At 40.2% G+C, this 55,045-nt stretch overlaps 5 protein-coding genes across 5 annotated transcripts; all 5 read left to right on the top strand.

Annotated features, from left to right (window-relative positions):
• The first annotated feature begins 4,585 nt into the window (after nucleotides 1-4,585).
• Nucleotides 4,586-6,787, top strand: LOC132773596 (disintegrin and metalloproteinase domain-containing protein 20-like). Its single transcript, XM_060773286.2, has one exon. The coding sequence runs from the start codon at nucleotides 4,586-4,588 to the stop codon at nucleotides 6,785-6,787; it is 2,202 nt and encodes a 733-aa protein (XP_060629269.2).
• Nucleotides 6,788-14,525: 7,738 nt separating this feature from the next.
• LOC132774239 (disintegrin and metalloproteinase domain-containing protein 21-like) lies at nucleotides 14,526-16,697 on the top strand. The gene has a single exon (XM_060774572.2). The coding sequence runs from the start codon at nucleotides 14,526-14,528 to the stop codon at nucleotides 16,695-16,697; it is 2,172 nt and encodes a 723-aa protein (XP_060630555.2).
• Nucleotides 16,698-25,154: 8,457 nt separating this feature from the next.
• Nucleotides 25,155-27,383, top strand: LOC132774895 (disintegrin and metalloproteinase domain-containing protein 21-like). Its single transcript, XM_060775861.2, has one exon. The coding sequence runs from the start codon at nucleotides 25,155-25,157 to the stop codon at nucleotides 27,381-27,383; it is 2,229 nt and encodes a 742-aa protein (XP_060631844.2).
• A 5,445-nt stretch (nucleotides 27,384-32,828) lies between these two features.
• On the top strand, nucleotides 32,829-34,982 carry LOC132775716 (disintegrin and metalloproteinase domain-containing protein 20-like). The gene has a single exon (XM_060776995.2). It carries the CDS (start codon nucleotides 32,829-32,831, stop codon nucleotides 34,980-34,982), a length of 2,154 nt encoding a protein of 717 aa, XP_060632978.2.
• A 3,304-nt stretch (nucleotides 34,983-38,286) lies between these two features.
• Nucleotides 38,287-52,475, top strand: SYNJ2BP (synaptojanin 2 binding protein). The gene is made up of 4 exons (XM_060761791.2): nucleotides 38,287-38,500; nucleotides 45,834-45,970; nucleotides 48,689-48,784; nucleotides 50,399-52,475. The coding sequence occupies exons 1-4, from the start codon at nucleotides 38,437-38,439 to the stop codon at nucleotides 50,537-50,539; spliced, it is 438 nt and encodes a 145-aa protein (XP_060617774.1). The 5' UTR covers nucleotides 38,287-38,436; the 3' UTR covers nucleotides 50,540-52,475.
• Nucleotides 52,476-55,045: the final 2,570 nt, after the last annotated feature.

The raw sequence follows: 55,045 nt of genomic DNA, 5'->3' as shown, positions 1-55,045 counted from the left end.
TTGCCTGCGTTAAACTTTATTTTATTAATTTCATTCCAGTTTTCTAGTTTATCAAGGCCATTTGAATTCTGTATCTGTCTTCCAATGAATTAGCTACCCCTCCCCATTTTATTTATTTATTTATTTATTTGCGTCATTTATATGTTGCCCTTCTCACCCCAAAGGGGACTCAGAGTGGCTTACAGTTATATGTACACACAATATATTATATTATTAGCATAGCACAATATTAGTATTATATATTACTATATTATACTATACCACTATACAGTAACATTATTAGTAATATTGCATGCAATATGAAATATAAAATTATTATATTGTATTATTAGTAGTATTATTATTTTGTATTACATTATAATATTATCAATATTATATTTGTATTCAATATACTATATTATTAGCACAGCACAATTAGTATTATATATTACTATATTGTACTATACCACTATACTATAATATTATATTTTATGTCATCTGCAAATTTGATAAGGATCCCCTTCACCACATCATCTAAATCAGTGGTTCCCAACCTTTTTTGGACCAGGGACTATCTGGCCAGGGACCACTCTCTAACATTAGTACCAAAAGAGTTACTAATCAGTTTTTGGTCAACTTTAGATTTGGTTTGGTTATTTGGGGTGCAGATTCAGAAAATTGCATTGGATAGACCACATCAGCTCTAGTTTCTGATACAGAACATATGCCATCTAGTAGTAGTTGCCATCTACTTGCCCACAGAAAACCATATTTAATAATCTAGAGCTGGCGTGGTATATCCAATGAAATTGTTTGAATCAGCACCCCAAATAACCACAGGAACAGGCCTAAAAATGAAGACACCAAGAATTTTTTCTTTGTTGGGTTGTGTATTATCTGTAGTTGTAATGGTGAGTCTGTGGACCATATTTTAGTTCTTGTGGACCACTGGTGGTCCATGGACCACAGGTAGGGAACCACTGATCTAAATCATTGATAAAAATAATGAAAGGCATTGCCCCTAGGGTTGAAACCTCCACTTGCACGCTCATTCCATGCTAAAGTATAGCCATTGATGACAGCTGTTCAAGCATTGTTTTCAAACCCATTTTATGTATCCATCTGGTGGTTTTTCCATCTATTCCATGTTTAGCAAGTCTGCTAATCAAAATATGATGGGAGACTTTATCAATTGCTTTATTGAAATTCAGATAAATGACAGCCACAGTATCCCTACTCTCTAATGACCCAATTTAAAAAGATACAAGATTACTTTGGCTGCAATATTATTGACAAATCCATGCTAGCTGCATTGTCATCAGGATACAATGATGCCTTGAGTTAAGAGTTTAATTTGTTTTGTGACCAAACTCTTAACTCAAATCACTCTTCTTTCAAAGAAAATTTCCCATTGAAACCCAGTCTCTCCCCATCAAAAAACCCTCTCCAAAATGTTTATGAGCCTTTAAATAAGAAAATATACTTTATAAATAACAAATCTCTCTCTATATATAAATGCTCATGTTGTAATGAGTGGCTTAAAAACAAAAGAACCGCTGGGCCAATACCCACTAAATTTGCCAACAAAACTCCTCACCATACAAGGTGTGACCAACAATAATAAAAATTAGGAAAACATGGAAAACAACTTAGAAATCCTTAATAAAAGGAGAAGCCATCACAGCGCATGTGTGCAGCGCATGTGTGCAGCGCATGTGTGCAGCGCATGTGTGCAGCGCATGTGTGCAGCGCATGTGTGCAGCGCATGTGTGCAGCGCATGTGTGCAGCGCATGTGTGCAGCGCATGTGTGCAGCGCATGTGTGCAGCGCATGTGTGCAGCGCATGTGTGCAGCGCATGTGTGCAGCGCATGTGTGCAGCGCATGTAAGAGCTCCTCCATCGTCTCGCAGTGGAACTTGTGGCGGAGCCAGCCACAGCTCCACTAAAATTCACCATCTGAAACACCAGCCTGACCAACGGAGACACTTCCTATTCACTTCCTCAATGCCTCTTCGAGCCTCAACCGAGGGAGCAGAAGCAGGAGGCGGCGCCTGGGAGACGCTTGGCCCGCCTTTCCCAGGAGCAATGGCAGGCAGAGAGGACTCTTCCCCTTCCTCCCTGCCGTCCTCCGTCCCTCTCACCCTCCATTCCCCCCAAGAGGTCTCCCAGAGGCCCAGCACCAAGCCCCACTCGCCCTTCCAGTGCCGCACGCCTCCCTTCCCAAGCCCTGGCGCCTTCCTGGGCAGGCGGGCCCCTTTCATCCCCACCCCCCTGTTTCCCCATAGCCCATGGGGCAGCCAGAGTGCTGTGATCCTTCCTTCCCTTATCTTCTGTTTTTCCTCCCTCCCCTCCCTTTCCTTTCCTTTCCTTCTTCCCCCTCTGTTTTTCCTAACTCCTTCCCACCCTTCCCTTTCTTTATTTCCTTCCTTCCTTCCCTTCTTCCCCTTATCCTCTGTCTTTCCTTCCTTCCTTCCATTACTTTATTTTCTGATCTTTCCTCCCTACCTTTCCTTTCCATTCTTCCCTTCTTTCTCTTATCTTCTCCCTTCTTTCCTTCCTTCCCTTCTTCCCCTTCTGTTTTTCCTCCTTCCCTCCTTCCCACCCTTCCCCTTCCTCCCTTCCTTCGTTTCCTTCTTCCCCTTATCTTCTGTCTTTCCTTCCTTCCTTCCTTCCCTCCCTTCTTTCCCTTTCTGTGTGAAGGGCCCGTCCCCGTCCCCCGTCCCCCCCACAAGCAACTCCCAAATGTCAAGTTCTTCCCCAAACTCCACTGTGTACCAATTTTACCATATTGAGTTTTCTTCCCAAGTTTGGTCCAGATTCATCTTTGTTTTGCTTCACAGTGCTCTCCGGATGTAAGTGGACTGCTATTATTATTGTTTATATTTTTATTATTATTATTAACCTGATGCTGGCTGTCTGTCAGGAGTGGTTAGATTGTGCTTCTCCAATTTGCCAAAAGGGGCTGGACTGGATGGCCCCTTCAAGTCTCTTCCTATGCTAGCATTCTTTTATTATTATTATTATTATTATTATTATTATTATTATTATTATGAGGTTGATTGGCCATCTCTCAGGAGTGTTTAGATTGTGCTTTTCCCTTATGCCAAAAGGGGCTGGACTAGATGGCCCCTGGAGGTCTCTTCCTCTCCATCATCATCATCATCATTATTATTATTATTATTATTATTATTATTATTATTAAACTGAGGCTGGCCATCTCTCAGGAGTGGTTAGATTGTGCTTTTCCCATTTGCCAGAAGGGGCTGGACTGGATGACCCGTGGAGGTCTCTTCCTACCTGAAAAACCTACAACAACCCAGTGAGTCCAGCCATGCTCTTTGCATAATGAGTACCTTAAAAACAAAAGAACCAATGAACGAAATCACAACAAATTTGGCAACAAAACATCTCACAACACAAGGAGTGGCCATCACTCAAAAAATTATGATTTGTCATTTGAGAGTTGTAGTTGCTGGGATTTATAGTTCACCTACAATCAAAGAGCATTCTGAACTCCACCAACAATGGAATTGAACCAAACTTGGCACACAGGCCTCCCATGACCAACAGAAAACACTAGAAGGGTTTGCTGAGCATTGACCTTGAGTTTGGGAGTTGTAGCTCACCTACATCTAGAGAGCACTCTGAACTCAAACAATGATAGATCTGGACCAAACTTGGCACGAATACTCAATATGCCCAAATATAAACACAGATGGAGTTTGGGGGAAATAGACCTTGACATTTGGGAGTTGTAGTCACTAGGATTCACAGTTCACCTACAATCAAGCATTCTCAACCCCATGAACGACAGAATCCGGGCAGACTTCCCACACAGAATCCCCACAACCAACAGAAAATACTTAAGGCCATCCAATCCAACTCCCTTCAACAGGGCAAGAAAATGTCATCAAACTCCTCCTGACAAAGAGCCATCCAGCCAATGATATAGATAGATAGATCGATAGATCGATAGATCGATCGATGATAGAAATGATTCACAAACAGAGAGATATAGTATCATAAATTTGAAAGGGACCCTTAAAGGACAATGATATGTTGCATGTTCCAGAGTGGGCAAACCAGACACTCTTTACATCAACACTGACAAAGACACAGCAAGAAATACTGTTTACTCACAAGCATAATTATATATATTAGAAACCAACACTTTCTCATTACTTTATTTCCCAGATCAACAGACTGGGTTACAGCAACGCGTGGCAGGGGACAGCTAGTCTATTTTAAATGGGAATAAATGTAAGTGTGGACTCAGATAACCCAGTTCAAAGCAGATATTGTGGGATTTTATGCCTTGATCTCAGTGCGCTCAACTTCTACTTCTCATGCCATATCAGCAACTACCATTCAGACACATTTCCTTTGGCATCCATCCACTCCTCAATGTTTTCCACCACTGAATTCCCAAGCTCCGCCCCCATTCCAATGGAAACCATTGACTGTTGCTATGGATAGAACACTTCTCAATCTCAATCACAGACACATGCACACACAACCTCTTTTCAATCTTCCTTCAGCCCCAACTCAGCTGTAGAAGGCTGTCTGTTCTCCCTAGGAAGGCAGAGTGGAGTTCCCCTCGGATAAAATGTTGAATAAATCATCCCAGCTGCTACTGATTTTATGGAACATTCTCCATGAGATGGAAAGTCAGAAACCACCACAGGGTTTTAAGTATGCTTCCTATGAGGTGACCATTCCAAGAAAAGTGAAGCCAAGAAGTGGACAACAAGAGACACTAGAGGTCACCTACCATTTGCAAATTGAAGGCAGAGGTCACATGGTGCATCTTAGCCAGAAGAAGAGCTTTGCTCCTAAAAACATTCCTGTCTTAACCTATTCTAAGCAAGGAGAACTCCAGGTAGATTATCCATTCATTCGGAATAACTGTTTCTACCAGGGTTATATAGAGGGAAAGCTCTCTTCTTTGGCTGTCATCAGCACTTGTTCAGGGGGACTTAGGGGTCTACTTCAATTAGAAAACAAAACCTATGAAATTGAACCTATCCAGGCATCTCCTAACTTTCAACATGTAGTATATCGACTGGAAGAAAAGGAGGGTGATGAAAAAATGAAGTGTGGAGTAACAAAAGAAGATCAAAACTACCAGGAGAGCATGATGCCAAGCACAGAGAATGAACTAACCAAAAGTAATTCCAGAAGTGACTGGTGGTCACACACCAGGTATGTGAAGGTAGCAATTGTGGTAGAACATGAACGATATTTGAAATTTGGCAAAAATGAAACCTTTATTGGTATACAAGTTCTGAATATTGTCCACATTGCAAATTCATTTTATGAACCACTTTCTGTTCAGATATCTGTTGCTGGATTAGAGATCTGGTCAGAAAAAAATCTCATACACATTGCTCATAGCGCACTTCAAACTTTCAATTCTTTTGTCAGATGGAGGAGAAGATCACTAAGTAAGCGTCTGGAAAATGATGCGGCCCATTTATTTGTATACAAATATTTTGGAAAGACACTAGGACTAGCACCTGTAGGAACAATTTGTGATGACATAGGAGCATCTGCTGTAGAATCATATGTGGAATACAGCTTATTATATTTTTCTGTCATATTTGCCCATGAATTAGGACATATTCTTGGAATGAGGCATGATGGTATTTATTGTAGGTGTAATCGACGTTCTTGTATCATGGATGAATATCACACAAGCAGTGATATGTTCAGCAATTGCAGTTACAAAGAATATTTCAACCTAAGGAATGCAGATTGTTTGTTAATTCCACCAGATCACGATAAAGTATATAAAGTCAAATATTGTGGAAACAAAGTAGTAGAAAAGGGAGAACAATGCGACTGTGGTTCCAAAGCTGACTGTGAATCTGATCAATGTTGCAAGTCTAACTGTAGATTGCGTTCAGGTGCTATTTGTGCATTTGGACAGTGCTGTGTAAAATGTCAATATCTGCCAGCTCAATCTATTTGCAGAGATAACACTAGTATCTGTGATCTTCCTGAGTATTGCAACGGTACTTCTGAATGGTGTCCTAAAGATGTTTATGTACAAGATGGTGCCCCATGCGATGAGGATGCATACTGTTATCATGGAAATTGTAGTACTCATGTTAGGCAATGCAAAATGATATTTGGAAAGAAAGCCACAGCTGCTTCAAAGAGTTGCTTCAGACACTTAAATGCAGAGGGTGATCGTTTTGGTAACTGTGGCCTGAACCATGGAACTTACACAAAATGTCGTGCTGAGAATATCCTGTGTGGGCGAATCCAGTGTGAAAATATTGATATATTACCTTCTCTGGAGGAACATAGTACCATAATTCAATCATCCATTGGTGATAAAGAGTGCTGGAGTACAGACTATCATGGTGGAATGAGGATAGCTGATATTGGAGCTGTGAGGGATGGCACACCTTGCGGCACGGATAGGATGTGTATTGATGGGCAGTGCCTCGATGTGTCCCTCTTGAAATATGATTGTAATATCACAAAGTGCCACAATCGAGGAATATGCAACACTCAAAAACATTGTCACTGTGATTATGGCTGGGACCCTCCAGACTGTGTAATTAGAGGCTATGGAGGTAGCCTTGACAGTGGTCCCCCTCCACCATGGAATCATGATTTGAAAAACACCAGAAAACACAATTTATTCAAAAGTTTCTTTTTTATTTCTCCAGTTGTTGTTGTTGTTGGCCTGGGTGTATTTTTCAGGGCAAAGTTAATATATCAGTGTTCAACACTGAGGGAATGGGTCCATCCAGCAGTCAAATCAAAATGGAATTCTACAGAAAATCATCAAATTTGAACAGCATGCAAATGCACAATTCAAAACATTACACAGGAAATAAGAGATGATATTATGTTGGCATGCACTTACTGTGCACAATCTGAGCATTATTTTCTGTTTCAGGAACAAGGGTTTGTGAAGATCCTGAGTTACAAACCCTCAGCCATATGCCAAGGTTCTACCTGTCCTAAAGTTAACACAATTATTGTTCACTAGTCCACTGGTATCAGTTTTCTAACATGAGATATTAGATACTCCGAGCAATATATTACAGGAGACTAAATAGATGGATTGGGATGAAGAGCATTTGAACCAGGAAATTCTGGAGTTGGTCCTGACATTATGTCAAAGAACTGAGGAAATTGGTGCAAGTCTGCGATCATGTTTTATTTTCTTAACCAGTGATAAACTCATGACCCTCTCAATACTGTCACAAACAATGCCTGTAAAATCAGACAAGTCTATTTTGAATGCCAATAGTTTCCTGGAAGTGAATGAGGGGAAGCCAACTTTAACAAAACTTTGCAGTTATTTGTTACAGGAAGATGAGAGCAGCCATGCCTGGATGCTTGTAGCCATCCTTGAATTTCACTGACTCCATTCAGAGGTTTGAAACATTCTGGTTTTAGCTTGCCTTCTGCCTGTTCTTCTACCAGTACCTGAATTCTCACATCAGTGGAAAAATTGTCCAAGGCCATACTCCATGGTCTTAATTCCTCCTCAGCTTTTTTCTTGTGCCCTGGGCTGATCTATGAACTCCAGCCACTGCAAGAGATATTTATACCTGGACTCATTCCTGGCATAGTGAAGACATTGATCTGAAATCAGTGCAGTGTGGTGGACCACCTGAAACAAGACTGTGGCTACATCAGAGTGAGGACAAACTTCATGCACTATCATATTTTTAATTCAATAGATAAGAATTTTTTCTCTCATGTTAAGCATGCTGTATCTTTAACCTTTTCAACTAACAAATACACCAGGTCTATCAAGAGTATATAAATGAGAGCATTTGTATATATTAAGTGTTAAAGTGTTAAAGCTGAAGAAGGAATCTGTAAAGACAGATTTGGGATGTGGCCACAATATGCAAAAAATATGCTTCTATATTTTAGGACACTCACCAAGCGAAGAAGTAACTCAAATAGCCCATCCCAGAAGAAGCTATATAGAGTCAGCAGTGCTGTGCCAAGTGACTTTTCCTTTACCTATCTTCCTTCACACATGGTGCCAAACTGTAACTGGTCAACTGTATGTCTCCTTCAGTCAGTTACTTGACAAGTGACAGCAATGATATTGGTGGAGTCGGCAACCAATAACAATGATATTTTTCTCAGTCTCTTGGCTTGATTTGGCTGTAGTTATATGACCACCCTCACAGTGTGTTATTATGGGGACAGAAAGAGGCTCTGCATGAACAAAGCAAATAATTTACAGGATTACAATGACCTCAATACAGCAGGCTCTTCAAGTACTGGAGCAGACACCAAAATCATTGACTCATTATATGCTGTAGCAGTGAGTCTGGTGTTCCATCCTACAGATGTTGACTAACTGAAGCTGAACTTAACAGCAAGTACAATAGACATATCTTAATACAGCAGGTTGTCAAGGGAAGCAAGCAAATCAGGAGAACTTTATAGGAAGGATCGGGTATTAGCTTTGCAAGGGTTTCAGATCAAAGACTCCAAAATAGATGAGACATTTTTAGATTAATGGAAGAACTATTTAGCTAGGAAGAGAAAATAACATGCTAATGGGGAAGTGTGCTTGAAGAACAGCACTGCATGTGGATCTATCAGTTCCATTATCAAACTTCTTGTTAAAAAAAGAGGTTAACCTATCAACTTATATGTGACTATATTATGAGTTTAGTCTGTTTTTAGTTGCATATATTTGTATTTTTGATAGTTGTAGAACTCTCATCCATCACCACATTTCAAATGAATTGTTTTTTTTCCCCTTCTTAGCATGTTTGACTGTCCAACTTTCACCTCCATATGAAGAAATCAGAAATGTTATGATGTGGATGGTCCTGGTTTTTATATTCAATGATAAATACTTATACTTGACTAGTGTTTGGCAAAGTGTCCACATCTGAGGTCCTTGAAGCTTTAGAAAAAATCAGGTCATTCCCCTCCCCACAGACATATCCCCAACCCCAAATAAACACAGAACTGCAATTATATCACTTTTGGTCATTTCAGGTGTGCCAGTGTGCTCTGCCCCCACCCTCTTTGCAGGTGTCCATTTCAGCACTTGAGGACATTATATCTAGTACTTTCATACTTAATCCAATTTGGTAGGGCTATACATTTGTGCAATGTTCATATTTCTGTATAAGAATGTATAATTTCTAAAGTGTTCTCTCTTTTGAGTAACATCATAAGTGTTTCCATATATTTTGGATGTTTTTTAAAAACTTTGGAACTTTTTGCTAAAAACCTTTTTTTCAGCAAAAGGTATTTTACATAAAATATACATTTATATATTTTCTGTGTAAAATGTTTTTGTGCAAGTAAGTCTTTTTTGAAATTGTTGCACAGAAGTCCCAAATTATTGTTTTGTTGTTTGTTTGGGTTTTTTTTTTTTTTTGCAGAATTTGATAATAAACTTGATGCATTTCTTGGTTTGTTGAAACGCTTATTGCCTCTTAAGGACAATAATATTTACAAATATTTACAAATATTCTTTGATTACTTCAAAAATGAAATGTTCATGGTTTGTTTCCATAAAAATTCAAACATTAAAAAAAACACCAAAAATGGATCACTGGCTTGCATGTTTTCTTTTTAGACAGTTCATCTTCAGGGTTAGAATGCCAAATCTTTGGGAGCAATCCTAATTTTGCCCATCTGTCCAATGATTGTCCACGTGTGTGCATATGTGCCTTCAAGTCACCTGTCGACTTATTATAATCCCAAGAATTTTACAGGGGACAGAGCAAATGGGGGATAGTCGGAGCTACATCATGGGTCCTGAGGCTACATGTGGTCCACTGACCATACTTTTCCAGTTCTGCACTAGAAAGGGGGATTCCAACACAGTTTCCAAATGTGCAAATGAATATACACCAGTTGCACAGCTGGTGAAATGGTTCAATGTTGTATTGCTTATTTTAAAAAAGGAACATATCCACCTACTATCTTGAAACATGGTGTTCACAATCTACATTGGAATGTATACAGTTATATATCAAACCAGTCTTTTGAAAATTACTACTTTTAACTGAGCTAAGATCTAAAAGAGACATGCACAAGAAATGGAAAAGGGGTGGGGGGGGGGGGAATCACCAAAGAAGAATTCAAACAAATAACCAACATATGTAGGAAAAAGATTTGTAGTGCTAAGGCACAAAATGAGCTCAGGCTTGCCAGAGAGATTAAAAACTATTAAAAGGGATGCTTTGATTAGGTCAGTAGAAAAAGGAAGAAAAAGGAAACTGTAGGGCCTCTGCATGCAGGTAGTGGTGAAACGCTAAAAGGGAATAGGGAAAAGATAGAGCTGCTCAACACCTTCATTGCCTCAATCTTCTCCCAAAAAGAGATTGGTGTTCAACCTGAGCAGTATGGAGTGGGTGAGGTAATAGGGGAAATGCAACCAAAACTGGTAAATTATTCCAGGAATACCTGGCCACTCTTCAGGGGCAGTTGAACTACATCCAAGAGTATTGAAGGAACTAGCAGAAGTAATTTCAGAACTACTGGCAATTCTTAGAAAAACAGGAGAAGTCCCAGCAGACTGAAGGAGGGAAAATGTTGTCCCTATTTTCAAGAAGGGGGGATAGGACCCAAATAATTACCATCCAGTCAGCCTCACATCGATACCAGGAAAGATTCTGGAGTAGATAATTAAGGAGGCAGTTTATAATAACTTAGAAAAGAATGCTGCGATTACTAATGACTTGTTTCTTAAAAACAAGTCATGCCAGACTAATCTTATCTCTGTTTCTTTAGAGTTAGAAACTTTTTGGTGGAGTCAGGGAATTCTGTGGATGTAGCATATTTTGATTTCACTATGGTCTTTGATAAGGTCCCCCATGACCTACTTGCAAACAAACTAGTCAAATGTGGGCTAGGCAATGCTACTATTAAGTGGATCTGTAACTGGTTAAGCGATAAAACCCAAACAGTTCTCACCAATGATTCCACTTCATCCTGGAAAGACGTGATTAGTGGAGTGCCACAAGGTTCAGTTTTGGGCCCAGTACTGTTTCATTTTTATTAATGAATTGGCTGAAGCATATTCACTAAGTTTGCAGATGACACAAAATTAGGAGGCATAGCTAATACTTCAGAGGACAGGATTAGAATTCAAAATGACCTTAACAAATTGGAGAGCCGGGCAAAATAAATTTCAACAAGGACAAATGTAAGATGCTAGGCTTAGACAGAAAAAAATGAAAGACAAAAATTCAGAATGGGTGACACCTGGCTTGACAACAGAAAATGATCTTGGAGTCTTCATGGACAACAAGCTGAACATGAGCTAACAATGTGATGCGACAGCAAAAAAAGCCAACAGGATTTTGAGGTGCATCAAAAGGAGTTTAGTGTCTAGATCAAGGGAAGTCATGGTGCATCTCTATTCCGCTTTGGTTAGACCACACCTGAAATACTGTGTCCAATTCTGAGCACCACAGTTTAAAAGAGATATTGACAAGCTGGAAGGTGTCCAGAGGAGGGCAACTAAAGGAGGGCAACTAAAATGATCAAAGATCTGGAGACCATGCCCCATAAGGAGCATCTTAAACAGCTGGGTATATCTAGTCTGCAGAAGAGAAGGTTGAGAAGAGATATGATGACCATGTATAAATATGTGGAGGGATGTCATAAGGAAGAGGGAGCAGTCCTGTTTTCTGCTGCCCTGGAAACAAGGACTCTGGGCAATGGGTTCAAATTACAGGAAAGGAGATTGCACCTGCATATTAGGAAGAACTTCCTGATTGTAAGAGCTGTTCAGCAGTGGAACTCTGTGCCTCAGAGTGTGCCTTCCTTGGAAGCTTTTAAACAGAGACTGGATGGCCATCTGTCAGGGATACTTTGTGCTTTTTCTGTATGGAAGGGAGGTTGGATTAGATGGCCCATGTGATCTCTTCCAATTCTGTTATTCTATGATTCTATGATTCAGACATAGCAAGATAGCTCCCCACTTGGGCTTACTTCCAAGTAAGTATGTAAGGAACACACTGGACTAGTCTGCTAATAATTGACAACAATGGCCAGAGAACTTTAACTGACCTCCCACCCTGCTCAGCAAAGAGCTCTATCATCAGAAAGGAAGTGCATTCTTTTTGTCTCAGGACAAGTGCCTAGATTAGTAAGTGGATTGATCACACTGGCTGTGTTACTGGTTCCTTGTTTCTTGCTGAGAATGGTACTACTCACTTCTTGGGTCCCATCTAAAGTGCCACATAATGCAGTTTGAAACTGCATTATATGATCAGTATAGTCTCATATAATGTAACATAACTGCATTGAACTACATTACATGAGTCTACACTGACCATATAATGCAATTTCAAACTTTATTATCTGGCAGTGTAGATGGGGCTCTCTCTTCTTTGGCCAAGATGACTACCAGTTTCTCGTCTATTTCTCCTTCCTGCAGTTTCCTATGATGTTGCCATTGTGGTGGTCAGAGTTGACTAAGGCCGTGTAGCTGTTGAAGCAGTGTATGGATGAGGTCATGGGCTCTCTAAGGGCTATTTAACTAAAGATGAATCCACATTAAGGCAGAGGCTGTCGATTGCCCTGGATGGAGCTGCATTCCTATTAAAGGAGCGAGTGCATAGCTTGGGAATGCTCCTAGATCCATCTTTTTTATTCTGTGTATTCAGGTATACTCTGTGACTTGGAGTATTTGGCAGCCAGCTTCCATCAGTGATGGCCTTGATGGTGCTAATGTAGCCACAGCAGCTCATTGAGGCTCGTTCTCAGAAGGTGTGATTGGGAGACAGCCATGGTCTTGTGAGATCCCGTAAGGTTCAATATTGTCTCCCATGTTGTTTAACATCTACATGAAGCTGCTGGGAGAGATCATCCGGAGTTTTGGAATTCGATGTCATCTGTATGCAGATGATGTTCAACTCTATCACCCCTTTCCACCTGCTACTAAGGAGGCTGTTCAGGTCCTGAACTGGTTCTTGGCAGCTGTGATTGTCTGGATGAAAGCAAAAAACATGAAATTGAATCCAGACAAGACAGAGGCCCTCCTGGTCAGTCGAAAGGCCAAACAAGGTATAGGGTTACAGTCTGTGCTGGATGGGGTTACCCTCCCCCTGAAGGCGCAGGTTCACAGCTTGGAGTGATCCTGAACTCATCACTGAGCCTGGAACCTCAGGTTTCAATGGTAGCCAGGGGAGCTTTTGCACAATTAAAACTTGTGTGCCAGCTATGCCCGTGCCTTGGGAAGCTCCAACTGGTCCAGTGAGTGGCAGCCAGGTTTCTCACCGGAGCGGTGCTCAGGGAGCATACAACTCCTCTGTTGCATCAGCTCCACTGGCTGCCAGTCTGCTACCAAGCATAATTCAAGGTGCTGGCCTTAGCCTATAAAGCCCTAAACAGTTCCGGCCCAGGCTACCTGTCCAATCATATATTCCTCTATGAACCAGCTCAGAGACTAAGATCATCTGAGGAGGCCCTGCTCTTGGTCCTGCCTGCCTCACAAGTATGTCTGGCGGCCACCTTCCCAGTGGTGGCCCCTCAGTTGTGGAACTCCTTTCCTAGCAACATCAAATCAGCCCTCTCCCTACTAGCCTTCAGGAAGAGAGTGAAAACCTGGCTCTGGGAGCAGGCTTTCAAAAATTAGGACAATTCAGTATTCCGAATATAGAAATATGTGCAATTTGAACTTGGAATGGCCTTAGACCTTGAACTCTGGATGGCATGTTTTTAACTTTGAATGTATTTTAATCATGTCTAATATGTTGTAATTTTCAACCTTTTTAAGGTGAATTTGTTGTTTTGAGGCACTGTGTATGTGCCATTGTAAGCTGCCTTGAGTCCCCCTGCTGGGGTAGAGAAAGGCAAGATATAAATATGGCAAATAAATAAATATAATGGGTTGAAGATTATGTTCTCTGCTAAAATTGAGAAAAGGCAAATATGTTTAATTTTGATGGAGATTTTTTTCTAAGATAATATGTATCAAACTCAAGTGGATGTCTGTGTAGATTGCAAGAGGAGTTATATTTGCATGTCTTAGGTGGCTATTAATGCTAATGACTCTTACGTGATTCAATAGCTTGTGAGATTTATCTTCAGATCTATGACTGATCAAAAAAAAAAAAGCTGTGCCTGAGATGTTCCTTAGTTGATCTAAGTTTGAAGGAGATTTTTGTATATACCAGGAGGATTCACACCTATTTCAGATGGGCAATAACCCACCAATGCTGTTGGAAAAGGACTAGCCATTGGTAACTGTGCCCAAGATTTGTAGAAACATATGTAACATTTTAAGACTTTGTCTACTTAGACTGTGTCTCAAAATTATTGTGAGATCTTTAGAAGACATTCCCAACAAAATGACCTCTTCTTCAGCTCTTTCAGCTAGACATGGGGGTCTTTTTGTCCTCACCTACCTACTGTTATTCTGCTCCATTCTTGATCATTCAAGCTCCACCCCCATTCCAAAGAAAATCCCATTGGCTGTTGCTATGTACGGAATCCTCTGCCTCTTCTTCCAATTCCCATAGAATGATATTGCCATCTTTCTTTCGGCCTTTCAAGAACGGGAGAAGGTTTCCATTTCTGCAATGAGACGACAGAGGATGTACTTCATGGGACTTCTTCCTCTGACTGGTAAAACAGCAAATGCTCTATGTTGGCTGCTTATGATATTTTTGAGGAATTTTCTGACAGAGACTGCAGGGCAGACACCACCAAGAGGCTTTAGATATGCCTCTTATGAAGTAACCATCCCAAGGAAGCTGACTCCTAGATATGGACAGCGCCAACACCGAGATACGACCTACTTTTTGCAAATTGAAGGGGAAAGCTACTTTCTGTATCTCAGGCAGAAAAGGGGTTTGGTCCCTAAACATTTTCCTGTCTTCACTTACAAAGAGGATGGGGATCTCCAGGTGGACCATCCATTCATCAGAGACAACTGCTTCTACCATGGTGTTGTGCAGGGCAAGCCTTCTTCTCTGGTCACACTCAGCACTTGCACAGGAGGACTCAGAGGTATCTTGCGATTAAAAAATGAAACATATGAAATTGAACCTGTTCCAGCATCTGACACCTTTCAACATGTGGTTTATCGCTTGGAAGAAGAAGAAGGTATCCATATGATGTGTGGACTGACAGAGGAAGAGCAAAAACTTCAAGAGGCTATGATGCAGAACACAGAGAATGAAACAGTAGAAAGTGATTTCAAGAAAAACTGGTGGGCACACACTAGGTATGTGAAGTTGGCAGTTGTGGTGGAACATGAACGATTTGTGAAGTTTGACAAAAATGAAACACTTACTACTCTACATGTTCTGAATGTTATCCATACTGCAAATTCTCTGTATGACTCACTTCCTCTTCAATTGTCTCTAGCTGGGCTTGAGATCTGGTCCATCAAGAATCTCATAGAAATTGCTGACACCATTAATGACACACTATTGTCATTTACACGCTGGAGAAGAGACTCCCTTGTTCAACGTCTACAGAATGATGCTGGTCACTTATTTGTATATAAGAGATTTGGAACTATATATGGATCGGCATACCTAGGAACAATTTGTGATAAGCATTGGGGATCTGCTGTGGAATCATATATGACTTCCAGTTTATTTCATTTTTCAAATACATTTGCTCATGAATTAGGTCATGTTCTTGGTATGAAACATGATAAGAAATACTGTAATTGTGATCGAGTGGCCTGTATTATGTCTGCAGTTCAGGCACCTACTGATCAATTTAGCAATTGCAGTTATAATTATTATTTCAAACTAACAAATTTTTATTGTTTGTTAAGTCCATCAGACTTTGAAAAAAAGGATAAAGTAAAATATTGTGGCAACAAAGTGGTGGAAAAAGGTGAGCAGTGCGATTGTGGTTCAAAAGCTGAATGTGAGTCAGATCCATGTTGTCAGTCTAACTGTACTCTCCATTCTGGTGCCAGTTGTGCTTTTGGACAATGCTGCGCCAACTGCCAGTATCTCCAAGCTGGATCCATTTGCCGAGAAAAAACTAGCATTTGTGACCTGCCTGAGTACTGCAGTGGAACTTCAGTATGGTGTCCTGAAGATATTTATGTACAAGATGGTACCCCATGCTATGACAATACATTTTGTTATCATGGAAACTGCAGTACTCATAAAGAACAATGTAAAATGATCTTTGGCAACAAAGCAAGAGTTGCTTCAGAAAGTTGTTTCAGAGACCTTAATGTTCAAGGTGATCGCTTTGGTAACTGCGGACGTACATATGGAACTTATAATAAATGTGATACTAGGAATATCCTATGTGGCCGAATCCAGTGTGATAATGTGGATGAAATACCTTTTTTGAAGGAGCACCATACCATGATTCAGTCATCGACTCTCAATGGTGAATGTTGGGGTATAGCCTATCACAATGGAATGGACTCAGCTGACATTGGAGCAGTGAGGGATGGCACTCCTTGTGGCACTAACATGATGTGTATTGATGGGAAATGTGTGAGTGTCTCCCTCTTAATGTATGACTGTAATGTCACGAAATGCAACAACCGGGGAGTATGCAACACTTATAAACACTGCCATTGTGATTATGGCTGGTCCCCTCCAAACTGTCTATATAAAGGATATGGTGGTAGTACTGATAGCGGACCTGCTCCATTACAGAAGCGCATCATCAAATTCAGTAAAACACAAATTATTATAGGAATAATATTTCTCATTTTCTGTGTTGCTTCTTGGGTTGGTGCAGCTGTCTATCATTCAAGAGGAGGATGATACATCTGCTTAGATGGCAGAGGATAAGATTCTACCCAGCATAAGAGGCTTCCATAGATTGCAGCAGTGCCCAGTACCAAGGTGTCAAATATGTACACAAGAGGAAAAAAGGCAAGAATGTGCTGACAGTGCATAATGCATGTTTTGAACCATATGTTATTTCCAAACTGTGCATGACCTTGGACATAATCTTAAAATGAAATATGATGTTGATCACAACAGGTCTGCATCGTGGCCGCAGTTCAAGCAACCACTGATAGGTTTAGCAGCTGTGGTTAAGGGGATATTTTCATATAAGGAATACCTTATTGAGAATTCCACCATGTCTTGATAAAATATATAAACTGAAGTACTGCACAAACAAATTGTTGAAAAATGGAAAACAATGTGATGCTAGTTGAAAACCTCAGTGTGAGTTGGATCCATTTTGTTAATCTAATGGTATGTCAAGCTCAGGTGCCACCTGTGGTTTCGGCTAGTGCTGTATCATGTCAGTATCTTCTAGTTCAGTCCATGTGTACACAAAAAATAGGGACTCCGATCTTCATGAGCCGTGCTGAAGGGCTTCAGAATGATCCCCTGAAGATGGTGCCCTAAAGCTGATATACAGTGTTGTCATGAGAGTGGCAATAATGAGAAGTATAGAATGATAATAGGAAAGAAAGCCACTGTTCAGATAGAGGGTTGCTTCAAAGTGCTTACAACAATCATTTGGACTACTCTGGCCTTAATCATGGAATGTGTTAAAATAAGTCACGCTGTGAATATCTTGTGTAGCTAAATCCTTTGTTTAGCATGTTTAGAAGGAACCTACTTTGATGGAGAACAGTGTCCATAATCCAAACAGCCACTGGCAATAATGAGCAGTGTGGCGGGGGAGAGGAACAGAGGGAGAACATATTAGATCAGTGAATGGTGGCACTCCCTGTGGCACTGACATATCCATTGATGGGCAATATGTGAGAGTGTTTGTCAGGAAATCCAAACTCACAAAGAGCATGCAATGCCCACAAAGATTACCATTGCAGTTGTGGATGGGCCACTCCTGAGTGAGTGAAGGCAGTCACTGGAGTCAGAATTGGTGGTGGGCCCTTACTGATATGGAACTTTGTAGTAATTGGGAGCAATTATTGCAGGAACCGTGTTAGTCCTTTCTGCTGCTGTTTTATGGGTTGGCCTCCATCTCTATTTCAAGAATCAGCTGAGCTATTATCTTAAAGACTTTAGTCCAAAAATTCACCCTACAGTAAGGAAGCAAGTCCATAATAAATCACAGAAATCAACTATGAATGAAGTACACAAATCATAAAATGGAAATAAGAGATATATTAAAGCTTTTAAAAAATAGCAACATCTAACTTTCCTGTTAAAGTAGGTAAACAATGATTTACATTACTTCTAACATTTCAAAAAAAAGTACTTAGTTTCCAGAAAAAGTCATGACTATTGGCTTATTGAAATAGAGATGTATTCAAGGTAATCCGTGCATTTAAGGTAGCCCATAAGTCCATAAGAATTGTCAAACAATATATTTAAAATTTAATTTTCATGTTCAGATCCTAAGTATTCCAAAAGTCAGTTGATTATTTTCCATTTTAAAATGTCTAGTCTTGCTATCACCATTTCAAAAGTTGATACAAAGGTAACATTTTTTGCATACACTGGCAAAAAATATGTTTATTTCTAAAAAGGACAATAGCCCATATTTCCCTAAATTATTTTGTAGGACTAGAGAGGTTTATTCCTTCCAGTTTTGTGCAATGCACATTCTTACAGGCATGATTTTAGGATCTGTTGGAAACTGGTATCTTCTCACCCTTTCAATCAAGTTTAGATGCTTTTTCCAAAATCATCCACTATTTTGAAATATCCAAAATGTAACAATGAGATCTGCATTGGAGAAGTGAGGCACTTGACTTCCCGGGCAAATCAGAATTACTGTGATAAATTATGATAATAGTTAGTATGGTATCAAATACTATTGATAAAGGGTTTTTTTTAAAAAAATGTACATAATAAAATTTAGCAGCTATGTTGTTAAAGATCTGGGACTATTTTTGTTTATGCATTTGTGCACTATTTTACCTTATGTGTATCTTTCTATAACACATATGTTTGTTCAATTATAGTCCATCAATAAAGGAAATGTTGCATTAATCAGATTATGAGTTGTCTCAGTTCTTGTTTGACTTTGATTTATCTTGCAGTTGCCGATATTAACTAGAGGTATGCTTATCACATGTAGACTTGAATGGTGAAGACTATCCTTTCATAAGTACAGGCAGTCTTGAGTTACATATATCAGATTTACAAATAACTCATAGTTAAGAACAGAGGTGAGACAACAGGAAAAAAGAGAATTCTATCCCTCAGAAGGGAAATTCACTCCTGAAAGAGTTATCATGGGGGAAAGCTATCTCAACCAAAGCTTTATCACCAATCTTTGTTTCCACAAAAAGCCTTTCCCCCCAAAATCCAATTATCACAGGGACAGAGAGGTGAAATCTTCTGAACAGGGGCACAGATAGCAAAACAAACACCACAGGGTGGTGTGTGTACACACACACACACACACACACACACATGGCTGGAGTTACATGTTAAAATGTACCTGTTCTGACTTACATATAAATTCAACTTCAGAGCAAATGTACAGAACCTAGCTTGTTTGTAACTTGGGGACTGCTTGTATTGTTAATCTATCAGTGGAAACTGTGTTGAGATTGATAACAAAGCTGCTACAATTACTAAGATGATACTACAATTTTCTACCCCACAAAGTACTTTCCAGCAAAGTGACAGGAAGATCAGAGGAAACTGAGGTCCAGATGTGCTTTGGTGGGTCTTCTTGTATCTTCAACTGTACAAGTCTTAAAAGTAAAACAAAAACAAACAAACAAAAAACTGTAGAAGTATAATGTAGGAAGAATGAGGCAAAGACCAAAAGCTAACATCCTACCCTTAGTATATCCACCCATCCACTTACAGGCAGAAAACTGACTAAGGGTTATTCCATTAAAAATATGTATTGCCTTTCAAGACTGACTGGTTTATTATAGCCTGGGATTCTGGGCCATGCAAGGTTGTGGCACATCCTTAGATACATGCAGTGCAATCTCAAAACCCTTATCTGTATGGAAGAGTTGGCTTTTCCTTCCTTCCCATCTTCTTCCCCTCCTCTTCCCCTCTTCTTCTACCTCTTCTTCCTCCTCCATTTCATTTTTTAGGGGGCAGGTTCTGACAGCTTGGGTAAGAGAAGCTATCACAGGAGATTTGCCTTTTGTTGGTGCTCTTTCTAAATTAAATTAAATGTACCCCAATCTTAAATTTCTGTATTTGATTTGTGCAAATACTAATATTTTTTCTCCCACACATGCATACTCTTCTTTGTATTGTTGTTGTGTGCCTTTCAGTTGCTTCCCATAAGGTGACCCTGTTATATGGTTTTCTCGACAACACACGTTCAGAGTGGGTTTGTATTTGCTGTGAGAGTGTGTTACGCAGGGTCACCAATGGGTTTCTACAGCCAAAATCTGTCTCTTTACAATCTTGCATGATCTTAAACTTCATGCGGGTTTATATGAGCACTGTTTTCTGAGGATTGTGATGAGAAGAAAAAGGAACAGGGAAAGGAAAAAGACACACTTGGAACTTGGGTCAATTTACCTGCCAAGTTTTTCCATCTTATTAGCAAGAGAGTTGTGAATGAGCTGATTTGTGGGCGAGGACAAGGTTAGTCTTTCTCAGCTTACCTTGTAGCTGTCAAGACATAACCAGAAAAATATTCATATTTTCTTTCCCAGCATCTCATGTATTTCTTCTGTCTTGGTGGTGTAGTAGAACAAAGCAGGCTGGATTTTGCTGGGGTCATCCATTGGTAGGAGACTTGTAAGAAAACAAGAAAGAAAGTTTTAAACTTCAACAGGACATGGCTGGGAAACGTGCAACTCCTGAGTCACTTTTTTTCCCCAAAGGTCATTTTGAAATGCCTGGGTTCCCTTTTTGTTGCTTTTAGCAAAAATTCTACCACACCACCATAGGATTCTATCTCTTCTTACCACGTTAAAACAGCTGCAGTGACTACCAGTTTGTTTCTGGGCCCAATTCAAAGTGTTAGTCATGCCCTAATATGACATAGGTCTGCACTAGGGTTGGATAGGTTCGCTCGGATGTGGCATAATTCGGGAAAAATCGGATGTTTTTGCCTTCCAAAGGAACTGTAGTCTCCTATAGTTTCGACTCACCTTGCGGGATTTATTTCAGGGATGCGGAAGTGAGTCGGAACTATGATGAAGTGTTTTTAATGCAACTAAGCCTGCTGGGAGATGAAACCTAAGCTGCTTGCCCCCCTGCCAATCAGAGGTTATGTTTTGTGGAGGGAAGGGGTTTGCAGCATCCGGCAGCCATTGCTGTATAAACCCAAGCACATGGCTGGAAGTCTCATTGGCAGCCAGGGAAGGGAGAGGGGAGGTTGGACCGTTGTTGTTGCTGCTGCTTGTTGCTGTTGGGTGTGGGGTGGAAGAAAGGGTTTGGAGCCAGAGGAAAGGAGTTTTGGATAATGGAGGAAGGCAAGGCAGAAGGGAAGATTTTGAGAGAGGAAGGGTTTGGAGCCAGAGAAGAGAGAGAAAGAAGGAAAAGTTTAATGTATTGTCGAAGGCTTTCATGGCTGGAATCACTAGGTTCTTGTGGGTTTTTTCAGGCTATAGAGCCATGTTCTAGAGGCATTTCTCCTGATGTTTCGCCTGCATCTATGGCAAGCATCCTCAGAGGAGTGAGGTCTGTTGGAATTAGGACAATGGGTTTATATATCTGTGGAATGGCTGGGGTGGGGCAAGGAGCTCTTCCCTGCTGCAGTTAGGTGTGAATGTTTCAGCTGATCACCTTCATTAGCATTTGAAGGCCTGCTGAAATGAACATGAACAAAATTTGGCTACCAGTATTAAAAAACTCTAAAATTACAACAGCAAAACAACAGAGAGGAAACAACCAGGCACAGATTAACACCTCCCAGCAAGAGATTTTCCCAGGCTCAGGCAGGCCTTCAAATGCTAATGAAGGTGATCAGCTGAAACATTCACACCTAACTGCAGCAGGGAAGAGCTCCTTGCCCCACCCCAGCCATTCCACAGATATATAAATCCATTGTCCTAATTCCAACAGACCTCACTACCTCTGAGGATGCTTGCCATAGATGCAGGCGAAACATCAGGAGAAATGCCTCTAGAACATGGCTCTATAGCCCGAAAAAACCCACAAGAACCTAAGGAAAAGTTTGTTTGGGAGGCTGGGAGAGGGTGCAATTAATTAAGTCATTTCTGGAAACTTCTCTTTTGCTCACCACTAAAGCTTTGCTATTTTTATTGGGTGTCTCTCCCATTTTTCTGGGGTCTATATATTGAACATGTCCTAACAATCGTGTTCCAAAGAAGAAGGAAAAGTGAGTTTGGGAGAGAGGGAGAAGATGAAATTAATAATGTCATTTCTGGAAACTTCTTTTTTGCTCATATGTCCTAACATGTTGAAATTTGGTATGCTAACGGGAGGATGTGTTATAGCAGTATACTATTTAAAGCACCCTATATTTGAAATGATGATATATTTTTTATAAATGTAATGGTTTTGATATAATAATTTCATTAATTTTTATTGTCAGGTTTTTAGATCATCCTGTGTTTTGCTTTTGTAAAGCATCATCATCATAATCACCCTTGGAACCTGCTATAGGCTGTTTTTCCTCCCAGAAGATGCTTTTTATTTTTTGTTTTGAAAAGGTCTTTCTTACATTGAAATATCCTTTAGCATAATGTGGTAAAATATCCTCATATGCCTTATGGAAGTATAGGCCATTTGGGACCTTTTTAAAAAGCCAAAAGAAGATAGATAGCATGTAGCACACTGTGCCTAATCCCATAAGAGTTTCCCATCAAAACTACCTTTTCTTGCTAGATACTTCTGAATCTCCTTTTTATTTTCACCGAGCCATTCTTATTCTGTTTCATTCTGCATCATCCAGGCTCCACTTCCATTCCAAAGGAAACCTCAGAGGTGCATATCTGAGGTGCATATTTGCAGGAACATTGTTGCCTGTTCAAACCTTGGACCAGGATTTTGAATGAACTCACTTTTCCAATGTAGCAGCACGCTGGTTAAAAACTTGAGATTTCTCTCTCCCCCACCCCATTCAATAACCAGGCAGCACAGCATAACATTTTATGCCCACTAAGGGCACAGATTCCCCAGTGTACCATATTTGGGCTTGGGCACTAGGAATATTTTGCACCCCTTTCACTGCTTATGGTGAACTTGTGATTCCCTCTTTGATGTCCCATATTCAACCAGCACCTGTGGATGCCAGTAGCTGTCCTGGATAGAGGGAAAGATTAAGTAGTTGGTTTCAACTGGAAAAAGTTTTTGAAAGCTTAATTGAAAAACTACATTTAAGGGGGAAAGAGAATCTGGAATAACTCAGGTTCTCACCTAGTGCAAAAATGCACAAAGTGCAGTCCAGGGGCACATCCAGACAGGGCACAAAACACATGCTGTCCTGGATATATGCAGGAGGCATACAGACAATGCTCCATACAAAAGTGAATGCATTCAGCACAAAGCAGGAAAACCCCACTTTGTGCTGAAGTAATTTGATAGCGGGTTACTTCTGCACCTTCTTGAAAGGTGCAGATCAAACTCACTATGGCTGCTGTCTGGACTGCCCCCTCAGAAATCTAGGACTTCTGATGGGACAGTCTAGACAGCAGCCATAGTGAGTCTGACCTGTAACTTTCAAGAAGGTGTGGATGTAACCCACTATCAAATTACTTCAGCACAAAGAAGGATTTTCCTGCTTTGTACTGAATGCATTCGCTTTTGTATGGAGCAGACAGACAGCCCTCTCACATTTTCCAGGCTGATTCAGGCTGGAAAACTGCAAGGGCACCAACCCTTTCCCCCAACCCCCTCCTCCCCAAAAGCCTTTGAAAAATAAAATAACTTATGAGGCCGGCATTAAAATGATGCAGCTCTCTTCTGATGCATAGCAATAACATGTCAGGAGAAGGGGGGAATCACTCCTGCCCCCACTCTTCTCCTGGCACGTCATTGTTACACGTCAGGAGAGGGCCAGCAGCACTCTAATGCTAGACTCGTAAGTTATTTTATTTTTTAAAGGCCTTTGGGGGGAAGTGTTGCTTGGGTGTCTCCCTGTCCTCCCAGAAGGTACCATGAAAACATCTAGACCAGGGGTCCTCAAACTAAGGCCCGGGAACCGGATGCGGCCCTCCAAGGTAATTTACCCGGCCCTCACACAGGGTCAAACTAAGTCTGAAACGACTTGAAAGCACACAACAACAACCCTATCTCACCAGTCAAAAGCAGACCCACACTTCTCATTGGAATATTATTAGGTTTATATTTGTTAAAATTGTTCTTCATTTTAATTATTGTATTGTTTAAAGTGGGGTTTTTTTGCACTACAAATAAGATATGTGCAGTGTGCATAGGAATTCATATTTTTCAAATTATAATCCGGCCCTCTAACAGTTTGAAAGACTGTGACCTGGCCCTCTGTTTAAAAAGTTTGAAGACCCCTGATCTAGACACTCCTCACGAAAAGTGCAGGATGTATGGACTGGTGTATGCTGGTGTATGGACTACAATCCACCCTGTCCTGGTTTTTTTAAAACCAAAGGTGACGCGGATTATTCCGCTATCTGGAACCGCTCCCAATTCTTTTATACAATTCTCAAGCCAATTCAACATCTCAAAGGTACTAAATCCCACAAACTGCAGTGTTTCCACATACATATGAAAAAGACACCAAAATGATAAGTCACACTCTTGAAGCAACAGCATGCTCTTTAACACCCCAATATCCCTCCTCCAAACTGACTAGATATGAACCCAAACAAATCAGGAAGTGCAACACTAAAGTTACTATGCATGGGCGAGAAATACTAGTGCATGGGCGAGAAATAATGTCCCTACAGAAAGTGCCTAACCCTGTGATAGAGAATGACAGGGGCATACATTTGGAGGCCTTATATCTATCACCTACTAGCTCTACACAAGAAGAAGACCAGACTTTGACACCTACTCTTTCCTCAATGTCCAACGTACCTTAGCTGGGTGCTCTATTTTAATCAAATTGATAAGAACTTTTAAAATAGCACTGTAAAAATAGCACGGTACCTAACCCCATAAGAGTTTCCCATCACAATTACCTCTTCTTGCTGTAGCTCTTTCAGCTAGATACTTCTGAAGCCCCTTTTTATTCTTACCCAGCCACTGTTGTTCTGTTCCATTCTGGATCATCCAGGCTCCACCTCCATTCCAAAGAAAACCTCATTGGCTGTTGCTATGTACAGAATTCCCCTCTTCTAATTCCTATGCGACCATGTTCATATTTTCCTTTTCACTTCCTAGGGACAGCTGTGTATTTCTCCTTTTGCTATAAGATCTCAGATGACAAACTTCATGGGACTAATTCCCCTTTACAGGAAAAGGGCAAGTACTCTTTCTTGTCTCATTATCATGTTTTTCAAGAATTTTCTCATAGAAACTGCAGGACAGATACCATCACAAGGCTTTGGATATGAATCATATGAGGTGACCATCCCAAGGAAGCTATCGCTGAGATATAGAGAACAAGAAAATCAAGGTATCACCTATCTTTTGCAGATTGAAGGGAAAAGCCACATTCTCTTTCTCAGACAGATACAGGGCTTGTTTCCTAAACAGTTTCCAGTCTTCACTTACAAAGAGGATGGGGAACTCCATGTGGACTATCCATTTGTCAGAGATGATTGTTTCTACCATGGTGTTGTGCAAGGTATTCCTTCCTCTCTGGTCACACTCAGTACTTGTTCAGGAGGACTCAGGGGTGTTTTACGATTTAAATATAAGATGTATGAAATTGAACCTGTTCCAGCATCCGTCACCTTTCAACATGTGGTGTATCGATTGGAAGACAAAGAAGCTGCCACCCATATGATATGTGGGTTGACAGAGGAAGAGCAAAAACGTCAAGAGGCCATGATGCAGGGTGCAGAGAATGAAGTAGCAGAAATTGGTTCGAGAGGAAGGTGGTGGACACATATCAGATATGTGAAGTTGGCAGTTGTGGTGGAACATGAACGATTTGTGAAGTTTGACAGAAATGAAACACTTACTATTCTACATGTTCTAGATGTTATCCATACTGCAAATTCACTGTATGACCCAATTCCTCTTCAGTTGTCTCTAGCTGGGCTTGAGATCTGGTCCATCAAGAATCTCATAGAAATTGCTGACACCATTAATGACACACTATTGTCATTCACACGGTGGAGAAGAGACTCCCTTATTCAACGTCTACAAAATGATGCTGGTCACTTATTTGTATATAAGAGGTTTGGAACTATACATGGATTGGCATACCTAGGAACAATTTGTGATAAGCGTTGGGGATCTGCTGTGGAATCATATATGACTTCCAGTTTGTTTAATTTTTCAAACACATTTGCTCATGAATTAGGGCACATTCTTGGTATGAAACACGACAAAAAATACTGTAGTTGTGACCAAGATGCCTGTATTATGAATACAGTTCAAATACTCACTGATCAATTTAGCAATTGCAGTTATAAAAATTACTTGAAATTAAGGAATTCATATTGCCTGTTAATTCCACCAGATCTCAATAAAATTTATACATCCAAATACTGCGGAAACAAAGTGATGGAGAAAGGCGAGCAATGTGACTGCGGTTCAAAAGCTGAATGTGAATTAGATCCGTGCTGTCAATCTAATTGCATTTTGCGTTCAGGTGCCACTTGTGCTTTTGGACAATGCTGTGCCAAGTGTCATTATCTTCCAGCTCAATCCATTTGCAGAGAGAAGAATGGCATTTGCGATCTTCCTGAGTATTGCAACGGGACTTCACAGTGGTGTCCTGATGATGTTTATATCCAAGATGGTACCCAATGCAGCAATGGCGCATTTTGTTATCATGGAAACTGCACTACTCATAGTGAACAATGTAAAACCATCTTTGGCAACAAAGCAAAAGTTGCTTCAGAAAGCTGCTTCAGAAAAATTAATGTTCAAGGCAATCGCTTTGGTAACTGTGGGATCAGATATGGAATTTATAACAAATGTAATGCTGAGAATATCCTATGTGGACGAATTCAGTGTCATGATGTGGATATCTTGCCTTCTTTAGCGAAACAGAATTCTATCATTCAGTCACATGCTAGCAATGGTGAATGCTGGGGTACAGTTCATCATCGTGGAAAGGAGACAGCCGATATTGGAGCAGTAAAAGATGGCACTCCATGTGGGACTGACAAGATGTGTATTGAAAGGCAATGTGTGAATGTCTCCCTCTTGAAAAATGACTGTGATGTCTCCAAATGTCATAATAGGGGAGTATGCAACTCTCGCAACCATTGCCACTGTGATTATGGATGGGCCCCTCCCAACTGTCTAAATAAAGGCAGCGGTGGCAGCATTGACAGTGGACCCCCTGCACCACAGAAGCATAATATGAGTTTTACTAGAAAACTAACTATTCTAGGAATTGTATATATTTGTACTGTTGCTGTTGTGTGGACTGGTGTAATTGTATATTTCAAGAATAAGTTAATAGATCAGTTTAGAAGGCTGAGGACACAATTTCATCCAACAGAGTTAAATCAGGAAGAAAGCACATAGTAGATAAAAGTAATAACTAATGACCAGTGTTTTGAATATATACATAGGAAATAATGTTCAATATGCATTTGAGAGTGCAAGATTTGAATATTATTTTAAAGCTATATTCTTCTAGACACATGGGTTTATAAAATTATTGGTCTTATCAAGAGTGATGAAATCCTCGACTATATACTAAAACTATCTACAATCTATACTTCATAGATACCCATTCATTTAGCCAATGTGTCCTGCAAACATTCAGTCCAAACTCCCAGTTACCAGATCCCCCTGCCACCTAAAACCCATAAACAGGTTTTGTGTATGCTCAACCACAATTTAATGTTTTCTGCTTAACATAGAATTGCAAACATATACTCTAATATATGTGTTACAAATGGTAGTTATACTAAGTACAAATGTTAGAATGTAAAAGGCACAACTTAAATATTGGAATTTAAAATATGAACGTGTATATAGTTCATATCACCTCCTGTGATCCAATATAAATGCAACAGCAGTCAAGGTCTCGCTCAATATCATCAGCGCCAAGATGACTTCATATTATTTTCAATCATTGTTTCTGATTAAACTCTGTTGACATCCATCAGTGTATATTTAACTTTGTGATGTGAAATAACCAGCAGGGGAAAAACATTTATTTGTAAACCAATGATAGTTTTTCACCAATAATGGAAATTTTTCCAATTTTTGACTGAGCAAAGAAATTCAGATTTGCCAACATTTCTCATATAAAATAATTAAATGCTTTTTCTCAGTACCACCAATAAAAAAATTGTTGTTACTAATGACATCGATGGAAGTTTGGCTGTGATCAAATATTCATACTAGATTAATATTTAAACCAGATTTCTAATAGAAAAAATCAGAAAAGGCCAACATAAAAATTACAAACTAAAATCCATAGATTTCTCTCATCTGGGTATTGTAAAGCCAACATTCAAGGAGAGGGGAACAGTCATTGTAGAGAAATGGATCCATTCCACAGGTAACAGGGACCCGTCTAAAGTTGGGCAATCATTGCATGAAACAGATGTTGGCTAAGCCCACATTGCAATAGATTCCATTCATCTCCTGAACAATTTCCTCTCAAGTACATCTCCCAGTTCCTCTTTCTTCTAGCTGTCTTCCTAAGCTTTTATTTGCTTATTTTTAAATCAAAAACTATCATGCCAAGTCTGTGATTATAACTGATTATGTTTGCAAGCTTGCTTTGCCTTACTAACCTACCACTCGTGTCTTATGTCCTACTCTTCCTATTTCTTTTTACACTTTGAACTATAGCTGATAGTGTAGATCTGAAGCTGCACATACGACTCCACCTCATCCACTTATGATTGATGACCAGGTTCTCTCCTTTTTCTTAGATGATGCCCAAAGAGGCAGAGCAGTAAATGAGCCACTCTATCTCATTCAACATTCCATTATACAGGTTGAGTATCCCTGATCTGAAATATCTAGAACCAGTAGTGTTTTGGATGTTATATTTTATGTATTTATGTTTGTTTGGTTTTTGAATATGTTCATAGTTCATAGAATATGTTCATATTAGAGATGGAACCTAAGTTCAAAAGAGATATTGACAAGCTGGAACGTGTCCAGAGGAGAGCAACTAAAATGATCAAAGGTCTAGAGACCATGCCTTATGAGGAGTGGCTTCAAGAGCTGGGGATGTTTAGCCTGCAGAAGAGAAGGTTGAGAGGAGACATGATAGCCATGTTTAAACATTTGAAAGGTTGTCATAAAGAAAAATTAGAAGGCTTGTTTTATGCTGCCCTGGAAACTAGGATTTGGAGCAATGGGTTCAAGTTGCAGAAAAGGAGATTCCATGTGAACATTAGGAAGAACTTCCTGATTGTAAGAGTTGTTCAACAATGGTTCTGTCTGCCTTGGAGTGTAGTGGAAGCTACTTCCTTGAAGGCTTTTGAACAGAGGCTGGATGGCCATTTGTCAGGGATACTTTGATTGTGCTTTTCCTGTATGGCAGAGGGTCTGACTAGATGGCCCATGTGCTCTCTTCCAACTCTATGCTTCTAGGACAGTACTGTCAGTCAGAAAACAATGTGTATGTATATACATTGATAGCACTTAAAACTGAGGCAAGGCAGTTTCCTCTTGTTCACAATGTAAGCAAAGTCAGCTTCTCTTTCTCTCTCTTTCCCTCCCTCTCTTTTTGTAAATGCATGTGTTTGTAGACATTAACACTAGGGGTTTGCACAATATCATTTTGATATACCATATTTGTGGGAATTCGGGTGATCTGTCAGCCAGATCCCTGGAAATGGGATGGGCAGGGAGAGGGGGCAGCTGAAGGTCGGTAATAACAAGGCACGTGTTGGCTGATATTTGGTTATATTGGCTGTCGTGAGAAAAGCAACTGCACATGTACAGGTTTTTCCTCCCTCACCCCCGTTAGCCTTGCCAGAGCCAATCAGAAGAAGAAGGGGGATCACATCTCTTTTTGCAAAGCTGGTCAATATATACCAGGGCAAGCTCCACCATTTTTCTGTGGCATCCTGGTGTTTGAGAGAGAGAGAGAGAGAGAGAGAGAGAGAGAGAGATCATGTTAGCTAGCTCTATTTGTTCTATCTCAGTGCCGTTGCTCCTTCTTAGTGTTTAGGGATTTTGTTTTTTTAGAATTTTTCTTCTGCATTAAATTTTCTTTGTTAATATCTTTCTTATAATTCTTCTTTTAATTTTGCTGGGGAGGAGTGAGTGGGTGTGCATTTGGGGGGGGGGGGGGAGCTGTGAGATTTTTGAAGGGGGAGGTTGTTTTAAGTTGACCGAGTGTACAATAGGTTTAGGGAATAGCTTGACTCCCTTGAGTCCTCATGGGGAAACTTTCACCAGCTCTACCTTCTGACTTCTGTACTCTGTCCTACACCAATAGCCTAAGTTTCTCCTCCCACAAAAATAAAAAAACCCATTTCTTCTTCTAGTTCATGTATTTGACCCTCAGTCTCTGCTATTCCCTCTCCAGCCCTACCTTTTGACTTGTGTGTGTGTACTCCTGCACCAGTCTAGCAGCCTTCCTCCTCCTCCCCCATTTGTTTATTTTTTATTTGTAGAAACTTCAAACATTTCCTAAAAATCAGTGGATGATCCAGACATTCAGAAACTTGAGGGGCTTTGAGACTTAAATGTGTCCTTCAAGTATGGCTATTTTAATTGTGATAGCCATAAAAATGACAGAAAGAGGAACCTTACTATTTTTCCCAGTGTTGCCAATGGGTCAGATCTTCCTGGAGCAAAAACGGAGCTTCTGCCTGACGGATCACAAAATAGCATTTCCCCCCTCTTGACTTTGGGAATGTCCTGGTAAATGGAATGGGGGAAGGCGAAAACAGAAATGAAAATGGGATGGGGTTTTGATTAATCGTACACCCCTAGTTAACACATGATATAGGTACTTCCCAGAAGGGTCCAAACAGAGCAAACTGTAAATCTATGGAGCATACGAGGTTATTTGAAGACTTTCCAGTCTGGCAGATGAGACCTGGGCAACTGGGTTTCAGAGACCTCAAACTGAGTAACATACTCTATCAAGATTTGAAATCCACATTTCTATTATTATTATTATTATTATTTGTTTTTATATCCTGCTTTCTCTCTCCATACAGAGACTCAAAGTGGCTCACAACTAAAAGCATTGCAACATAAAATATGCAAATATGCAAGTATTAAAACAGTATTGAACATAATTAAAAGCATATAAAATCACAGCGGCCTCTGACAAGCTTAAACATTTTCTTCTTTAAAAACTTTTCTGAATAAGGTTTTAGCCTCTCCTGAAGACCTCAGGACCGGGCAGGTTCATACAAGGGGACGCAGTCAGCCTAATAGCCTGGACCTGAACCATCTAGAGCAGTGGTTCTCAATCTGTGGGTCCCCAGATGTGTTGGCCCTCAACTCCCAGAAATCATAACAGCTGGTAAACTGTCAGGGATTTATGGGAGTTGTAGGCCAAAATACCTGGGGGCCTACAGGTTGAGAACCACTGCTCTAGAGTCTGAACTCAGCTGAGGACCATCTATATTGTCCTGGACAAATTATTTCCTAGGGAGCAGTAACCCAAAATGCCAGTTTTCTTCTGTAGAAAATAAATGCGTCCTCTCCGCCCAGTTTCCTTCCGGATCATTTCTGCCTTGTTGATCTAGGGAGGGAGGGATATTTCTTAAGGGAACCAGGACTGTCATCTCTAGAATATGTCTTCAGGATAGCATCTGGCTCAGGCTCATAGTTGACGCCTGGCTCCAAATATAGCTCTTGCATGACCATAGCTACTGGTTATTTTAATCTAGTTTACCTTACTAGGTTGGAGTTTATCTCACTACGTGGCACAGGATAAATGTGATGACACTGATTGACATCATATCTCTAGAACTGTTTACATTTGTATCTTCAGGATGAGCTCAGGTTAGATACTTCTCAATAATATGGCAGATGAAGTTTTGGAGGTTGAAATGGGAATCTTGATTCTTCTAGTGGTCTTTGGCATCAGAAATCATCAGATTTTACAGGGAGGTAATTAGACAGAAGAATATCCAGATAGTCCTCTGGGTTAGTTGTAGTCTGCTTTATCAGGAACATGTTATATGTAACATGTTCTCTGTGTTACTAATGTTGTTTAGTGTTAATGTCTCTGGAAACAGATAAACATTAAACACATTTACTAGAAGGTTCTGCACTACTGAAATCTGATGGCATCATATACCCTGCCTTCTTGCTTCTTGAAGAAATCACCAGTGCACAATTTAATCATTAAGTAAACATATGAAAGTATTTATTTATTTATTTATTTATTTAAAACTTTTATATCCTGATCTTCTCAACCTCCATAGAGGGACTCAGACTGGCTAACGGCAAGCATTCAATGTACAGTCTAAAACAACATATATCAATAGAAAAAATAAAATGCATATAGAATAAAATACATATAAGCTAATTCGCCAACAGTAAAATCATGTCCAAACTCAGTCCACATGTGGTCAATTGTCGGGCTCGGTCATTATTCTGGGAAGGCCTCATTCCATAGCTAGGTTTTCACTAGCTTCCTGAAGGTCAGGAGGGAGGGGGTGGATCTATATGAGGAAAGGAGATGGCAAAGTGGGAGGGGATTGAGTCCAGGAGATATTGCCTCTACTTTCCCCTCTCTCCCTCCCTCGCTTGGGTGCTTTCATCCTGGCACTGATTTAGCTCTCCTCCTTTTCCTTCCCACTCTAACTTTCCCTTTCTCTGCCATCCTTTCTGTCTGGCCCCAGACTCACTAAGTCCCGCCCACATTCCAAAGGCAACCCTACTGACAGTTGCTACAGAATGAACCCTCCTTCCTATCTCTTTTGTAGCCCCATTCCCATTTTGCTTCTGCCCTTTCTTGAGCTACACTAGTCAGAATAAGAAAACAGAGTAAGATCACCCAGAGGACTCTTTCTCTTGGCAAAGATCATGACTTTTAATTTTGTTCCGCTGATGGCGGTGATCTTGTGGCGTCTTTTCAGTGAGACTCTAAGTCAAAAACTGCCTCTGGGTTTCAGGTATGCTTCATATGAGGTGACTATCCCAAAGAAACTGACTCCCAGAGATGGACAACAAAATCCCCAGGATATCAGTTACCTGCTGCAAGTTGAAGGGAAAGGTCATGTCATGCACCTCAGGCAGAAGAGGAATGTTGTCCCTAACCTCTTTCCTATCTTCACATATAGTAAGGAAGGAAAACTCCAAGTAGACTACCCATTTATCAGGAATGACTGTTTCTACAATGGTTTCATACAGGATGAGCCTCGTTCTTTGGTCACTCTCAGCACTTGCTTAGGAGGACTCAGTGGTTTGTTGCATTTACAAAATGAAACCTATGAAATTGAACCTGTCCAGGCATCTGCTGGCTTTCAGCATGTAGTGTATCAGTTGGAAGAAAAAGAGGATGACCTTCGAATTATGTGTGGGTTCACAAAGAAAGAGCAAAGTCGTCAAGAGGCCATGATCCAAAGTAAAGAGATTTTGGCAGCCAGGGGTTTTGTAGGAAAGTGGTGGGCTCACACTAGATATGCAGATATTGCAATTGTGGTCGAACATCAACGTTATGTCAACTTTGACAAAAATGACACTTTAACAGGTATACGGGTTCTAGAAATTGTCCATACTACGAATACATTCTATAAACCACTTGGTGTTGTTATATCCATAGTTGGACTGGAGATCTGGTCTGAAAAGAACCCCATAATTATTTCCAGTGAATTGAATGTATTGCTAGATCATTTTAACAAATGGAGAAAGCACACATTAAATGACTATCTACCAAATGATGCTGCTCATTTATTTGTACACAAATTTTATGGACAGACAGCTGGCTTAGCATTTACAGGAACTATCTGTAATCCCCAATGGGCATCTGCTGTAGAAATATACATGAGCTTCAGTGTGTCCTTTTTTTCTGTTATATTTGCCCATGAATTAGGACATCATCTTGGCATGGATCATGATGGAGAACACTGTACTTGTGAGAAAAAATCCTGCATTATGGCTCAATTTCCAGATGAAGTTGATAAGTTTAGCGATTGTAGCTATAGGGATTATTTCAAACGAAGGAATACTCATTGCTTATTAACTGCTGCAGATCCAAATGCTGTATTTAAACTCAAATACTGTGGCAACAAAATTGTGGAAAAAGGAGAGCAATGTGATTGTGGTTCAGAAAGCCAATGTAAGCATAATTCATGTTGCCAATCTAATTGTAAATTTCGCTCTGGTGCTGTTTGTAGTGTTGGACAATGCTGTGCCAGCTGTCGGTATCGTCCAGCAGGAACTCTCTGTCGGAAAAAAAATAGTGTATGCGATCTTCCTGAGTACTGCAATGGGACTTCAGAATGGTGTCCTGAAGATGTTTATGTACAAGATGGTGCCCGCTGCAATGATGCTGCATACTGTTATCATGGGAACTGTATTACTCACAATGAACAATGCAAAATGATATTTGGCAAGAAAGCTACTGTTGCTTCAGAGAACTGTTTCAGACTAATTAATGCACAGGGTGATCGCTTTGGCAACTGTGGTATTAAGTATAGAACTTACAACAAATGCAAGGCTAGCCACATCCTGTGCGGTCGGATTCAGTGTGATAATGTGGAGAAATTACCTACTCTGGAGGAAGATAGTACCATAATTCAAACATTCATTGGCAATAGTTATTGTTGGGGTACAGACTACCACAGTGAACCAGAAAAGGTTGATATTGGAGCAGTGAAAGATGGCACTCCCTGTGGTGCAAACATGTTGTGTGTAGACAGGCAATGCAAAAATGTATCTACCTTGAACTATGACTGTGACTTAAGAAAATGCCACAATCGGGGAATATGCAACAATCGAAAACATTGTCACTGTGATTATGGCTGGGGTCCTCCTTACTGTATGGGTAAAGGCTATGGTGGCAGTATTGACAGTGGACCCATTCTTCAAGATAGAAGGGTTGTCATTTCAGGGGTTATTACAGGAATACTATTTGTCCTCGTGCCAGTTGTTCTTCTGGGTGCATATTACAGGACTGAATTGAGACAGCAATTTAGAAGATTGAGTTCAAGTATTCATCCAGCAGATGTACCATAACTCTCAAAAAGAAAAAGCCCACAAAAGTGCTGGAAAATACATTATGTTTTTTGAAAGAAACACAGAAAATTTTGAGGGTATTAATATATGAAACATATATGTGCAAAATTTTCACCGTTTTTAAATGCTGTTTTTTTCTAAAAAAAGAAAAGAAAGGTTAGTCTCAGAGTAAAATCTTGCATTCATCAACAGGAAATATGTTATTTGTATACATGGACACTAGAGATTTGTGCAATATTTTACTCCAATGAAAACTCTTCTAATATTATATAATAAAAAATTTCTGAAACAGATTATGTATTTCAAACAAAATCACACTTTTCAGATAGAAGAACATATATTCAGGGCAGCTGAATTTGTACAGATGTGCAGATGTTGTTTAAGTAACTGAAATTTTGACCTTGCATTCCACTGTCTGCACGACAATTGAGTCACAGTGCAATTGAGTTTGGAGCTAGGGCCATGGATAAAAAGGATCCATGTCCAGCAAGCATTAAGCTAAACCAAAATAGACCAGGACAAAGTAACCATTCACCAGGATGAAGACAAGCCACAGACATTTATTCAATCTGGCCAGATAGGATGCATGTACAAGCGATGCTTTCAAAAGTACAAGCATAACATGAATGCAGAGATACAAGGCTTTATACATTTGACAGTTATTTAAACCTCCCATTCCCTTCCCTGATTGGCCAAAAGAGGGGCCAGTTTGGATCCATGCTCTGATCGGCCAAGGCTCCTATGATGTTGACACCTCCAGGCAGGAATTCCCTCTGGTGAGGAGGAAATGATAGGAGATTGGTCCAGGAGAGCCAGTCAGCTGTGGGAGGTGTCCTCATGGGAGGGGGAAGATCAGTGTCCATATTTGGACATGCAAATGCCGAGTGGTTCAATTGTCCAGTTTCAGGTGATGGGGAAATGTTGGAAAACAAAGGTGTGAGACTTCAGGAACAAAAGGTGATGATTTCTTCAATCAAGTCCTGGGCTGGAAATGAAGAAATTTACAAGTGTTAATATCTTTAAGTTTCTGTTTCTACAGCCAGTGGAATACTTGACTGGACAAACATTGGTTGACGTTATCAAATCAGACAAAGAAAGTGTCTACTGTTCTATACATACAAACAATGGGATTATCATGCTGCCCAGGGATAGCCGGGGATCTGCCCAGCCTTTCCTGTCCAGGAAATGTCTCTGTGGGGTGGCTGAAATGTGAAGACTTCTGGGATTCACCTAGTCATATCCTGGCATGAATTGAATAATTGAATATATTATTATACACAGGAAGATAGAAAAAGTATCAAAGGATACAAAGTAGGCAGAAAGTTGAAATAAAAAGATATTAAAGAGTTGAGACAATATAGATTTGTGGGGGGGGGGGGGGTGTCACTGCTGGTGGTCTGTTTTCGATATACTCCTGCGCAATTGCAGAAGCCCAAAAAAGGATTTTGAAAATGATGCTGTCACACTCTTAGAAAGTTTTAATATTTACTTCAATTTTTACCATTGTAATTTTAGTATACAGATGTTTGATACTGTTTTAACTATCATATTCAATGCTAGGTTTTGACTTTGCTTTTAACATTGTTTCTTAGTCCCTAAATGTATATGTTCTTATTCTGATTTTTGTACATTTTTGGTGCTGGTCATAGACCATAAATAAATGTATGTATGTATGTCTATGTATGTATGTATGTATGTATGTGTGTGTGTATATATATATATAATATATATATATATAAATAAAAATTATATATATATATTTAATTCTTGTGGCCTTGTCTTCATTGTGGCTTGCAGGAAGCCCCTCACCTGGCTTGCACTGCCCATCAGGCCTGACAAGCTGCAAAAGCCAGGTGAGGGAGGCAAGACCGCGCGGCCTGGCCTTGCGGGAAGCTCCTCGCTTGGCTTGTGCCGCTTGCTAGGCCTGATGGGCAGTGCGAGCCAGGCGAGGGGCTTCCTGCATCGCCAGCCAGCCCACACGATTCTGCCTCCCTTGCCTGGCTTTTGCCGCTTGCCAGACCTGGCGGGCGGTGCGACCCAGGTGAGAGAGGCACCACTGCGCAGCCTGGCCTCGCGGGAACACCCTTGCCTGGCTCACGCCACCAGTCGGGCCTGGCAAGTAGCAAAAGCCAAGTGAGGGAGGCAGCACTGCATGGCCTGTCCTCACATTTTGCCTCTTGTCCTGGTCACACTGCCTGCTAAACTTGGCAGGCAGCAAAAAACGGACAACAGAGGCAGCACTGCGCAGCCTGGTGGAGGGGACGGGGCCAATGGTCATGGCGCCGCAACTCCTCCGAAATGGCCAGGTGACCCCTCTGGGGGTCTCAATCCCCAGGTTGAGAACCACTGATCTAGACCAAATTTGGCACAAATACTCAATGTGCTCAATATGCTGGGAAAACAGACATTGCCATTTGGGAGTTGTAGTTGCTGGAATTCATAGTTCACCTACAATCAAAGAGCATTCTGAACCCCACCAGTGATAGAATTGGGCCAAAAGAAAAGAAAAGAAAAGAATTGGGCCAAACTTCCCACACATAACCCCCATGCCTTGAAGGAACTTGCTGGTGCGAGCCTCCCTCCAACCTCACACACTCCTTCAGGGAGAGTGTAACCTATTCATTTAGGGAACATTATCTATCTACATCTATTGATTCATATATTCATTCATTTATTTATTTCCAACATTTGTACCTCATCCTTCTCAACCCCGGAAGGGGGACTCAGGGCGGCTTAAGGTAAAGGTTTCCCCCTGAAATTAAGTCCAGTAGTGTCCGACTCTGGGGTGTGTTGCTCATCTCCATTTCTAAGCTAAAGAGCCGGCGTTGTCCATAGACACCTCCAATGTCATGTGGCTGGCATGGCTGCATGGAGCGTTACAGGGCAGCTGACAATGGCAAAAATTCAATGTCAACACATACAAACTACATACACAATATATAACATTACACATTAAATAAAACCATTGAGTTAAAATCCATTTTAAAACATGTAGCAAATATTATCTATCTACATGTATTATTTATTTTTAAAAAACTTTTATCTGTGTATTCATTTAGAGAACGTTCTTTATTTGGGGCATATTATTTATCTATTTATTTAGGGGAGGCATGGGCAAACTTGGGCCTTCCAGGTGTTTTGGACTTCAACTCCCGCCATTCCTAACAGCCTCAGGCCCTGGGCCTGAGGCTGTTAGGAATGGCGGGAGTTGAAGTCCAAAACACCTGGAAGGCCCAAGTTTGCCTATTCCTGATTTAGAGGTGAGGACTACGACTCCCAGACTCCTTTGCGGCGCCGCTTGATTCCTTCCTTCCTGTCTGGGTCAAAACTGAAAGCGCTGCTGGCGCTCCAGCAGCCGTCTCGCCATCCGCCTGTTTCACCTTCAGCGGCGGAGATCGGAGGGCGGAAGGCGGCCTGGCTTCCGGGGGAGAGGCAAAGGGACGACTGCAGCGGCATGAACGGCGGAGTGGAGTGCCTCCTCTCGGAGGAAGCCATCGACCTCACGCGGGGGCCTTCAGGTTAGAAACCCAGCACCTTGCCTTCCCTCCCGCTCTTCTCCCTGACCTCTAGGTGCAGACACACTTGGAATTAACGCGGTTTTGACCCCGCTTCCACCTGCATGGGATGCCCGGGAGTTGTAGTTCTACCAACTTCAGTCTTCTTGGCCAAATGCTCGCCAAACCACTTCCATGCCAAAGGCAGGGTTTGGTTTGGATTGCCATGGCCTTCTTCTGAGGCTGAGAGAGTGTGACCCTCACAAGGGCACTCTGCCAGAAGTAGGCTCCTTCCACACAGCTGAATAAAATCCCACATTTTCTGCTCTGAACGGGAATATATGGCAGTGTGGACTCAGGGGCCTTCCAGACAGGCCCTATAGCTCAGGATATGATCCAAGGTTTTCTATTTATCTCAGACTATCTAGCAGTGGGGACTCTTATAATCGAGTTTAAAGCCGAAAAACTGCCTTCAGATCCTGGGGTGTAGGGCCTCTCAGCTAATTTATTTATTTATTATTTATTTAGAGCTCTTCTCGACCTCCGAAGAGGGACTCAGGCCGGCTAACAGCAGAAAATTTAACACAAATATAGTAAAGATAATAGCATCATAATACATTAATACAAAAGACATTAAAGTACAGATCATACAATATCATACAATTACAAAAGCCAGGTCGTCGGAATAACCCACGCCCCTTCCACCCAGCTGAATAAAACCCCACATTATCTGCTCTGAACAGAAATATATGCCAGTGTAGACTCAGATAACCCAGTTCAAAGCAGATATTGTGGGATTTCTTGCCTGGATATTCTGGGTTATATGGCTGTCTTGAAGGCCCCGTAGACTCTTCAGCCCCATCCAAACTGACCATATCATCCAGTTCCAGGAATAATAATAATAATAATAATAATAATTATTATTATTATTATTTATACCCTGCTACCATCTCCCCTAGGAGCCCCCGGTGGCGCAGTGGGTTAAAGCACTGAGCTGCTGAGCTTGTTGATCGAAAGGTCGCAGGTTCGATTCCGGGGAGCGGCATGAGCTTCCGCTGTCAGCCCTAGTTTCTGCCAACCTAGCAGTTCAAAAACATGCAAATGTGAGTAGATCAATAGGTACCGCTCCGGCGGGAAGGTAACGGCGTTCCATGCAGTCATGCCGGCCACATGACCTTGGAGGTGTCTACGGACAACGCTGGCTCTTTGGCTTAGAAATGGAGATGAGCACCACACCCCAGAGTCAAACATGACTGGACTTAATGTCAGGGGACTACCTTTACCTTTACCATCTCCCCAAGGGACTCGGTGCGGCTTACATGAGGCCAAGCCCACAATATAACAATACAAGCATTAACAGACACAATACAAAGCAATTTAAAATAAATCTCATACACAGTTAGCATAAACATTAAACAAGGTACAGTGCACATTTTAAAAAAAATCTATGGCTGGGCCAAATGTAATTGAAGTTTAAAAAAAATAATGCTAGGCATGAACAAGATAGAGGAGGTGGGGCGTTGGTAGAAACATACAAGCAGTCCTAAATCAGTATAAAGTGCTTTTAGAGGACATAATGCTAAGGGTTGATTAACATAAAGGGATACAATGCACAGTTATAATAGTTATGGACAATTAGGATTGTAGTCCACCACATCTAGACGGAGAACCAGTATGGTGCAATGGTTTGCACATAGGACTAAGGGTGCATCTCCACTGTAGAATGAATGCAGTTTGACACCACTTTGAATACCATGGCTTATTGCTGTGGAATCCTGGAAGTTGTAGTTTGGTGAAGCAACAGCACTCTTGGGGAGGGAAGGCCTTGTAAAACTACAACTCCGGTGACTTGATAGCATAAAGTGGTGTCAAACTGCATTCATTCTACAGTAGAGATACGCCCTTGGACTGTGGGAGTCCAGGGTTCAATCCCTTGCTCATCCTCGGAGGAAGATAAAACAAAAAACATCTCATGAGAAGTTCATTTTGTGGTCATCATAAATTGGTTTGAAAGTGCGAAGAACATCCTTGGTTACAGAAGGATCTGCGTCTCAGCTTTATGTTTGATACTGCAGCAGAAGATGGTGGTAATCTGCAGAATAAAGTTTTAGATTGGTAACTTTAGTTCAAATCCTGCAACTCTTAGTGTGTCTGGTTTTGGATCTTTGGGACACATCCGATTTAATCTGCTATTTGAAATTAAGCGGGATTGAGTCTGGTTGGTATGAATGAATGAAACTTTATTTCTGTCTTGCCCTATCTCCCCAGTGGGGATTCAGTGTGGCTTACAATATATAGAGAGGCAAACATTCAGTGCCATATAAAAATGCGAAATAACATAAACCAAAAGATAAAACTCAATTTAACATTCACACAAGTATCAAATACAGTCAGACAATTGAACAAAGACCAACAAATTCACAATATAATCTGAGCAGCCTCAAACTGTGACCCTCCAGTTGTTTGGGCCTCCAACTCCCAGAAGCCCTAACGAGCTTGTTCAATTGTCGGGAATTCTGGGAGTTGAAGGCCCAAACAGCTGGAGGGCCGCAGTTTGAGGATGCCTGCTATAACCATTTCATATTTAACAGGGTTTTTTTTGAAATAATAATAATAATAATAATAAACTTTATACCCCACCACCATCTCCCCAATGGGGACTCGGAGCGGCTTACATGGGGCCAAGGCCAGACAACATGTTACAGCAAAATAACACCAAAACATTGACAATAAACAGCAAAATTACATAGAAAAAGAATTTATACACACACAATAACAAAATAACATTCCAATAAACACATTCACAATAACAGTGGGCAGGCCACATGTACAGGATAAAATTATTAAAAGACTCTAATGAGATAAAAATAGGAGCAGGTTATTTGCTGGACATGAGACTGACGGGAACCTCCAGATCGTGTTTGGAAACAATTGCGCTTGAAACCATGCAGAACATGCAGTACTACCATGCAGTAGACATATACAAACAGAAGTAAATCCAAAACCCACAAAAAAGTGATGCCTTTATTGGCCAGCCAAAATGCAGAGAGCTACTGCTAGTCTGCTTGACAATCCTTTGAAACAAGAAGTGTGGAGAGTACTGTATATGCCTTCTTTTAAAGGGAAATTGCACTGCTTAGGGTGCATGTGCACTGTCAAAATAATCCAGTTTAATGCCATTTTAACTGCCAAGACTCAATGCTATGGAATTATGAGAGTTGTGGTTTGATGACATCTTGGGCAGAGAAGGCTGAAGGCCTTGTAAAACAGCAACTCCCATGATTCCATGGCATTGAGTCATGTCAGTTAAAGTGGTATCAAATTGCATTAATTCTGCAGTGTAGATGCACCCTTAGACACTTTTTTGGATATGGATTTCTTTTGAAACATGCTTGGCGTTAGGGTAAAAATATTGAGCTTCTATTTATTGGATTCTACAAGAGCACCAAGAAGAGTTGAAGTGACTATAAAAATGGACTCACCTGCATTGTTGCTGTTAATTCTAAATAACTTCAGGAGTGATGATCCAGATGATGGCGATCTACATCTTCCAGCATTTTTCACTGTATCAGTTAGCTATGGCTGCTGGAATTTGCAGTTCAACAGCAAATGGAGGATTGTGCGATTTCCTTCCCTAACCAGAACAATAAACTAGTTTTTAAAATAATTTGCTTTGCTCTATAATAGAATAGGGATCCCAGGGGAGGAAGGAAAGCAAGGAAGAGGGGTGGAAAAAACAAGTCATTGCTTTACTGATCTTGCTTTTTGTTCACATGTTTCTAATTATTGTTAGCCAAATTATTCTTTTCATCCCAAGAAGAGTGCCATACAGTACTTTGTCAGTTTAATTTTATACTATACAGTTTTGATATTTTTGCTCTCAGCTTCTTTGGTGTATGTTATGTTATTGTTTATTATTATCACATCTATTAATATGCCGCTTTTTCTCTCTTAAAAAGGACCCAAAGCAGCCAGCAATGCTAAAAACAACACAATGTATAATTTAAAACATAAGACATAAGAACACTGAAAGAGAAGTAAACATAGGAGTATTAAAAATAAATAGATAAAACCAATATTTCTGCTTTTGTCTTCAAATAATAAAGCAACTCTGTGAGAATGAGCAATATATTAATATTTACCTATCTGCATATTGGAGGTTCTAGTGTACTATATATGTACTATTGGATTCACTGTTGTTAAATGCGTGTATTTCTAGAGTAGGTAATCAACTGGTAATTAAGCAAATGTGATATTTCACATTCCTGGAAACACTAAGGCAATAAAATCTCAGCATTGAAATAGAAACCAGTGAACAGCTTTAGAGTAGAGAAAATAGAGCATAGAACCAAAATGGGAAAGTTATTTTTTTCCTGTTGTTAGTGACATCTAGTGACAAATTGAAGTAATATTTATAATAATACCATAGAAATTGGTTGTAGGCAGCCATGTGTTTTATAACTGAAAATATATATACTTAAAAAAGAAATCTACATTGGCTGTCAGTTAACTAATCATATCGAAGAAGGAATTGTTGCTTTGATGTGTCTGTATTATGGCCTGGTGTTTATGTTGGCATATCATTGTTCTGTTTTATTGAGCTATTTTTAGTGCATATTTTGTTCTTTCATAAATAATATGAAATATCTGAGATAATTTTAGTACATTCAGATTGGGAGAGGGAGCAATCTATGTAAATAATGATTACATGGTATGCCCCCAAAGAGTGATGTGAGTGCAAAACATTTCTGAATCAAGAAACATTTTGGTAATTTAGCACTAAACATGAAAGTGATACATGTGGAGAAGTAACATATTGATCTGAGTTCCTCTAACCAGTTAAAGGAATGCTGGTAGACTTCTGCAATTCAAAATAAATGCAATTGGCCAATATCTACAATGGATTTTCATATTCGGTGCTACTGGAATTGGGTCTTTTTTGCTTCCTTGCTACTGCTGCAAACCCTCAGGGTACCAGAAACCTGTTCCAGGTGTTTCCCAGCCTTCCAAAGCAGGTTTCATGTTGCTCTTTCAGAAAATGATGAGATCCAACAGATGTGAATTCAGATTAATATTTGCCCCAGAACTGAAGATGACTGTTCCGGGACAAATAGAACTATATGTATTTTATTCTGTGAAATCATCTCTTTACAACCAAATAGATCACTGGTTCCCAATCTTTTGTCCTCCCAGAAATTCCACCCATTTTACCAGCTGTTAGGAATTGTTGGATCTGAAGTCCAAAACACCTGAAGGACCAAAGGTTGGGAAACATTGCCATAGATGATTTTCAGAGAAAAATTTCCCATCCTCTGCCTTTTTATTCACACAAGTTATACCTTCCCGTTGGCATTCCTACTTTTTGTCTTCCCAAATTTCCTGACCAAAGCATCCCTGGCCATCCAGGGGTGCTTTAGTTGTGTGTTATCTGTATAAGAAAGAAGCCCAGCAATGAAGGAAGTATAATGAACTTTATTTGTGTTATAGAAACCTTGTTCCTGTAAATAGTGTAACCATATTATTTTACTACAGAGAAAAGCCTCCTTTAAAAAAATTAATTTATTGTATCATACATAGAAACATACAATCATCAAAATTGAGCAGTCAAAATACCAGTATTTTTCCCCAATCCCACCACCACCAGATGGGGATGTGGTGTAGAGAAAAGCCTCATATGGAAGAGATAACTGCTCTGTGTGTTTTTGTTCTTTCTATCACTCTGGGCTACTGGTGCTAATAAGTTACTCTGCTGTACATTTATGGCGAGGGTCTTTTGTTAACAATAAGCCCACTCGCCCAACAGGACTTTGATATGTCTTCCTGCCTGGCTGAAGAGGGTTGGACTAGATATCCTTTGGGGATCTCTTCTTCATACTTGTCCTCACTCCCCTCCCTTTCTTCCTCCTCAACTGTGGCTTGGGTCTCTATTTGGGCCACTGCCAATGGGATGGAGGTGGAAAACCAAGGAGGACAAGGAGGAGCAGGATAGCAGGGCCTCAGGCTGCTGCTGCTTTATATTGTGGCGTTGTTGTCTTGTGTGTTACTAAGACTAGTCAGGGGCCATTTGTGCACTGCATGAGGCATCTAACGATAATCCTGGGAAATTTATGTTATTACATTTTAGAGAGTTAGCATACTATGGTGGTTGGAGTGTTGGCCAAGGGCTCATGCAACCTGGGCTCAGCCTCAGAGACCCCTTGGATGATTTTTGGCAAGAAAAACTTTTAGCTTCAAAGAAAGGCAACAATAGCCCATCTCTGAACAAATCTTGCCCAGAAAACCCTGTGATAGGTTCACCTTAGGACTAATAAAAGATAAAATCCTAAGGCAAACAGATCACAGGGTTTTCTGGGCAAGATTTTTTTTCAGTGATTTAGTTAATAAAATATAAATTATTTAGTCTTGAATGTGCTATTAAATTCTTTTTCCCCTCCTCGCTCCCCCTTTATGGTTTATTTTAGCATGAACGTTTATGGAGTTCAGTCTTCTTCAGACACATTGATGGCATTAATATTAAACCTCATGTATGTTAGCAGTTACGTAGATGTGGGGGTGAGATCAGAGGATAATATGAAGCAGAATGATGCAGTGTATGACCTTGTTCAGAGACCTTCATGCTGTTGCGTAGGATGTACAGGTTTGGCAGGCTGGTCGAGAGTTCTCATGTGTGAAAGCCAAATGTCTGCTTAATAAGAGTCGGTTTCCTTGAAGTCAGACGCTTTGTTGGGAGAATTCAGTATGCCACATACCTTGTTATGAGGCCTTATGTATCAGTATATATAGTGTGCCAACAACCTGCCTACTAATGGACTGAATGTACGAGTGCTGTGCATATATAGTACATAATTTAAAACATCTCTGATACTTGCCAGTGAGAGGTTTCCTTCATAATACTGATGGCGATGGAGATTTTCATTGGCATTATGGAATTGTACTTTTCCTCTTTTAATGGGTTCACTGAAAATCCCCGCTCTAGCACTGTATTAAGTTTTAAAATATAGATACAGTTGCTGGCTACATAATTAAAATAACATCTAGGTTATTTTAGATGATTTTATTGCTGCTATTGTATTAATTTGATTATTTTAATTAGTTATAACTGTTGTCGTTATATTGTATTTTGTATATTGTATTTTGTGAACTGTTGGGCATCGAATTGTGCCTTTTGTAAGTCGCCCTGAGTCCCCCCTAGGGGGTTGAGAAGGGCGAGGTAGAAGCACTCCAAACAAACAAACAAACAAACAAACAAATAAATATGTTAAATAGATGGGAACAGCCACCTTTAATTTTCCTGAGCTCTAGGTTTTCTTCTTGCATTGAAGGTTCTCATTGTTCTCCAACCTGCTCTTGTCTTTAGGACTGGGATTCAATATAGTTGGTGGGAGAGACCAACAGCACATCTCCAATGACACTGGCATCTTTGTTAGCCGGATCAAAGAAAATGGAGCTGCGGCACTGGATGGACGCCTACAGGAAGGAGATAAAATTTTAACAGTGAGTCATTTCAAGGACAACAAGAATTATCCATATTTCCTCAAGTCTGATGTGCCATTTAATCTAATGCACACCTCAGTTTTCAAAACTCTAAAACAAAAATGCTGGTAAATATAATGCGCAATGACAAAAAGTACACTCTTTGTAATTTGGCCAAAAAAAGGTGCACATTACAATGACTGCATGCTTGTAATTCCCTCTTTAAAAACAAACATGTTAGAACACCAAGGCTTCCAGCAATGGAAAAGAAATCCTTGAGGTGCATCTATGCTGTAGAATGAGTCCACTTTAACTGCCTTGGTTCAAAGCTATGGAATCCTGGGGGCTGTAGTTTGACAAGGCCTTGAGCCTCCTCTGCCAAAGGGTGTGGATGCCTCATCAAACTACAGGATTACATAGCATTGAGCCATGGCAATTAAATTAGAGATGGCATCTCTCAATTAGGAGTTCCAGGTGCTCCTGAAGTAGCTTTCCCTTTTGCTTTGGCTCAGCACTAAGATTACCATATTATGCGAATCTAATGCATACCCTAATTTGACAAATTTAGCCAAAAGAGGCGAGCATTATATTTGAGTAAATATGGTATTTACTTATTATTTTTTTAAAATTATATCCCACCTTTCTCCCAATGTGGGATTCAGTGTGGCTTACTATTATTTGTAAAAAGTTAATCTAAAATGTTAGGAGTACATGCCCCCCCCCCCCCCCCCGCCTTGGAGGAAAGCTTGGTCCCACAACCCCATTTTTTATGAGCTCCCCTTCTCAAATAACCTACTTTTCCTTTTATCTCACCCGAGTTTTTTTAATCATTTTATTCTGCACATGTGGCCCACCCATTGTTAACTGTGATTGTGTTTATTGTAATTTTATATTGCTAATGTATTCATATGTTTTTATGTAATTATGATGTTGTTGTTTGTTGCTTGTGTTTTTTGTTTTATTTTGCTGTAATTTGTTGCTTGGGCTTGGCCTCATGTAAGCCGTCCCGAGTCCCCGTTGGGGGAGATGGTGGCGGGGTATAAATAAAGATTATTATTATTATTATTATTATTATTATTATTATTATTAAGCGATTGCTATTGTTGTGTACCTTCAGGTTGCTTTTTACTTATGGCAACCCTAAGGTGAACCTATCATGGGTTTTTCTTGGCAGAATCTGCTCAGAAAAGCTTTGCTTTTAAGGTCGAGAAAGTGTAACATGTCCAAGGTCATTGAGCATTATGTACTCCAGATGTGGACAGCGAAGAGTCTTTGGGTCATGAATGTTTGCTGTCTATATGGGCAAATCTCCTGAAAATTATTGATTCCCCACCACCACCCTCAATTTAGTGGTAAAATGTCTTGGAATTGTGTCATCTTGTGCTCTTTATTTTATATTATATTGTAAACCTGTGTGTTTATTCAGTTATTACACAGCCCACCCACTCCCCATTTTTTGATATTTTGGTTTTTTTGGTCCATACCCTGGGGTTATTTGGGGCACTAATTAAAAAAATTGTATTAGATAGAGTGCATCAGCTCTAGTTTCTTAGATATGGTTATGACAATTTTCTTTGGGCAAGTAGATAGCAACTGGTATGTGGCATATGTTTTGTATCTCAAAAACTAGAGCTGATAGGGGGAAATAGGTGCCATTTTTGAAATCAGTGGGTCAAATATATCCAGAAACAAGACTAATATTTGAGGCACCAAATTGTGTGGTGGCCAGTGAATTCACATTGCTTTATGGGGTGTTTACTCCCAAGTATATTAATATAGGATTTTTTTATTGGTTTCGTTCATAGTCAGTCTATGAACCAAACCAAATTACTAAAATTACATTTTGGGTAGCTAAAAGAGCAAGTTCTAATTAAAGCATGAGAACATGTGCAATAAAAACACCACTAAAAACTCATAAATAAGAACAGAAGCTCTCATTAGATTAAAAATAATTTCAGCTGCAGATCTTTTTAGATGCCCCAAACCTGTCCAAATAAAGATGTCTGCTTGCCAACTGAAGGGCAACAGAATGGATTGTGCCAGGCTTTCCTTGCCAAAGAATTCCAGGGCCTGGAACTGCATCCCTGTTTAACAGTTAAAGCTTTTAAGAGTTGAAGATATTCCATTTTGTTTTACTGTTTTGGATGCTTGCATTTAATTTTGTTTCAAAATGTTCAAAATGGGAACATAGCACACATCTGTAGAAGCAACACCCGCAGTCTCATTTAATACGTTCAACATATTCTATGTCCTCCAGAACAACTCTGGCATTCTTGAGCTAGGTATGCTTTGTTTCAATAGGATTTGCTATTATCTGCAGTTCTGTATATCCATGTGAAATCTGGGAACATATCCCTTGTGGATCATATTATATATGGTTGTTGATTATGTGTGAATAGTAAGCATTTGTACTGCTGGTTGCTGCTTTTTGTTTTGTTTTTAATGTAAAGCTTTGAATATGTAAAATTCTATTTTTAAAAGTAATGTAAGCAGGGTTGTTCTTACATCTTGTGTAACAAAATTGTAGTTTTGTAGTAATGATCATTAACCTGAGAGCAAGGAACCATTTTTTTTCTTTTTGTTTTGTTATTTTACTTGTAAAGTTCATACAGCGATGGTGCTGCATAAATCAATACCACTGTTGGTGAAATCATTATCACTGTTTACCTAAACTGACTTGTCTACTTGTGGATAAAATTATTCTGTTCAAACTGACCTGAATGATGGTGTTTTTTGCAGGTTAATGGTGAGGAGCTGACGGACATGCTCCATCAGGATGCTGTGGATCTCTTTAGGACTGCTGGTGACCACGTTTCCTTAAAGGTTCAACACAGGGTGTGTATTCATGGATCCAGAGATCTATCACTTTACTTCATCTTTGCAGATGATGAATGTTATTAAGTGAGAAGGAATGAGAAATCCTTCTTGTCATTGCGGAGATGTTAAAGATTAATTTTTGAAGTCTCATATGTGCTTGTGACTTTTCTGGTAACTTTTCCACTCTGCTGTAAACAGTTGCAAATTTGTCAATGTAGACAGATAGATGTCTTCACAAAAGTTTAAGTGTGCCTTAACATTGTAAACTAGCCAATCCTCAATCTGATACTATAAGGATTTGTTAGATTACACCTGTCAACATCAGGAATGATGACAGATGAATTCCAGCACATCAGGAGGGTAATATTCTGTAAAAGGTTTTCTGTAAATGGTTATCATTTCCATATACATGCATCCACATTGTTAATAGCATTCACCATCTGAAATGGGCAAGCTAAAATCTTCTCGTGCATAACTTTATGTATTTGCTTGTTTGTTTACTTCACTTGTATACTGCTTTTCTCACCCCAGGGGGGACTCAAAGTGGTTTCCAACATATTTATGGCAAAATTTAATGCCTCACATATATATGGAACTTAACATAAAACAACACTACATATATCTATTGATTAGATCATAAAAACGTAACAACATTTAAACATTAAAACATGGAGTTAAAAACATATTAATATAAACGTTAAACATTAAAATCACATCCAAAAATCATGGTCCAAGGCCATTCCAAATATCAAATGTCAATTGATCATAATCCCTGATCATTCTTTGTTTTCCTTACTGCCCAAAGGCTTGGTCCCATAGCCAAGTTTTTACTTTTTTTCTGAAGACCAGGGGGAGGGTGCTGATTTAATTTTGATGGAAAGGGAGTGCTATAGGCGAGGAGCCACCACTGAGAAGGCCTATCTCTTGTCCCCACCAGTTGCGCCTGCGAGCAGGTTGATCTTAACCTCCAAGATGTTTCATAATGGGAGATACGTTTGGGGCCAGAACCGTTCAGGGCTCCGTAGGCTAAAGCCAGCACTTCGAATTGTGCTTGAAAGCAGACTAGGAACCAGTGGAGCTGACGTAACAAGGGGGTCATGTGCTCCCTATACCCCACACCAGTGAGCAGTCTGGCTGCCGCCCACTGGACTAATTGGAGCTTCCGAACAGTCCTCAAAAGCAATCCCACGCGGAGTGCGCCGCAGTATTCTATTCAGATGCAACCAGAGCGTGGACTACTGTGGCCAACTTTCTTATTGAAGAGACTGTTTAAGACAGTTTTAGGGTGCGGGTAAGAGGCAGAAAGAAACTGTAAAAGATAAAAACAAAACATAAAATCAGACATGTAGTTTTGCATGTTCTTTGGCATGTGGGAAATGTCTGAAGGAAGAATGAATTAAAACAAACCCCTGTATATATTAGCCATATCTCATTAAAGTGTAACATGGACACCAGCTTTCAAGACTTAATGATTCCTACAGCTTTGCCAAATATTAACTTTAATCAGAGTGCTCCAGTTTCTTGTCAGGAGAGTCTTGGTCATGCTTGATTTGGGAAGTACATTCATTATTTGTTTACCTGTCTTTCTTTCGATGTAATATCTGTCATACAGTTACTTTTTTCCCCTTACAGCTGATGCCCCAGAATGGTCCCTCAAGCCACCGAGGGGATGGAGACCCAGGAGGCGTTCCTTTGGCTGTGATTTTGGTGCCTGGACTGGCCATAACGGTGGCTGTAGTATGGGCCTTCCTGAGATACCGACAACGGCTGTGACCCACACCACGTCTGGGAGAACTTGATGCACAGCAAAGCCTATAAATCTGAGATGCAATTTAAAGAGAACAAATTGACTGTCTTTGGGTTGTCATTGGGGGAGGAGGGAATCATTGCCTAATGTAAAGTTGCTGACGTGTGTGATGTGATGAATTTCATGCACGTTAGCGATCAGAGTGTTTACGAACCAGGATGTCCCACTTTGCTGGTCCTGCAGAAGTTTGGTTCAGCTTCTTCTGATAATTTTCTTTGGCTCCATGATTTCTCCCATGGCTCTGTGTTTTTAAAACGTGTACTGCAATGCAAGATTGGTGCAGTGAGACTCCCTTGATCCACAGCCTCTTGTTGCTTGTCAGGTTAATTCTGAAACTAGAGGAACACATTTGGGGCAGCCACCCAACACACTGTGGTTTGATAGGGAAAGGGAGGAATATGATGCCTTGGAACAGGACGACCATGATGCCCTGTAAAAAGGAAAGATGTGCCAGTTTAAAGGGTCTCTGAATGGCAGGCAGAGCCTCTAGATGCGGAGTGAAAAGGAGCACTGGATGAGTTCTTAGATATGCCCTTCTAAATCATCATTAAAGATTAAAGTAGTGAGAGATGAAAGCAGTGATGAGTATTTCTATTTCTTAGCCTTTTGGTGAAGGGAGACTGGGTTATTTTCTTTATGACATGCCTTAGGAGAACACATTAAGTTTAATCTACAGTTTGGGGTAGGTTGCTGAAGCCAAGCCATACATGTTGGGATTGGTTTTATAAAGCTAGGAGACATTATGGGAAAGGGCCTGTAATGAAATCACATATGCTAACTAGCAAAACGGTAATGGGCAGATCATTTATTTGGAAGTAAGTTCCACTGAAATAAACTTGAGTGCATATCCAGGTACATATGCATTCAAGATTCAGGCTGAAAGTAAGAGTACTAAAGTTTAAAGGAGGCTTATGAGCTGGCAATGTTTGTTTTGTTAACAGTGGAATTGTGAACCTCTCATTTACGGAAAAAGGTTGAATGTATGGAACATTAAGCCTAATAATCTACCTTTAAAATCATTGCAAGCTGTCTTGGATCAGGTAGATGCCTCTTTGTATTATCTTCTGGGGTATTGGTCACTCTGTGCTTCCAAGTTGAAGCACTCGGAAGGTGGCTTCCCCAATATGTACCAGTAGAAAACAAATATGGTAACAAATTTGCTTTGGAGACATAAACCCAACCTTAGCCATTGTGTAGCTTTCATTCTGCTCCAGCCTGGGGTTGTGAGAGAAATTCATTGAAAAATCACTGCACTGACATAGTGCAACTCATTTTAACCCTAGCCTTGTTTTTGGGCTGGGTAGTCACTGCAGGTGGAATCATTCGGAGGTGAATATCACATATTCACAAACCATTGCCCCATTTCACTTCTAAAGCAATAGATGACATATAGTGTTACATTCCAGTGACTTCTGATTTTGGAGTGATTTAGATGTAATCAGTGTTTGTAGGTGAGGAACAGAGCTTACATTCTTTTAACGATCCAGTGGAACTCAGATTGAGTTTTTGAACTTCTTTTTAAGTTCCCAAATTATTCAGTATCCCTTTCAAGCAATGAATATGCTACACATCCTTTGATTCCGACCTATAAAGGCTTAGTATGGATCGTTTTTAGAGACTTACTTTTGCAGGTTGTAAAGCCAGGAAATGTCTTTTACATAGGCAAAAATATGTAAGATGTGAAATGTAACACTTGAAAGTGGCAAGAATTTCACTTTCAAGTTCGTAAAACTCTCCCACACTGATGGTATTGTACTCTTCAATGATTTGAGCTCACTGGGATAACATCCATTTTACTCTTAAGTGAATGTGTTTTTGTACTTTGGAAAAGAATGTTGATGTATGAGGTCCGTTTGATGCCAAAAATTATATCACATATACAGTATACCTATTGAGAATTTACATTGTGTTTTTCTTTTTCATTTAATGTTTCTTCACATTATTTTTTTTAAGGGTACAGTCAGCCCTCCACATTCACTAAGTTTACTGACCCTTGTGGAAATGAAAAACAATGAATAAGAAAATGGTTATTTTAAAATTTGAGATAATACCTCTCCAGGAATTTCTAGGTTTTCTAGCATTCCCCTGTGGTTAACGTCCACTGGAAGCTGAACATAGAACTGTATTAGAGAACCTAGAAAGATATTATGTTTAGAAATTTCTAGGTCATCCATCACAGCTCGGGGAAATTGATAATTGGGCCACACTGGATCACCTATTTTAGAGATTCCTAGAGAAGATCTCTGAAGTAATCTTTTTGGTCTTTGACTCCAGGAATCCCCCAGTCAGCTTTGGCAGTGACATTATCATCCAAAAAGTAACTTTTACAAGCTCTGTTCCAAACTCACTCCAAATGCATATTCCTCTTTCCCTCAGCTGATGGCATATGTACTCTTTCAATTAACATGGCCTCCTTATCCGCCCCGAGTCCCCCAAGGGAGATAGAGCGGATTATAAATAAAGATTATTATTATTATTATTATTATTATTATTATTATTATTTGTAGTAACAAGACCCTAAAACATGCAGGCCCCTAAAATACGCAGTTGCATATACACAGCAACCACCATTTGTGATTGTGAGCAATTTCACAAGCCAGTACTGAAGTATGCTATTTTGAACACCAAAGGGGAAATAGCATTTTGAATAGTATATGCATCAAAGACTTCAGCAAGTAGAAAATCAACATAGGAAGGAAGTGAAGCTAGACTCTCTATTTAATGTATGGTACCTGGCTTGACAGCAGGTGATGAACCAACCTGGACACAGCATATTATTTGAGAACACAGAAATGCTGGACCACTCTAACAACTACCATGTTAGACTACACAGAGAAGCCATTTAAATCCACAAGCATGCGGACAATTTCATCAGAAAGGAGGAAACCATGAAAATGAACAAAATCTGGCTACCAGTATTAAAAAAATTCAAAAATTACAACAGCAAATCAACAGAGAGGAAATAATCAGGGACAGCTAATCACCTCTCAACAAAAGATTCCCCCAGGCACTAACAAGCCACACCAAAAAAACTGCCAGGCCATTAAATGCTAATCAAGGTGGTCAGTTGAAACATTCACACCTAGCTCCAACAGACAAGAGTTCTTTGTCCCACCCTGGTCATTCCACAGATATATACACCCAATTTTCCTAGTTCCAGCAGACCTCACTACCTCTGAGGATGCTTGCCATAGATGCAGGCGAAACGTCAGGAGAGAATGCCTCTAGAACATGGCTATATAGCCCGAAAAAAACCTACAACAACCCAGTGATTCCGGCCATGAAAGCCTTCGACAATACATTGATAATTATACTAATAATAATAATTATAAATATAATAACACTTTATTTATATTCAGCCCTTCTCCCAAGGGGACTCAGAGCGGATTACAATATATAAACAGACACAGGCTGTTTATATAAACAGATTCAATGCCTTCTTACATGACATACAATGAGACACAAATACAAAGGCAAAGGCTTCTCCTTTCATTTCTGGCTCTGAAGGCGGTGCTCATCTCCAGCTCTGGGAGAAGTGCTCTTTCTCCATTTCCAAGCTGAGGAGCCTGCGTCTGTAGACACCTGATTGTGTGGCCAGCATGACTGCTTGGAGCTTCTTTTTGCCTTTTCCTGCAGTACCTATTGATTTCACATTTGCATGTTTTCGAACTGCTAGGCTGACAGTAGCTAGGGCTAACAGTAGAGCTCACCCCGTCCTGTGAATTTGAACTGCCAACCTTCAGGTTAGCTGTTCAGCAGCATAAGGGTTTAAAAATCATGACTGGTTTCATTTAAAAATACACAAAAGAAGTAGGATGTAGATAAAACTTATAAAAACAATGGTAAAACATGAAAACTAAAACCAAAATTTTACAATTAATTAAAAACAATCAGCAAATTCAGATTAAAAGTTTGTAACTAATAATGTGTTTGTCCAGTGCCCAAAAGGACAGCAAACTGGATGCAAGACGAGCCACATCTTTAGATATGTCTTCTCCTTGGTAGTCAGCTTTCTTGTCTCAAGATCTGGGGGCATACCCAGGAGGTCTTAAACAGTCAATATTTAATGTATCAATAAGTTGTGTAGTGATCTGAGTGTTGGATCTGTACTCTGGGAGTGGGATAAGGTTCAAATACTCGCTCAACAATAGAGGTCCATTGACTGAACTTTGGCAAATCACTATCAGCCTCCTCAAATAGATCTTCCCCCACTGCCACTATTCGAAGACCAGAATGAAAGTTTGAATGGCAATTGCATGGCACTGAAATAAAGTGTAGAATTACATTCTCATAATGTGTCTAGCATCTGCCACAATCCTTGTCCCCTCTTTTTCCTTGTTTGGCAGGGACAGGGAGGGATGGAACAAGTGGCATCCTGCGGCCCTGGTTGACTAGTGACCCAAGAGCCTTTCCTGAACCATGTGCCTTCAAATCTATATACAGTAGCCTATTTTATTGAATACTGAACACAA

The sequence above is a fragment of the Anolis sagrei genome, chromosome 1, assembly GCF_037176765.1.
Source record: "Anolis sagrei isolate rAnoSag1 chromosome 1, rAnoSag1.mat, whole genome shotgun sequence".
Taxonomy (NCBI): Eukaryota; Metazoa; Chordata; class Lepidosauria; order Squamata; family Dactyloidae; genus Anolis; species Anolis sagrei.
This window is presented reverse-complemented; position numbering and strand designations above follow the sequence as displayed.

Coding starts and splice junctions, on each gene's coding strand:
- LOC132773596 (XM_060773286.2), top strand. CDS start 4,586: ATGTTGAATAAATCATCCCAGCTGCTACTGATTTTATGGAACATTCTC.
- LOC132774239 (XM_060774572.2), top strand. CDS start 14,526: ATGAGACGACAGAGGATGTACTTCATGGGACTTCTTCCTCTGACTGGT.
- LOC132774895 (XM_060775861.2), top strand. CDS start 25,155: ATGACAAACTTCATGGGACTAATTCCCCTTTACAGGAAAAGGGCAAGT.
- LOC132775716 (XM_060776995.2), top strand. CDS start 32,829: ATGACTTTTAATTTTGTTCCGCTGATGGCGGTGATCTTGTGGCGTCTT.
- SYNJ2BP (XM_060761791.2), top strand. CDS start 38,437: ATGAACGGCGGAGTGGAGTGCCTCCTCTCGGAGGAAGCCATCGACCTC. Junction 38,501..45,833: donor CCTCACGCGGGGGCCTTCAG/GTTAGAAACCCA, acceptor TCTTGTCTTTAG/GACTGGGATTCAATATAGTT. Junction 48,785..50,398: donor CCTTAAAGGTTCAACACAGG/GTGTGTATTCAT, acceptor TTCCCCTTACAG/CTGATGCCCCAGAATGGTCC.